The following is a 67113-nucleotide window of genomic DNA, read 5'->3' on the forward strand; positions in this document are numbered from 1 at the left end:
TTAAGCTTCTTATCTCATGTAGGTACATACTAATAGCAGTGGCATGTCACCTTGTAAATAAAATGTATTTGGTAGAAACCAAACTGATCGACAATCTGTTTTTCCAAACCTTTAAGGAGGCCTAAATTTTAATAACCTCCGTTCTCAGCTAGTTAGCTCTTCCATGACAGCAACCCCATATTAGCTCTTTCAAGCAAAATACAGTTGCCCCTTGAACAACGTGGGTTTGAACTCCACTGGTCCACTTATACATGGATTTTCTTCCACCTCTGCCACCCCTGAGATGGCAAGACCAACCCTTGTCCTGTCTTCTCCTCCTCAGCCTACTCAACATGAAGAAGACAGGATGGAGAGCTTCATAATGATCCACTTCCACTTAATGAATAGTAAATGTGTTTTCTCTTCTTCATGATTTTCTCTTTTCTTTTCTTTTTTTTTTTTTTTTTTTTTGAGATGGAGTCTCGCTCTGCCGCCCAGACTGGAGTGCAGTGGCCGGCTCTCAGCTCACTGCAAGCTTCGCCTCCCGGGTTTACGCCATTCTCCTGCCTCAGCCTCCTGAGTAGCTGGGACTACAGGTGCCACCACCTCGCCCGGCTAGTTTTTTTTTTTTTTTGTATTTTTTTTTAGTAGAGACAGGGTTTCACCGTGCTAGCCAGGATGGTCTCGATCTCCTGACCCTGTGATCCGCCCGTCTCGGCCTCCCAAAGTGCTGGGATTACAGGCTTGAGCCACCGCGCCCGGCCTCTTCATGATTTTCTTAATAACCTTTTCTTTTTTCTAGTTCACTTTATTTTAAGAATACAGTGTATAGGCCGGGTGCAGTGGCTCACGCCTGTAATCCCAGCACTTTGGGAGGCCAAGGCTGGAGGATCACCAGGTCAGGAGATTGAGACCATCCTGGCTAACACGGTGAAATCCTGTCTGTACTAAATTAGCCGGACGTTGTGGCGGGCGCCTGTAATCCCAACTACTCGGAAGTCCGAGGCAGGAGAATGGAGTGAACTTGGGAAGCGGAGCTTGCAGTGAGCCAAGATCCCACCACTGCACTCCAGCCTGGGTGACAGAGCGAGACACTGTCTCAAAAAAAAAAAAAAAAAAAAGAATACAATGTATAATACATATAGCAAATGAAATATGTGTTAATTGACTGTTGGTGTTATTGGTAAGGCTTCCGGTCAACAGGAGGCTATTAGTAGTAAACTTTTGGATGAGTCTATAATGATATGTGGACTTTTCACTGCACAGGGACTTGGTGCTCCCAACCCTTGTATTGTTTAGGGTCAACCGCATATGTATTTGTCGTTTTCTTACCACAGGAATATTGGAAGATAAATTAGTGAGCTATATGTGATACTTAATACTTCCTAAAACATAGACTTCCTCAAGTTCAAAAAATAGGAGCATTTTCTCAACTGTATTCTGCTACTTGACCCATTTTATGTTAGACACAACAAAATTTGTGGAGTCCTTCTATGAATCACTCAAAATACAAATTGTTTCAATATTTTTCAATATACTGAAAAAAAGGGGAAAGAATAGTATCTTCTAGCTTAATTTTTAAGAGGTCTCCAATCTCTTGGCTTCCCTGGGCATCACTATATTCAAGAAAATAGAATTTTCTTGGGCCACACATAAAATACACTAACACTAATGATAGCTGATGAGTTGGAAAAAAAAGATCCATGCATAATTTTCATGATATCCACCAACACAGATAAGCAAAAAAGTTATTGCATTCAAAGAGTTGCACATGGCTATAATTGGAATCAATATTTGGATAAGTACACTGGGTCTGGAGGTTCATGCCTATAATCCCAACATGTTGGGAGACTGAGGTGGGTGAATCACTTGAGGTCAGGAGTTCGAGACCAGCCTAGCCAACATGGTGAAACCCCATCTCTACTAAAAATACAAAAATTAACCAGGTATGGTGGCAGGTACCTGTAATCCCAGCTACTTGGGAGGCTGAGGTAGGAGAATCGCTTGAACCCTGGAGGCAGAGGTTGCAGCATAGGTTGCAGTGGCTGAGATCACACCACTACACTCTAGCCCAGGTGAAAGAGCAAGACTCCATCTCAAAAAAAAAAAAAAAAAAAAAAAAAGGATAAGTAGAAGAATTGCAATAAAGTCAGAAGCTGCATGCCACATCGGTGGGAGAATTTCTCCAGAGTATTTACCCATTTACCCAAGATTGGGATTTCTGAGTTATGAGATATTCATATTCCTAATGTTAGTACCATCAAATTGCACTGGCCTCATTCTCACGGAACAAGTACTTGCTTATCATTAAGCTGGAAAACAATATCAAGACTTTCAGGAGTTATTCTCTTACATCTGGAAGAAATTGCAATACCATCGAGAATAAATTAGGGGATAGATTCTTTGACTTATTATTATTTCTTAAATATGTTTGAGAATTCGTCTAAAAGTCACCTTTAATTGAATATTCTGAGAGACCGAAAGTAGATCTATTACCCGAAGGGGAGAGAGAACACCGAAACTCCTGAATTTCCCTCTGGACTAAATATGTAAATAGAAGTACTTGGGAAAAAAATGAGAAAATGCCATGCACTTTCAAGATAGCATACATATAACTTTATTTTCAACTAGATTGATGTTAAGTACCACCTGTATGGGAAACATAGATTTCTGTCCCTCCAAAAGTCACTTACAATAGAACACTCCACATAAAATAGAAAAGAAAAAAGTATGTTGAATCTTAATGAAAATAAAAATTCTTTAAAACTTTATAAAGCATAAATTATACATACCATTTCTTGAATAAAGAAATATTTTGTTTCCTCATGTATAGTTTATTGGGTCTAGTTTGCATATTTAGTCATAAATAATGTCTTTTTTTCACTACACCAATATTCTTTCATTGAAAAACATTTATGAGATGTCTTTTACATAATCTTTACTGTTCTAGGTGCAGGGAACACAAAGGTGACAAACATAGTTCCTATTTATTTCATATATATATACACACACACATACATGCAGATAAAGACAAATAGAAATATTTATGAAGAGATATATATCTTTAATGGCTTTTATTGATCTCGAAACTATGGCAAAGTGATATAACAATGAATTAGTCATGATAAATCTGAAGGTATCATGAAGAGAAAAGCAAATTATTTTATTCTAAATGACCATTAACACTCCTCTATCCTATTTTTATTTCCCAGATGATTCTGAGGTGGAGGAGTCCACTGGGTCATTTCAGGTATCTTCAGCCAAAAGAAAATGCATATCCAGTAGAAATTGGTGAATAGATACTCAATAATTTCTATGATCGTGATCAGACTGGCCCCACAAAATAGACCCAACTGACCACCAAGATCTGCTGTAATAAAACCAGTAAAGATTCAATGTCATTATTTTTCATAAAAAACAAATATTATCAGAAGTTAAATTAGTTGAAGCAAAATATCATCATAACTGAGATGAAGATTGGTTAATTGTATTTTAGCATTTGATATGAATAAGTTAATAGCAATTGGTAATATCAAAGCAATATTCCTACAAATCATCATAAAAAGCAGAGAAGAAAAGCAAACATAAAATCTGATTCCAAACATATAACTCTAAGACTTTGGAGGATGTAAAATCTAGGTAAATTCATTAGAGATTCTAGATAATTACAAACTCATTTCTAGGCGTTAAATGAAGAGCAGAAAAGTGTCATCCAGATGGCACTACTGGATGGTGATGTTTTCCAGAAAATTAATTTCCAAGCAAGTTGTGACATCAAGTGTCAAAACTGTATTTCTTTTTATGCATTCATAATATTGGTTTTAACCAAAAAATATTAACACAACATTGCCTTTTTTGATATTTTTAAATTGATACTTATATTTACTGTTTGTGCTTTTTTATTGTGATAAAATATATAAAACATAAAAACTACCATACTAACCACAGTATACAGTACTGTGGCATTAAGTACGTTCACATTGTTATGCAGCCATTCCATTATCTTTATCTATTTCCAGGATGTTTTCATCTTCCCTAACTGAAACTGTATGCATTAAACTTGAACTCCTCATTCTTCCTCTTCTCGGCCCATGGCAACAACTCTTTTACTTTTCTGTCTCTGAATCTGACTACTCCAGCACCGCTTTCATAAAGGGATTACCATTCTGTTTTTGTAAAGTGCAATAATGAAGTATAGGCTTCTCCAAGAGCTTTGGCGAATTGACATATTTCCTCCATATTCAGGGTCTCAGCTGCAATGTCTGACTGCTGTCACTTTTGCCTGAGTCTAAGGCCTTCTTCTGTCTCCCACACGGCTTCCTCTAAGATGCAGTGAGATCTAGAAAATCAGCCACTATGTTTATTAGGGACTGTGTGGAGAAGGCAAGTGAGCAGGCAGTGGTTGTAAACGAAATGACTAATTTTGTTTTCTCAGGTTCCTCTTTTTAAGCCACTCTGGGATAGAGCCCTGTGTGGAGGTATGCGGTGGCTGACATTTACCCAGGTGTAGGATAGATGAAACATTCTACAAGAGTCACTTGATGAGGGATCTAATGGTAAAGTTTGATGTGAGTGTGAGTGGAGATGAAACACCACCAGCCTTTTCTTTATAAAAGTCCATGTGAGGTTGTACAGTGTTTTCTAGGGAGTGGAAATATGACAGATTTAAATAGCAGCTAAATGACAAGTTTAATTGAGTTCCTGTCCTCCATTGATAAGCTAAACCTTAAATATGAAAGAAAAAACTGACAAAATTTTTTTAAAATAAGGAGCAAATAGGCCAGGCGCGGTGGCTCACGCCTGTAATCCTAGCACTTTGGGAAGCCGAGGCGGGTGGACCACGAGGTGGGCAGATCACGAGGTCAGGAGATCGAGACCATCCTGGCTAACATGGTGACACCCGTCTCCACTAAAAATACAAAAAATTAGTTGGTCGTGGTGGCGGGCGCCTGTAGCCCCAGCTACTCGGGAGGCTGAGGCAGGAGAATGGCGTGAACCCGGGAGGCAGAGCTTGCAGTGAGTCGAGATCGCGCCACTACACTCCAGCCTGGGCGACACAGCGAGACTCTGTATCAATAAATGATAATAATAATAATAATGATAAGGAGCAATTAAATAACACTTACCAAGTAACTCAGGCACACTCACTGCCTTTTGCTGCTGGGTTATCTTATAGTTTAGGTCACTATAGTTAATTTCAATTTTTACAAGGTTCTCTCTAGGAATTAAAAAAAGACTTAATATAGCTTAAGATTGTCAGCATTACTTTTAATTCCCATCTAATAAAAGTAATATTCATTTTTGTTTTATGCGCTATTTAATGTTAAACTGGGCACAGGATTGTTTTTAATATTAGGCACCATTAGCAGGATGTAGAAGGCATTTTATCATGTTGGTTTTTAAGAAAAAATAATTTTCCCCAATAATTTTTCTGTACCTTATTCCTGAGAAACTAGAAAAAGGCATTAAATGTAAATATCTACTGAATAAAGTATTTACAAACATTTAAATGTGTGTTTGATTTTCATTCAAATCTTGGTTCTGTCTTTTGTTACTTACACGACCTTCAAGAAATCATGTTGTATTTTTTGAGTCATGGTTTCCTCATGAGTAGTCAGGATTTTAGAGTTGTGCTCACAGAGTGGTAGTGAGGTGAAATTAAATTATGTATGTGCAAAATTGACACAGAGCCTGACGTATATTGGGTGTTCGATGAATACTAATTATTAACTATATGTCATTAGTATACTTAGGCAAAGACTCTGTTTTCTTAATGTCTGTTTCAAATCTTTATACGTGACCAGAGTGGCTAAACATCTTTTAAAATGATATTAATAGCTCGTTACATGGTCTTGGAAGCCCTCACTTTCTCTATCTCCAGCCCAGACCCCTACCTTGAACTTCAATAATATATTAAGTTCATTCTTATATTTCTACTTGGATGTCCAACAGATGTTCCAACTTTAGCATGTTCCAAGTCAAATCCTTCACATTTCCCTTATTTATAGTGTAAATTTTCACACTCCATAGCCAGTTCATCAGGAAATCCCATTTTTTGTGTTACCTTCAAAATATATCTGGACTCCTATGACCTCTCACCCCATTCAAAGCTACCACCTTTGCCCAAGTCTTCATGACCTCTCACCTGGATTTTTGCAATAGCTTGCTAACTGGTCTTTCTGTTTCCAACTTTAATGCACCCCCACTTCAACAAGTATTGTCAGGAAGGACTTTCATGACAATAATCCACAGACCTGAGAACAACCCTCCCTGACCCTGGCTTCCCCAGACTGCTTTTCTGCTGCCACTGCCTCACAGTGCTTTATACCATCCGACAAGACTACAAACAGTGATCACCCATTTCCATCCCAGTGGACAGAAGTGCAGCAAGGCAGGATTTTTGTCTGTTGTACACTGAGGTATCCCTAATGCTTAGACTACTCCTGAATCTTAACAAATAATAGGTTGTTCCTTAGCTATATGTAAAATGGACAAATAAGGGAGCAAATTAAAGATGAAAACCAATAAATGAATGGATCAATATTACCCTCTCAGTGTTATAAGCTGAATCTGAAACCAAGCACTTTCTGATTTTAAAATGTCAATAATAATAATAGTATCCATTAAGAATGGATACTATCAGCAGGGTTTCCTAAATTATGTGGTGATCTTTAACACACCTAAGGAACATGGCTGTAAATCACTCTCCTTCATGTTTACAATTTTTGAAATCAATAATTACAAATATACTTAATTCAAAATATATCATTAATATGTTTACTTAATTTCCACTGGTTTAACCCTGAGTAACAGGAGAATGTACTATGTTTAAGTAGATAATCAGGGACTGAAGTAATATTTACAAATGATAAACCAGTTCCCAAAGTAATGGAAATAATAAAGTTGTCTAGGAAGTCCAGAAATTTTAGTAATATTCCATTCTCTTTGGCCTCCATTGTGCTCCTAATTTGCATGTGCACTGATAATATTGTTTAATTTCCCAAGCACAACATTCATAATCATTTCCAAGCATTATCCACCTGCGATTTTGAGAGAAGATAAATTATTCCCCTGCAAAAATATTGTGATATTTGCTCAACTTCTCTCAGGCAGTTGTTTAGTCCAATCGTTTGTGTCTCACTGAATCTGTGCCTCATGGCAATAGTGAAGTTGTTCAAGATTTAACAGGATTTAACTCCAAAAATATTTGTTTGTGTCAGGAGAGGCACGATTATAAAATAAAAACTAAATTTTTTATTCTATCACAAGATAGTTTTTAAAGAGCTTCCAGATGCTTGAACAGGAGTGCTACATTAGAGGAATTAATTAATTTGGCATAAAGGAAATAATTTTATACAATTTTTATTTCAAAATTTGTTAAGTTCAAACAGAACAATTTTAAAAATTCACTTGTTTTACTGATGAGGTTGGCCTAACTTCAGACACAATTTACCCTTATCTTCAACGGTAAACTCCACACTGCCTGCTACGGTGAAGCTAAGCCTCTCAACATTTTGAGGTCCAGCAGCAGCCTCGTGAGGCCCTGGATTGACCATGAAGTAGCATTTATTTCTGTCCCAGGAAGACACACATGCAGCTTCATGAGTAAGTTAGGGGTTGCTTCTTTTAGAATGACTGCTGCTAATATTTCACATTTGCCGTCCTGACAAACTGCATTTCTGTTTTCTGATTTACCACTCTCTGATTTCCAGTACCTTTGCACAAACCAGTTATTTAATTATATGTGTGACTTCTAACTGTCTCTATGTAGGAGCTGAACAATCCCTGAATCCAGCCACCTTTGTTCAGCTGCTCACCTTAGTCTTCCTGGTAATGGCCTCCACTATTTAAAACCATGTAAGGTCCCTACATGTACATTATGTGATAAGATTAATTGGAGAACTATTCATAATTATATGGACAGGAAACAGAAAAATACTGGGTAGAAGAGGGCAGTTCCCTAGCAAAGGCCCACCCTCAGGCCTGGATAAAGTGGCTCTAAATGAGAACAGGCATTTCTGTTTTTGCACCCAAAAAGTTGCCTTTTGGCCTACTACACCCCTTATCCTGCCTCCATATGAAACCCAAACCCCAAGCTCCAGAAGATACCAGCAGACCAGCAGATCAACAAACCAGTGATGGCAAAATGATGCGGCAGAGAAAGAGAGAAGAGGAGGCACATCTGAACACCCAGGGGAATTCAGCCAGGAGTGTAGAGAGAAGAGTCTAGCCATAGGCTGCCTGCTTCCATGCAAAGATCGCAATCCCACTCCATCCCTCCTTCTGGCTCCTGGTCCATCTCAATGAGAGCCACCTCCACTACACAATAAAATCTTGCACTCATCCTTCGAGCCCGTGTGTAATCCGATTCTTCTGGGACACTGGGCAAGAGCTTGGGATACAGAAGGCTGTCACACTGGCCCTTGCCTTTACGATAAGGCAGAGGGTCCATTGAGTTGATTAAACCTCCAGCCATCTGTAGACAGCAAAGCTGAAAGAGCTTTGCAACCCTAGGGTTGCAGGCACCCACCCCTAGACACTATCATGGGACAGGAGCCCAAAGCGCTCCCCTGGCCTCTGCACCTGCCCCTCTGCATGCTCTCCATAGGAGTTTGAGCTGAGAGGACACCGAACAGGCAAGCCACACCCCTTCTGCACATTCTGCAAGGGGAAATCAGAGAACTCTCCTGTTTCAAGAACAATCTGAGTTTTTGGGGGGAAAAAAGAAAAACACAGCATTCCCTAAGATCCTCTTGTTTCATACATGGCTTTCTTTTCTGATTCACCAGTATGTCTCCAAAATCATGCCTACTTTCTCTGCATATTAAATAATTATGAAACTCAGGAGATTTCCATCAACCAAAAGACACACGAAATGTTCTTCTAAGTCATATTTAAATATATCAGGAACAATATTAAAAGCAAATCAGTTTCCCACATTAAAACAAAATATATAAATAGATGTCTGTGCTGGAGTTGGAAGTGTAAACAAACATAATTGTACATTTTACAGCTGTTTATCATTTTATCTGCTGTTTGGAATCACTCCATTAGCCCTGTTTTGATGAAAATCATTTTTCTTTCTGATCTGTAAAGACCACTTTATTATCTTGGTGTTTACATGGGAATATTTTTTTTTATTTTATTAAAGTAAGTACAAGGCTAACATTGGAATCAAAGCATGCTTTCCAAATTATGTACACATCTATGAAAATGTACCTTAAGTTAGTTAACATATTTTTATTTTAATAGATATAACTACAAACACCAGTATACTATATATATTGCTGCTTCATGTCCTAGTCCTAAAACTACAAAGAAGAAACACAGAGAAATGCTAAAGTTGCTTCCCTGTTAAAAAACAAAGAGTTATTTATGAAGTTTGATTTGTAATTTTTAAGAGGCAGTATGGTATAGCAGAAAGAGGACTAATTTAATTCTCAGTTAATCAGGAAACATGGAATCATGTATCTGGGTTGCAAAGACATGGGGACCAGCATCAAAGTTCTTGGGCATAACTTCTTTCTGGGCCCCTGACTACCTTCACGGAACCATTTCTTAAAATACGATGTCCTTCAGTTTCCTCTTCTGTAAAAATAGAATATTAATTTCTGTTTCATCTACCTTGTACAGTTATTAGAAGACTCAAAGTGTATAACGTACAGGTAGGAAATTTTCACATTTTAAGGCATCCGTTGTTATCAGTCAACATTATTATTTTCCCCAGTTTGGGCAATAAAGGTTTGATCATGAGCAGATTACTCACACAAGCATCATTTTCCTCTTCACACAATTAAAGTAAGGAGTTGAACGATACGATCTTATCTACTTTTAAAATTCTATGGTTTCATTGTTAGTTCAGTGAAAAAAGCTATTGCCTCCCTTGATTGATCAGAATTTCATTTCCTAAGTCTTTGAGGGTTTTCAATAAAGAAAAAAAAATCTGTGTTAATTATCAGTAGTTTAAAAAGCTAGTAAGATTACCTGATGTATTTCCGGCTTTGATTCAACTTCTTGGAAAGATATTTCAAAGCTTTTTGACTTGGAAAAGAGGAATAAGAAATAGTGGCAGGGTATTCTGTTTCTTCACAAGAAACAGGGCAGCTAGAGTTATGTGTTCCCACTGTACATAACTCCTTAAGTTCAATGTGGTCTGAAATGAAAATCAGGACAGGGAATTCAGAGAAGAGAAATATTTCATCATGGGTAGGATAGTTTTATAAAGTTTATCATTTCACTTTCAATGTTAAAAAAAAAGTGGTTACCAACAACAAATGGTGTTTATATGTTACTCTGAATGTAGCAGAGGAGACACAATATAAGGCCTGGAAGTTTTTATCTTTGAATTCATTGAGTCACTGGATTGGGATCTTTACTGGATTTAAGAAATTATTTTCAGGAAGTATCTGGGTCTATTTCTGTAAAATATCAGATATTTGGACAGAAGAAAGATGGAAAGTGTGTGACCCCATGTCACTTTGAGAGGGACAGTCAAACAACCCTGCAAACCAATGTCTCAGGTTTACACTAAACATCTTCAGATTTCTCTCAACATACAGTGGTATGAAATGTGCTCCTGGGTATTTGCAGTCTCTTATTTCTGTTGGCCCGGTCACTTCCAAATCAACCCCCGAGGTTCTCCATTCAGTGTTCTCTCTTGACTCCTTCAGAGCAACCAGGCTATCCATGCAAACGCATACTGGAAAAAAGTCCCTGCAGCAGGTAGTGTTTGTCTCCAGCTTCCCTTTGGACCACCTCCCAGTGCCCATTCTCACTGCTCCTCATCCAAGCTAGATACTCAGGTTCTTGTTTTTCCTTTGGTTTTGATACTGAAACCCTTTGTTCTCATGAACCAGTTGTTTACCAAGACCTCCCCGTAACTGACAAACTTTAGGTTTGTTTTTCAGACTCTAACTTTGACTTCTCTGGGAGATAACTTTTGCATGCATCTGCTAGTTCTTTAGCATTGCTGGTAAAGACCACCACTCTTCCCCTACACTCACATGCACTCACACAATCCCATACACACATAAGCTCACACACGCATACACACACACACACACTTACATACATATACTCTCATGTACATAATACTCTCTCACACACACAAACACACACACTCTTCTGACCCCCTTATCCCACAACAGTCCCTGCTGAACTGCATGCATGGTTTTTTTCTCCAAGCTCTCCCTCCAGCCTCCAACAGGGATAAGGAATCAGAAGAAATCTGGCAACATCATTTCAAGTCTATTGGTTAGTAATATGGCTTTTGCATGTTCAGTCTGTGGTCTACATAAAAAAAGATTCCTTCTGCCTATAGCCATACCTTGAAATATTTTACAACCATTGAAAAGAACCTTTTCAATCTATTCCTGCTATCCTGGAGATATTTCCACAATGGGTTAGAAAAGCAAGTTGTGTAGAAGGGTATATACTGGGATTCTGTTTTCATAAAACAACCCATGACTTCAAGTGATATGGAGATGTGTATGTGGAGAAAGTGATGGTAGGATATACTAAAGTGTTAGCAATTGTTCCAGGTTAAGGTAAAAGCAAAAAAAAAAAAAAAGAGTGGGCTCTTTAATAACAACTTGCCCCCAATAAATATGGCATGTACAGTTATAATTACATTTATGAAAAAATTTTATATGCCATGTACATACAATGAAATGAATGAATGAAAGATTACTCCCAAACAGTGAGAGGAATTCTCAGTAATAAAATTTCTACTTATTTTTACGTGATTTCCTTTCTATTCTGTAGTATTTTAACTATTCACAATAAACATGTTTTATTTGTGGAACAATAAAAAAACAACTAGGAAATTTTGATTATAAAAAAGAACAAAATTTGAAAATTCAGATGTGTCTTAGTATCAGAGGGTTTTTGTTTGTTTGTGTGTACTGCCTGTGTTTCTTAGCTACTATTTAAGAACACTTACAAAAAGATCTTCTCGTATGTACTATATTCTGCTTAATTTCTGGGCTATCCATAGTTTGACTTAATGTCTTGTATTACTTTGAGCAACTTTAATATAAATCCTGAAAACAAAAGTAAATTAAGCACTTACCAAGTACAGGAGAAACACAGTTGAAGTACTTTTGTAGGTCGCATTCTATCCCATTTCCTTAAAAATAATAAGTGTAACATATAGAGACTTTACATTTTGTAAAATAAGTGATCTAATGACAAAAATACCTTTCTTACCTACATCTGTCCATCCATTCATCCACCCACCCATTCATCTATATGAGCATTTATTCTTTCATAAGCAAAACTATGGAATCAAGTTAGTATTCAGTGAAAATATGTGTTGGGAGGAAGAATAATGCTTTCGTTTCTTTCCATACCTCTTTCCGTCTGTCTACATTATTCTAAAATCTTTAAGTGGGAATAATAATTTTAAAATGTGAGTAGTTTCCAAATTTAAAATTATGTTCACAGTTGTCATCTCATTTGACGCTGTTCACAATCCTGCGATATGAGAATCTTCATTTTACAGATAAAGAAACTAAGCCTCAGAAAGTGGCTTGCTCAAGACCACACAGTTAGGGGAACTTTGGCACATTCTGTATATCTTCCATCCTGCTCCCTCTATCCATTTACACACACACACACACACGCACACACACACACATTCCTGATAGACTGCCATTCCAGAGGTAGGATGGGAGGGGGGCAGGTAAGTACCAATATTTGTTAAGCACCTACTCTAAATTGTCAGATTGTCAGATATGTAGTAAAATCACTATGTATCAGAGCTGGGTTTACTCCTAGGGCTGATTCTAAAGCCTTAGTCGCTTAGCCTTAACACAATATTTGTCTATTGCTATAGTCCATGTGGCTCAGCAGTTAGCCACAATGTTTAGTTAGTAATCTTAAAAATAACCAAACGAGATTGTCCACTTACAACGTGTGGACAATTTGTGGAATGTTTAACTAACTATAAGGAAGTGCTCTTTATGAATAAAATAAAATAAGTTTAAAAAATCTACCTCCAACACTGAGTTAGGAAAAAGCCTCATTTTTCTGAATTATTTCTTGCTCTGGCAATAATATTTCTTCCATTATAAAGAACAATTCAGAAAAAAAAAAAAAACAAAGATGGTAGATGGAACACAAAAAAGAAAACAAAAAGAAAAACAAACAAACAAAAAGAGCAATGAAATTTTGGAAATAACCAATATCTGAAAAGCTATTTTGGAGATTGCTTCCTCAAATTGTTAGTGGAATTACCTCAATGAATTCATTTAACGTTTAGAATCTTCCATTTATTCATATATCAGTAGACTTAAAGGTATGTGTGAGAATCTAACCAAATAAGATCATATTCCTGAATGCATTTGATATATATCTTAAAGATCATGCAGATATCATTCTTTGTGTTTTATGTAGCACCTTGCCTAGTTTCTGGTCCACATTAGCCAGTAGGCTTTTGTTTAATAATAATAAATTTTAAAATTGTAAACCTTATTCTGCATGAAACAATTCAGACTTCTTTCCAGTAACTTTGCCAGTAAATTAGGAAGTAGAAATCAAAGCCAGAGCCAGCAGTTTTACATAGAACAGCAGTTTTTGGAGGGGCCAGAGATCAATAATCTGGATACTAGAAAGAAGGATGTGATGATTCTGGAAACCTCTGAAAAATAATGAAACCACGTTTGCAAAATTTATATCTCAAACAATGATTACAGTGAAAGAGATTTGACGTAACTGACTCCATCTTGTTTCTAACCTCCAACCTGTCCTTGTTCATTCTTGGGCGTTAGCTGAACTTTGGGAGGAACTTAGTTTTTTATGGTTTAGCTCTGAAACAGACAATAACAGCCCTTTCCCAAAACAAACCCTCTTCCTGCCTGGGGACTAGACTGCCTTTGTAGGGCTAACAAATTAGTCACAAGATTAGAAATTATGTTTAGGAGTCATGCAGCTGGAGGGTGAAAGATTCTAAACCTCCCCAAATTGCTTCTAGTGATAACATTACTATTATAAAAGCTAAGATCAGTGCTTGAGATATGTTGCAGACCCTGCCTCCAATGATCAGCTGGAACCACTCAGATAAAAAATCTGGCCCATCTGGTTTTGTGACCCCTACCCAGGAATTGACTCAGCGCAAAAAGACACCTTCAACTCCATATCATTTCACCTCTGATCTGACCAATCAGAATCCCTGATTCACTGGTTCACTGGTCCCCTTCCCACCAAATTATCCTTAAAACTCTGATCTCAGAATACTCAGGGAGACTGATTTGAGTCATAATAAAACTCCAGCCTCCCGCACGCAGCTCTGCATGAATTAGTTTTTCTCTATTGCAATTCCTTTGTCTTGATAAATCAGTTCTGTCTAGGCAGCAGGCAAAGTGAGCCCGTTGGGCAGTTACAATATTTTGGCAGGTAGATTGTGTTACAATATATCTTTCTAGATATGCTGTGGGAGGGGGATGTAAGAGACCTGAATAAAAATATCTGACATTTATATAGACTGTATTCTGTGCCAGGCACTATTTGAGCCACTTACATACCCCTTTCATTCTTACAGCAACCCTATAAGATGGAATTCTTATCCTCTCCTCCATTTGACAGCAGAGTAGAGAGGTTAGGTCACTTGTTCAAGATCACCTAGGGGAGAAATTGTGGAGCTGGCATGAGCGGCCTAGTTGAGATCTGGCTCTTATTCACCCTGCTCGATTGCTTCCTTGAATGCTTGCCTCTCACCCATGGTTCTGGAAAAGCTGCAAATTGTATGAAAAGGAGGCCCCGGAAGGTAAGTTTACAGTCACAAAGGAAACAACTTTGCAACAGTGAAATCTTCAGGCTTGGTAAGACATATCCATGATCTAATTTTTCTTTCAAAATTAAGAAAAACTTGGTGTGCTGTTTTAGATATTTGAGACCATCAAATTTTAGCCTTTGGGAGTAAGTATTGGGGCCCCACCCTGATAAAACAATTTTCTTTTCCAGAAATCTCTGCTATGATTTTATAATGTAAAACTTGTCAGTCGAAGTTGTACTTGGCAAGTGGATAATTTTCCAGTGTAGAATTTCATAAGAGTGGAAAACAATTTAGTGACATGTTGATTTGCTATGTTTCAAATTAAGTAAATATAAACATAAAATTCAAAGAAATTTAGGACTGAACTTCTGATGACTTTGTCACTAGTTGTCATTTTAGGCTGCAAAGAGAAGGAACAGGCTTAAGAATATAATAATTTTCTGTGAATGGGTTAGCAGCATCTGTAATTACATTTAATAATACTTAATATTCCATTTGTATTTCAATACTGTATTCCTCCCAGACCTTTTGTAACCCTGTAAGAAACACTTAACTGTCTAGTTAAGTAAGGGGGCAGTTAGTCTTTATTTACCAGGAAGAAGAAAAGGCACACATCCACATTGCTTTTTTATGTGCTGGGCTTTGCATTCCTTCAAGCAACCGGAAGTGCTGTAGTTGCTAAAATTCTGCAGCTTGATGTTAGGATTGCATTCTCCCCAAGGGTATTCTTGATGAACTGTCTTAAGATAAGATAAATACTTGGTTCAGGAGATTTATTTACATCAATTTTCCATCAAGAAGCTGATACACATTTTTATTTTACTCTCAGAGCTCTTGGATTTCCAAAACCAAAATTGGTTACATTTGTCTATTTTGCCTACTCTATTGACCTGAAATTCCCTGAAGCTAAGTATAATAGTGATCCTTAAACATATATCCCAAATGTGAATTAACAAAGTCAGACACACTGAGTATTCTAAAAATCGACTCATATAAGGAAAAAAAGATCACTTACGTAAATGTCATATCAGCTCACCTACAAAACAGCAACCAAAATCACATTTTAAAAAGATCCTTTAACAAGCAACTATTATGTGCCAGGCAACATGGTGTTGCAGAACTTTCTCCTTAGTTCAGCTAAAACTGAGCTCTTGTCACATGACCAGGAAACATGAGGCTCACAGACACATAGAAGGGTAAGGAAATGGAATTTATTGGGTAAAAAGGAAAAAAAAATGACTCTCAGCTAAGTGAGAGAGAGTCTTGCTGGTAGGTTTCCCACCTCACAGATTGAATCTGTGGTCACCACACAGATACAGGAGAGGCCAGGCTCCTCCCCACTGCAAACAGTGTAAACTTCCCAAGGCTCCACCCCTTCCTCCCAATGTGCAGGTGGGCATTTTTCAGAAAGAATCAGGTGGGAAAGGGCAGACTTCATCTGAGACAAGCAGTCTAGTTTTTCAGCCTTCAGACTGTTTTAGACTTGAAGGTGGAGTTTCACCAGGGGCCGTTGGCTGTCTCTTGTGTCTATCAATGATAAGTGCTTTCTTTGCAGTACTTCACTTAAACTTCCTTACTATGAAAGGAAAATATTACCCCTGTCCCATTTGTGCAGAAAGGAGATGCAAATTCAGGAAGCTAGTTAAAGAAAGTTACTGAGCAAGTAAGTGGCTGGCAAACAGAAACCTACCAGACCAGCCTGACTCCAAGATTCCTGCTTTTCCCACTAATTTTCTCCTTCCCAGATAGTCTCATTGAAGAATCATGGCTCAGCAACTTAGGTACCTTTTTATACTTAATGACCCTTTCCATTTCTAATGAAATGTAAAGTTACTTTGGATTTGATAGGCTTCCCAGCTTTCACTTATATAGTTTCTGTTTCCACTAATCATGTACCTTCAGATAAAGGAAAAGGATCTGAAATGAAATTTTGGAATTTCTAATGGTGTTTTACAGGTATGGGAGAAAGGAATTTCTAGTGAAAAGCATTACTTATGTGTTTGATGCATTCACTACCCCGCCTAATTTCCTCAGACTCGACTTCTCTGCAGTATTTACCTTCACTTGGCGGATGGTTACCCTTGTGTGCATTCCCACAGGTGACAACAAGCCTAACCCATCAAACTGTGGCACCGTCTTTGGTGAATGGATAGCAAAGATGATCCCAGCATCAACGAAACCAAGGCCTGGGTTATCAGTGAATGTCTCCTGAAACAAAAATATGTTTTTGCCCAAATTGCAAATTGACTATATCAGTTCTATACAAGTTTAGGATTTCGTTTTATCATCTCATGATAGCATTTGACTAATCCTAAATATTTTATGTTATATTTCAACCTCTTTTTGTCTAAAGTGTGTGAAAATTAAACATCTAAGACATACTTTAGTGGTTGAATCTGTGAAAGGAAAATATCTTGGGTCCCTTCAAGCTGGGGTCTACTCAGGGCAGTCCTGAAATAATTGAGGCTTGTCTCATTATTTTTCTTGATTGACATCTGGTAACCACAAAGGGATCCCGAGTGAAGGCAACCTGGCCCGCAGCAGCTAGCCTATCGGTGCTTGGTACCAGCTTGGGCACCTTATAGCCCAAACCAATAGGATGATTGCTGAAGTCCAGGAATTCTTTCCTCCAGGGATCCCTGATCATCCATTGTTTTTCATTTGGGGGTCTGAGGTTCATTCGCTGTTCAAAAAAAAAAAAAAAAAAACTCCTTTTGTTGTGGAAGTTTCCACTCGCTTCCATCAAGGAAAGTGAACCTGTCGGCTTCTGCATCGGCAGAGAGCAGTTTTCAGCTTGGTCCCCATCACTAGGTGAGAAAACTGGTTTGGGATTCTTTCCTGCAAATTCTTTTAAAGAACTAAAGTTAGCATTAACAACCAGCTGGTATTAATTTCTGCTTAAACTTAGAGCGCTCAGAAATCATATAATTTGTGTTATCATTGTTAGTTTTGCTTAACTGTTTTGTTGTTTGTTTCTGTCTTGTTGGGTTCGTGTATGTGTTTTAGTTCTTCCTCTCATTGGATTTGATCAACTCAGAATCCTCTAACTCATGAGTATGGAATTTTCCACTCCAAAGAAATAGAGCACCTTGCTCCCCTAAGCCTTTTGGGGCATTCTCAGGTGACTGAGAATCACATGGGGGTGTCTGGGAGGAATGCTCCCTAAAATGTGTAGTGGCTCTAAATAAGTATCCCCCTTAGAAGAATATACTTAGGGTCTAATCTCAGCTGGCAGGTGCATAGTAGGAGCCGACCCCTCCTGCATCTTGAGCCCCTGACACACTGTGCTAGGGAGCTGCAACAAAAGAGGACCAATCTGGTTCAGGGGGTAACTGCCCTGAAAAGCTAGGTCTGTTAGCAGCACATTTTGGGTCCAATGCACGTCCCAACTTGGTTAAATCCAAAGGGGAACTCTAAATTATGGGGAACAAGGCCTCTGAAGTGGAAAGAAAATAGCAATCAAAAGGGAAAAAAAAAAAAGGAAAGATTTTTGATTTTGACTACTAAAGGGGCTTTATTTACATAACAAAGTCACCTTTTTATCAGCCAGACCAAACTGAAAGGGCAATGGCTGTACTTCTGAAATAGCAGCATTTTGTCCTAGCTGAAATATGGTAATGAGATCTAAAAAGAATTTTTTTAAAGGAGCTCAATGGTTCAAAGTCAACTAAATTAAAGGTTAACATCCAAGATGTGTGTGTGTATGTGTGCATGGGTGCATGTTTGTATTTAAAAGACCTTCAGGTTTTTGGGGTTTTTTGTTTTTCTCTCCTAAGACTTTGTCTATTTTTTTGAGCAAAAGTTTTTTTTTTTGTTTCTGTTTTTTTTTCCTTCAGTTGACTGAATTCTGTTTTCATCTGACCTTTTGACTAAAATAGTTATTGCAACAGAGGCTTCTCTTGGGTTTTTAAGGAGGAGTGTAATTTAGACACTCAGAAATGTCTTTGTTAAAAAAAAAAATAAGTGCACTGTAAAAGCATCACATGGTCTAACCTCAAAATAATTCTACCTTTTTTTGGAGACCCAGGATTCAATGTGAGCTCTGCTCAGAGCTTAGAGAGCCAGTTAAAATATAGGTAGTCCCTATCTAAATAAAACTGGTCTCGTTATACAATACTATGGTAGAGTTCTATAAGTTTAGGTTAGATTTGGCTCAAAGAAAATTAAAAGCATCTCCCTCTACCACCAACAGACTTTTTCTCTCTGTACCTTATGATACAAAGTTTGCTATTTTATTGTCAACTGAGTTGTTTCATTTAATAAGCAAATTTAAGGCTATTTAGCTAAAAACTGCCTAGGGTTGCAAAACAGGTTATCAAGAATCTGAAAGTCTAAGATAGGAAAAAAATAATAAAAGGATCTTTATGAATCTATAAAATGTACCTTTATTGGCATACCTAACATGTCTATGTATTTATATGTCATGTACACAGTGTTTCACTACAGAAAATATATAAAAGGGCTCTAATTAATTGGCTTAAAGAAAAATAAAAGTGTTTAAATCAAATATTTTATCAGGAAAAAAGAAAAGAATAGTCGAATTATTTTTCAAGTTTATGTAACTTAAGTAAAATATTTAATAAAAAAAAACCAGCTTTAAAATTACTGGTAAAGTAATATCAGAAATGTCTTAAGAATTGCCAGCATACTTTTTTTGTTTATATTTATTAATCAGGCAATTTCAACTTATCCCTGCCAAACACTATAAAATGTCAAAATTTGGCAGAGAGTTTACAAAACTATAAACCTAGCCCCAAACAGAATGATTGCTGCTTATGCAGTTTTTAATAAATAAGATATTGATATTGGTTTAATGAAAATAGCTGCAGCTTAAATTTTCTAAGATTACCATAACTTCCAATCTTGTAACTTTAGGCAGCCTATTCCACAGGCAGTAAGGAGGCTTGTTGTGGAAAGGACTGCTATTGTCTTTGTTTCAAAGCTAAACAATGAACTAAGTTCCTCCCAAAGTCCAGGAATGAACAAGGACAGCTTGGAGGTTAGAAGCAAGATGCAGTCAGTTAGGTCATATCTTTTTTACTGCCTCAGTTATATTTTTGCAATGGCAGTTTCATAACTTTAAATCATGACTGTTGCAGTTTTCATAAGTAATCTAAGTGAACAATTAAAATAAAATAGGTAAGGGATAAATACTTGCAGAAAAGTTATCATAATTTAGAATATAAAGTTATGTTAATTTAATAATAGATATGTCATTATGTGAGTATTTTCCAATAAATATATATTATAGAAAAACAGTCTTGCTAAAAAGAAGTGTGTCCTTTTTAAATAAAGATAAACAAATCTTGTCTAATTTAAAGCTTATCTAAAGGTTATGTATAACACAATTTATAAAGAACAAGGAAATAAAAAGGGATGTAAAGAAAATTATAAAAATAAAGAGATTTTTTTGTGGTAAGACAGCTTAAAGAGAAATAATATGGTAAATTTAGTCCTAAAATAAAATGACTGGTTGTTTAAGAAAGGAGAGGTGTTCAGGACAAGCCAGAAAGTCCAAGCATGTCATTAATAGTCAGTGGAAGTCACAATAAAGATTTAATTTTTAAAAAAACCAAAAACTTTAATATGATCAGTTGTCACATTATTATTGTTTTGGTTTGCTTAAGAAAAACACTGAGATAATTTTTTTTTAAATTAAGGTTATTACATCCATGTATCTTCCTGTATGTGCTTTTATAGTCCTTGTGACATTAAGTTACAGGGCTTTGACTCCAGGGTCTAAAAAGGACACCAAGTCCTACTAAATCTTAAACACTAACAGCAATTAAAGCCTCATCTTCAGGCCCCATAGCAGACTCCAATCAAAATAAAATGCATTCCTGGCCAGCACAGGAACTCACACCTGTAATCCCAGCACCTAGGGAGGCTGAGCAGGTGGTTCACCTGAGGTCAGGAGTTCCAGACCAGCCTGGCCAACATGGTGAAGCCTCATCTCTACTAAAAACACAAAAAATTAGCTGAGCATGGTGGTGCATGCCTGTAGTCCCAGCTACTTGGGAGGCTGAGGCATGAGAATCACTTGAACCCATTCAGCAGAAGCTGCAGTGAGCCAAGATCATGCTACTGCACTCCAGCACTCCAGTTTGGGTGATAGAGTGAAACTCTGTCTCAATAAAAAATAAATAAATAAATAAATAAAATGCATTTTTGAAACATAGGGCCAGAAATTAAAGCCATTCAACTCCTCAAGGCCATGTGCCATGGAGGAAGAAGTGGGCATGTGAGATTGCAATGGGTGACATTAAGAGACAAAATAAGTTCAGTTTCTCTATAAATTAATCATGAACATCAAAGGCACAATGATTCAAGACCAGCATATTGACTCCTGTGTCAGATTAACAAGGTTTTCTTGAAGCATTAACTAACTACTTAATAAAGGTCATAAAGGTTATAAAAGGCTTATGGAAGTTATATTTTATGGTCAAGATTAAATTTTATAGATTGTTTACAAAATTTTGAAAAACAAATTTAATGGCTTCATGCTGTTTTTATTAAGGCTTCTTATTTGGAAAATTAAGTCTCCTCTCTCAAAGAATGAAGCTTTTTTCTTTTTTTAAAAAAAAATTCTTGAGTTATCACTTTGGTTAAATGAATGACTTTACAATGACCTGTAATCCTATTTCATAATATCAAGTGTTTTAAACTTTTGATATTTGATGATCTTTCTAAAATCAAATAATAAATGTCTTTTTCTGACCTAATTAATCCTTTAAGATATTAGTTTCCCTAAAGTCCAAAAATGACATAATTTGGCTTACTTGGTATAAAAATTACACAGGAAGCATTGTCAAATATGAAATTGTGTTTAGTTTTCATTGGGCTGCATATAAATGTTATTGGTATGTGTTCCAGAATTAATGGAAAGGCCTGTAATTCTGATATGACTTAGTGTACATTATCAATAATAATCATAATCGTTATGCTAAAATTATTGTTTACCACCAAGGTAACAAATTTCCTTGTCAATTGTGTCTTTGACTATGTCTGCTCTAGAAAATTTTTTCATCCAAAGACAATTGTTCACATGTTTTGGTCCTTGTTAGAAGGTGTTTTTATAATCAGCTATAAAACTCTAACAGGTGCCCTTAAATGCAGGTTTCTGATAACTTTGGAGGTTGTAACATCAGAAAAGAGGAAAAACTTTCAGTACTCATGGAGAGCTAAAATGTTCATGAGTATTAAGCAGAACAGGAATGAACTGCATGGACTCAAATAATCTTTTTGACTTTTTACTTAAAATGTTTGCTGATCCTTTGTTTTGTTTTTCAGAGTCTTAAAACTTTTATTTTGAGCTACTGACAGCTTTTAACAATTTAGTATACTCCTATGAACAAAATGTGGAGCACAGTTAATTCTCTCTGCCTGATTTCTCCAGAATTTGGAAACTATTTGTGAGTATTCTTAACTTGTGCTGATACAGTTATTTGCATAAGTGCAATAAGAATCTGTTTTCATTTGTAACAGGACACAATTGGGGAAACTGGTTATTTTACCAAGGCTTTTACTGGAATGGTGTGCTTTCCTTTAAGGACTCAAACTTGGCTTATGAAACCAATAATGTCCTTGGAAAAACTGACCTCATATTTTGTGTACAGAGTCTCTGTAGAGGGTTTCTGACCTGTGGTAAGTAAAGAATGTCACTTTCTGACAGGCCCAGAAGCTCCAGGTTTATCTTGGAACCTCAAGTGGAGAGGAAATTCACCCAACTCATAGATACTTGATGGCAAAAATCCATGGCTGGACTCGGCTTTTAAAAAGTCTTATCTGAGATTCCTTCTATGGAACAAATTTCCACCAAAGGCAATTTAAAAGCCTATATAAAAAATAACTATTCTCGCTGAACTGTATACAAATAATTTGGCAAAATAAAATAAAGTAAACTAGTTCTAACATGATTTGTCTTTAGCAAAAATGTGAAACTTTATGTCCTAATTAATCCTTTAATTAGGATTAGAGAAGAGAGAAAAATTATGTTTCCAAAACTATAGTACACCTGTTGTTAGATTCTAGTCTTGCCCAGTGTTTTTCAGTTTTTATTTTTTTCTACAGTTTGGACCAAATAATTTTTTTTTGGCTACAAGCCTTCAAAATAGTGTTTTCAATTTTTTTCTTTTTTTCCCCCATTTTTCCTAATTTGGAGTCCCTGAAAACTAAGCTGTGCTTTCTTAACGTCCTGCAAACTGAAGCCTGTCAACTTAAACTTTAGAAGAAAGTAACAGCAATCTATTTACATACATAGCCACTTTTCATACCTACCTACTGATGTACAGACTTCAAAGAAATGTGGACTATATGAATTTTTCCAGGATTGTTCTTTTGTTTGTTGTTGTTTTTCTCCCTTCCTCCCCCTATTTTCTCTTCATAGAACATGAGACTTTGCAATCTTCTATAAATAAACTTTTGGGACCTACCCATCTAGTAATAAACCATCCTAACCATGAGAAAATCAGATGAAAACTGAGACCAGAGACTCATGTTCTCCTAAAATGCTTTCTCCTGAAGATTTTTTTTAAATGGAGTGGTGGAATGGGAAAGGAGATTATCTTGGGCCCCTTGAAACTGGGAGCTGCCTCCCATTCTATTCAAAGTTATTCCTTTGCTCACTGAGACAGATGCTTAGTCTGATTGCCTCCTTTGGAAAAGCCAATCAGAAACTCAAAAAAAAAAAAATGCAACCATTTGTCTGTCACCTACCTATGATCTTGAAGCCTCTTCCCTGCTTCGAGTTGTCCCAACCTTTCTGGATGGAACCAATGTACATCTTAGATATAATTGATATCTCATGTCTTCCTAAAATGTATAAAATCAAGCTGTGCCCTGACTACCTTGGACTACCTCAGGACTTCCTGAGGCTATGTCACTGGTGCCTGTTCTTAGCTTTGGCAAATAAACTTCCTAAAATGATTGAGACTTGTCTCATCATTTTTCTCGATTGACAATCATTGCTCAAGACCTCTATAGGTTTCCATGGATCACATTTCATCTTAGATAGGTGCAGGTAAGTATTTACAATTACTGTTAATGATCTTGTTTCCTCTGGCCTTATCTTCACCTAGTTGCCTTCTAGTTCCTTCCTTCTTGGCTGCTTTCTTTGACTCATTTGCTTAGAAAATCATTTGGCTGGCCCTCTTCATTTTGCAATTAAAATCCCTGCCTTTATGTAAAATTCAAATCAAAAGTGAAGATTTACACTATTTCTTTAACACTAATGTTCTTTTTAGTAAATCTTAGGTCAGATGAAGAAATTTAAGACTAAACTTCTGGTGACTTTGTCATTAGTTGTAATTTTAGGCTATAAGGAGAAGGAACAGGCTTAAGAGTATAAAGAATATAGTCTATGAATGAGTCAACTGCATATGTAGTTACATATAATAAGCATACTAAATATTCTATTTGTAATTCAAAAGTCTATTTCTCCTGGCCCTTTTGTAACCCTCTAAGAAACACTTAACTATCTAGTCTGGAGAAATATCTCAATGTTATTTACTTATAGAACATTGCATTGAATTTGTAGATTTTCATTGCATTCTAAAAATATTTGGAAAATTCTAGTTTGTAAAAATTTATAATATAATGTTCGAACTGACCTTATGGCTAATATTTGAATGACTCGAAAGTATTAATCAAATACATTACAACTATAGGTAGGTACATGCATTAAAGTTTTCAATGTTATGTTTGGATATAAAGAAAAATATCTTGAATGGGATACAAAAGGAAGCTATGAAGAGTACATTACTGGAAATTCTTTAAAAGTAGCCAATGGCATGATTCACTTGGATTGGGAGGTGAATGCAGGAACACCAAGTTTGTTTTTCATCTTTGTCATTAATTGTATGATTTTTGGATACTTAATTTATCAGCATTTTAGAATCCTCTTTTATAAAACCATCATAACGAAGTAGAATGCCTTTAAATGTGTAATACTAGGAGTGGTTATGTAAGACAAAAGGTCAGAATTAACTAATCTTGGGTGGGAGCTATACCAGGAAACCTTGAAGAAAACACCACTGCATTTCTTAGGTGTTTGAACATCTGCCTCCCAGAGCTAAACACTTAGAACTTATTAGGTCAATTACAACTTTCCAAAAGCTGGGCTTGGGACAGAATCTATTTACATAATATTCCTTATATAACCAGGATGTTTTCCATCACTTTTCCAGATGTACATCCTATAGTTTGTTAAATGTGTATGTAGAGTTTCTTTCTAAAACATGTTGTCATATTTACAATAACATATTTCTAAAATTATTGTTAAATGCAGAGTTCTCTTAAAATAGCTACATACATTGCAACTTAGAATCTCTGGGTTTCATTATTTTGTGGCATGAACATTCCCTGGAGTCAAAAATTTAAGTCAATAAAAATCTCCAGTTTATGCCTCAAAATTTTGCCGGTTTAATTTCTAAACCAATAGTTATATAAAATCCATAGGAGTCTAGACTAAATTAACAAAAACTGAAATAATATCCAATGTATGGGAGCTATCTGATATGGACCAATAGTCTGATCAAATTTTTGGAACCCCCACCCATTCTTGTTTGTCTTGAACCTGGAGAAAATTCAGTACCTGATTCACACTGAAGAGCAAGCTCAAGCCTCTTCCAGAGACACTCACTTTTCTCTTTGCTTGGATAGTTTCACCATGATTAAAAGTAAAACAATTTCCATATTCAGTGAAGACATGTCCAAAATCCTCCAATATGTAAATGAACCAAAAAAAATCATCAATTTGATATTTTTGTCACCTCTGAAGTTTGCTATAACTTCTTTTTAAAAAAGCACAAATATCTAACAAGACTGCAGAAGTATCAGAGAGAATAGTCTGATTTATATGTGTTTTCAATGATAGTTTTTTTTGGCAATATACATTTGTCAACTTGCATGTGATTATTTAAAGGAGACATTTTTATATAAAATTAAGCATGTATTTAAAACATTTTTATAAATTACTTTTTTTGTATTTTCCTGAAGATATATGGAAATGTGTTTTTACCTGTGGAGCACTACTACAGCATCCTTTCTTGGAGGAGCTCCACCTTCTGTGACCTGTATGGTCACAGTGTGGCAGTCAATCATATGACCCTGCTCCTTTGACCCTCTTTTTCCAGCCACTACAGAGGTGTGCATGGGACACAAGCTGGGCCAAACTTAAACCTCACCTTCTTGCCTCAGTGATTGGTTCAAGAATTGATATATGTCCCAAGTAGAGCTAATCAGAGTCTTCGGTGAGGTTATTAAGTGGATACTGGAGTGCTAAACTCTGATAATGAAAGTCTAGGGGCAGTCAGCAGCCATTTTGGTGAGATGGGGAGAACTCATACAGAAAGAAGCCAACCAGAATTATGAGATGGAAACAAAGTCAGAATCTTAAAGATAGTCTTGGAGACCATTGGTTCAGCATTTTTCTGAAGCCAGAACTACTGTTGGAGTTTCCGCTTAATTAAGCCAATTCATTACTTTTAGTCTTCAGTTTTCTAGAACAGAAATGGGTTTCTATAATATTCAACTGAAAAATTTCTCTAACACGAAATTTCTTGGTAGTGAGTTAAACATGTTGGTGAATAAAAACAGCATAAGAGAGCTTACTTTCCAAGTTAAGAGTTTAGGTCAGAAACTCATCTCTGTGAAATGTCTCTCAGGCATTTTTTTCTGCTTATTGTGTGCTAAGGTGGCCTACCAAAAACATAAGAAATTGTATCCAAGAACCAAGAATTTGTGTTTACTTAGACTCCCCTAACAACACAGGCTATGGAATTGCTGATACAGGAAATATGGCATCAAATTGCCTATGTAGTTATTTATTAATAGATTGCAGATATATCTAGTACTTTATCTTAAATGTAGATGAACTTTATAAACAATAACAGGATTTTGTATTTGTTATGTATTTGTTTTCTATTTGTTATGAGTGAGTGTATATTATATAATATATAATAGTTATTATATATAATATATAATAATAATACATAAATTTTTCATAGTTAAACACTGGGATCCTCTTATTTTCTATAGTCTCTAATGCAATACCATAAGCATATAAGCAGAGTGATGGATATTTGGTGATTATAAAAATACTATGTTGGAATAGGTTGTTTGTTGATGAATAGAAAAACTTAAAATATCCTCGTGTTAAATTGTTTTTCTTTTGGAAAGACTATACTACAAGAAAGGCAATCAAGTTTTCTCTTTTCTATCTTTCCTTATCTAACTGCTTGAAAGAGGAAATTTGTCTCATGTGTATTCCATACCCCCAATATCATAAGGCTGAGCTAATGAAATAGAATCTGTAAGGAAATTTTGATTGATTCACCATGGGAGCAAATGCCGTGGGAGCTCAATGTGAAACAGTGTAATAAAGGAACTTATCACTTTGATTATATTTGAAGAATAGAAAATCGTTACCTTTGGGCTACATGGCTTTCCAAAAAAATCACAGTCCAACAAAGTGCTGTTGTCAAGATAAAAACCTTTGTTCCTGATAAATTCTGCAATGCTGAAGTTTTGGTGACTTGCAACAAAATCAGTAGCCTCTGTAGAGCCAGTGGAATTGGCAGTAATTTTTCGAAGATGGAGGACTTCGGATACAATGTGCCATAAGAAAAAAATAACACCAAATTTGGCTACAGCATCTGTTTGGAACCTATTAGCAAGAATGAAGGCCATAGTTAGAATAATGAAAACATATAATTATCTAGAAGAGAGATACCAACATCTGGATTCTATTAGCTTCTTCTTATCTCTTACACTCTCCCTCATTTGCAAGACATTTAAGCGAAATTTGACTCCTAAGAAGTCTTTGACCCATTGTGCAATTAATCTTTTATTTGCACATGTAGTTTCGTTTACCTAGAATATACCCCAGACCTTGATCTGGATTACACCTAATGGATCTTCAAGATTCAATTTAAAGGAAGAGGTGGGAATGTATAGTTGTTAAAAATGCATTTAGAAGCCAGATTTCCTGTGTGTGGCCTTGTCCTGTGTCAGCTTAGCTAAATTATAACTGCATTTCCCAGCATCCCCATCCTTGTATATATATGAATTTCACTGTCGTGCAGGAGCTGTGGTAGCTCACCCACACTGCAATCCATCTGCTGACTCAACTTGCTGGTATTGGGCAGCAGCCGGGACCACAGCTCCTCCAGCTCCTTTGTGATCTCTTCCTTCAGCTTCTTCAAATACTGGGTTAGGTAAGAGTGCAACCTGGTAAAGATGACAACTATCCTGCAGGTCATTCACACCATCAAGATTGGAGGTAGTGAAAAAGAGACCTACATTTTGAGCTTGTATTTGTATCCCCAACTTCATATCCATTTTCCCTTCCTGCTAGCCCTGCTTACTTCAGCCCCAGAACTAGGAACAGGCGAAAGACCGTACAAAGACTGCTTAACCAGCTCCTGCAACGAAGTGGGGCTTAATCCCTAGAAAAAAGCCCTTTATTCTGTCATTCATGGTGATCCCGTTTCTCCAGCTAGGTTCTAATTGTTACAGTCGTTTAATGCTATGACTTAGCTAATTTTTTTCATTTCCCTGTGACTTAAGTTTCCTCTCTTGTAAAATCTGTATATATTAATATAACCTACCTCAAAGTGTTGTTTTAATGATTACATTAATTGTTTTTCTTAAAACTTTTAGATAGCTGCCTGGAATATAGTGAGTGTTAGGTAAGCACTTATTAAATAAATGATTCATTCTGGCCACCAAAGCAGAAGTAATCTATTTAACTTAACGACTGTATCACTTTCTAATTCTCTTATCTTGTGGGGCAATTTTGTTTTGCATTCCATATAGTTCTTTATTTGCATGCCTTCCATTCCTTTACAAACATGATCAGGACTTTCATATTTTGGATATTATAAATTTTGAAACTGAACAAATGCTCTCTCTTTAAATTGACTGCTAAAAGCATAGAACGGAATGTATATTCCACTCTTGGTAAGTATATGGGGTATGTGGTTCGTATGTTATACCTGAACCTCTTTTGTATCCCAGATTTTGTTTCTATTTTCCTTTATATTATATATCTTATTTAATATATAAATATATATATCTATATGTGTGTATATATGTACATATAAAGAGAGAAGAAAATAAAAATATTTACTCTAAAATATATTTTTTGACATATTTTGAAATGGCCGCTGCAGGGTCAGCTAAAGGAAGTGACCTTGCAAAGCTATCTTTTTTGTGGAAAATTTGCATCTGTAGAAAACGTCCATTAATGCAGCCAGGCCTCCTCTTGCTAGGCATTTGCTAGGTATAGGAGACATTGAGATTCTGACACTTTTAAAAGAAACATTTGCCATCTTGTCTCTCTGAAGAAATCATCATCTGTATAACAAGGTCATGTTTGCTAGGCAAGCCTCTTCCTTTCTCCCTACTGTAACCTGTATAACCTGTCTTGCTGTTAAAACCTGCTTTCAGTAATGTTCTGAGCCCACATCCTTTCTGTAATCTCATGATGATAAATAAGCCTCTGTATCTGGTTGGGATGTTGGGCTTTATTCTGAAGGCTCATGTGTATACACATTAAATATCATTGTAAGCCTTTTCTTCTATTAATCAATCTGCCTCATGTCACTGATTTTTCAGCATATCTTTAGGGGGCCAACACTCATGACCCCCACGATATATACATATAATTTTTCTTTCAAATTCAAGCTATATTAGGTCCTTTCTCAGTCAAGGTAGGGCACACACAAAACACAAAAATGGAGAAACAACCTCAAGCCAACATTACGTACTCTTTAAGTGATGAAAAACTGTTTTCATAGTCAATATCTAATATTGTAGCTTACTAAACTGGCTCTGATCCTTGCAAAGCTAGCCCAGATCCTAAAACTCTGTAAATATCCTCCTCAGACTTCCTGATTCCAAGGCACTATTGATCGTCTGTCATGGTGGTATTCTGTCTAACTGCAGTACATCTAATAACCTTGCTTTTCTTGGTCAAAAGTATTTCTTGGATCATTAAGGAATTAAGAGTTTACATCAGCAACAACTTTTGGCAGAAGGATGGTGTAAACCCTGTATTGAGAGACGGACCTCCAAGCTACTACAGGTTTCCAACTCCCAGTGATGGACAGGTTCCCAGCAATCCGCTCCAAAGCCCTACAACTGTGAAATCCTGCACAGTCAGAGCCAGTACTCCCTGATACATGTTCATTGGATTATATTCAAAATCATTATGCAGAGAAGTAAAGGAATTACTATACATATAGGAGGAATGAATACAATTTACAGAAAGGTTAAATAGGAGGGCATCTTAAAATATTTTTAAGCCTTTTTATTATACTAATAATATTTGAGACCATGAGAGTAATTTATGTAGATTAATTAAATTTAATAAATAAAGCCTAACCATATTAAGCCAAGGAAGAAAATTTTTTTGTGAGAAATATTGTTTTGCATAAAACAAAAGTGTTTTCCACTGAGTTTATTTTCAATTGTATTTTATTTTTTGAGACAAGGTCTCAATTTGTTGCCCAGGCTGTAGTGCAGAGGCATGAACATGGTTCATAGTAGCCTCGACCTTCTGGGCTCAAACAATCCTCCCACTTCAGCCCCCCACGTAGTTAGGACTACAGGTGTGCACCACCATGCCCAGCTAATTTTTGTATTTTTTTTTTTTAGAGACAGAGTTTTACCATGTTGTCCAGCCTGGTCTCGAACTCCTGAGCTCAAGCAATCTGCCTACCTTGGCCTCCCAAAGTGCTGGGATTATAGGCATTAGTCACTGCATCTGGCTTATTTTCAATTTTAATTTGAACTTCAAAACTCTTCCAAGCTTTCCTTTCAAAAACCTTGCTTAGCTAGAATTTGCCTTACTCTTTAATTTAACACAACTGGTAAAGAGCCTAGTAGAAGAAAATAACACTAAAAATATATTAATTGGTTTAAACAATTTAACATCTGGTAACCAATTAAATCTGTCCTTCTTATGTATATCAATGGTTCTAAATGTACTTCCCCAAATTATGTGACCCAAATGATTAATTTTCATCTAAAATCCAAGTTGATGCCTGACTCAGGTCTTATTTGAGTCCTGCCAAAACAGACCCATTTCTTGTACATTTTACAGTTAATTTTATGGAGAAGGAAAATGAGGAACAATGTCTGCCTTTTGTATTCTTCTTTGAGCAAATTTTAACATCTTACCTTTCTCTGATTAACTAATGAAACCTTTGATATGTCTTTATATTTGTATGAGAAGCAATGATTTTACTTTTGGTTAAAAATCCTTGAGCAATTTTTTCTTGCATCAAACAAATTTGAAATAAACAAAGAATCACAGTGATTATAAACATGAAGACCCAGTACATGAGTTCTCATAAACAATGGATCAAATAGCATCAGTAGTCACTACATCCAATTATTATTTCTGATTTTAGTGGAAGAAAATAAAATTCTGAAGTTTTTACCAAATGAATAGAAATTTTTGATGAATTTTGTGATAAACATATTTTAGTGAAAATTTCAGACACAAAGACATTTGAAAAGCACTAGAACTGATATCAAAGAACCAAGTCGCAAATATTATTAAAATTTCTGGAATTTTTTGTGAAATGTGACTTTTTATTAATTTCTGCCAATTGTATTCTTAGGAGTTTGTCTTTCTGTATAACCATTGCTTTGTGTGAAAGAAACTTTTCAAAATTAAGATTAATAAGCATTCTTTAATCAACTACAGGTAAAACTAGACTAATATGGCTGTGCTATGGAACATGAATACATGGATAAAGTTAATTTTGATGAAATCGTTGACAAATATTTATAAAGAAAGGCTAAAAAATGGAAACACAATGCTATTATTCATTTCTGTGTAAAACTAAAGAAAATATCTGAGGGGAGCCCCAATCATTTCAGAGGTTTATTTTGCAAGGTTGAGGATGAGCCTGGGGAAAAGAAACAAAATCACAGAAATATCTGTGATCCATGATTTTTCCAAACAGGGTTTGGGGACACAATATTTAAAGCGGAAAGAGTGGGCAGTAGGGGAGAAAGGTAAGAACAAAAAGGGGAGGGTAGATAATGGAGGCTAGCAGTTGCATTCTTTTGAAGCTTTGATCAATTTCACTGAATTTACATTTTACCTGTGAAAGGAGTGGGTAGTGGAATAGTCAACTACGTATTTGTCTGGTGCTCAGTGAGTCTTCATTTTTATATAGGATAAAATAAACATAGAGTAGAGGAAGAAGTCAAATATGCATTTGCCTCAGGTGAGTAGACGGATGACTTCTAGTTCTATCTTTGTCTTGTACCTGTGAAGATAAGCTGTTGATTTACATTCTCAGGGTGAAATTCAGTACAATTTCATTTTATGATAAGGATCTTGAGGCCCACAGGATATTTCCTGTGAGAAAATTGTAATAGAGGGCCCCTGAGAAGGTATGTGCCTTCTATCTTTGTGGTTATCTGTTTAGGAACAAAATGGGAAGCGGTTGTGTGTGATGCAGTTCCCAAGCTTAACTTTTCCCCTTTGACATAGTGAGTTGGGGGTCCTGAGATTTTATTTTACTTTCACAACTGGAACAGATTTTAAAACCTTTTTTTTAAAAAAAAAAATATGTCAGTGTCCAAAAAGTATTAATGCATTACTTTTTCTTATTTTTGTATTTTTTTTTAACATTTTTATTGACTTGAATATACATAGGTCATTTTCATTATTTGTTTGATGTCATGACTATTACCAAAAATGATTTTGTCACATAGAGGAGGGAAGTGTTATAAAGTGATCTCTGACATACACTTGGTACAGGCTCCTGGTACCCATTGTGAAAAGTAAATCCTTTCTGATAATCCAAAGTCATTTGGCAAAGTTTCCTCATCTCAGGTGTCCATTTTCTAGTCACAAGGTGGTTTAACAAAAAAAGCATAGAAATTGGGATCTATCAGCAGACTTTTCCAGTTTCTAACTTGGTAAACTCTAAGTAAATTACAGTGTTAAGCTTTACTTTTTTTTCAATAGAATTAGAGACTATGCAACTCAGAACAATGGCCTTCAAACTAGAATGTGCATATGTCTGAGTGTTCTCCTGCACAGAGAATTTTAAGGAAATAAAAGTTCCCATCCTCTTTTTACAGTGGTTCATCTCCCATGTATAAAAAAGTGTTAACCTGTCACCCATCAGAAATCTTAACATAGAATGCATACTGGTGTATAACAACCTCAGGGCTCCTAATACGGGCATACAAATTGTATTTTGCTTCAGGGAAAGACTCCTTTAAGAATTAATCAAAGCTCCTAAAATCTTGTCTTGGCCTGTCATACACATATTTGCAGCCAGGGTGAAGCTCTGCATTAGACACAGGGTATTTGACACTTGCTTAAGACTAAATTGACAGAGTCTTAAGTAGAATAATGAAAGTTGTTATTTTTAATGTAACTAGACTATTTGTTAAGACTTCCAGATTTGGGATTATTTGAATATAATCCACAGATACAAATTTTAAATAATTTCTACTGGTGTATTTTAGTCAATAAAGTAGTTAAAATCTTATGAAAACACATGAAATGTTTATTCCTATTACAGTAAATCCTTATCCTATTTTATCTCATAAATATAATGATATATAATACTTACATATGTGATAATATAATTTGATATAAAATATAATATTTTTCATCTCCTAAAAATAATGAATAAATTATTTAGGGTTATGGCTAAAAATGTAGACATATGCAAGTGCAAATGCAAGTTAAATACACGGTTTTTCAAATTTTTTTATATAGCACATTAACTAAAATGTTTGAAGATCATTGCCTCTGAGAACTGAAATTATAGATTTCAGTATTGCTGAGCAATGCTGAGTATAATGTTTAAAGCGGGAATCTGAATTATCTTTCTGTAAAATTGTACTTTGGGAGTTGGAGATATCTTTAATGCCTGTAAACTGATGTTGTTTTAGTTTCTTGTTCCCTAAGGAAGAATAATTTTCTTATAATTAAGAATCTTCCTGTTCTATCATTATAACCTCTGAAATATTAAATCTTTTTTTGTTGGTCTGGATACTTACATCTAACTGAGCTAGGATATATAATCATTTTTTTCAATGTCATCTAACACAAAAGCTATAATCATTGATTTGAGATTTGAGCTATGCAAAATGGATTAGGTTTTCATACCAAAAATTATAAAAGTACTCAGATCATAGGCTATTAAATATTTTTAGACATCTTTTTCTTTTAATTTAACTGTTTTCAGTTACAAATTTCCCTATAAGCACTGTTTTAGCTGCATCCCATTAGTTTGCTATTTTGTGTCTTCATTTTCATTCATCTCAAAGTATTTTCTAATTTTCTTTGTGATTTCTTTTTGATTTCTTTGTTATTTAGGTGTGTATTCTTTAATATTTACATATTTGTAAATATCCCAAATTTATTTTGATTATTGACCTCTAATTTTATTATATTGTGATTGATAAACATATTTGAATAATTTAAAATCTTTTCAACTTACTTTACCCTGTACATGGCCTTGTATATGGTCTATTCTAAGAGCATGTGCCATGTGCACATGGAAAGAATGCATATTTTGCTATTGTTGAGTAGATTGTTCTAAGGATGTTTGCAAAGTCTAGTAGGTTTATAAGGATGTTCAAGTCTTCTATGTCTTCTGTTTCATTGTTTATTCTCTGTCAAGTTGTTCTATTGATTACTAAAAGTGGGGTATTGAAAAATCTAACTATATAGGTTAACTTATGTCTCCTGATAGATTGATCATGTATTCAACATAAAATGACAATTTTTTATATCAAGTAACATATATTACTTTAAAGTCTATTTTGTCTGAGATAAGGATATCTACTCTAGCTTTCTCATGGTTGACATACCTTTTTCCATTCTTATACTTTTAACCCATTTGCATCTTCAAATCTAAATTGTCTCTCCTGTACACAGCATATAGCTGGATTTTTCTAAAAAAATCCATTCTGATAACCTCTGCCTTTCTATTGGATTGTCTAATCCATTCTAATTTAATTTCATTAGTAATATAGTTAGATTTGCATCTGCCATTTTACTTTTTGTTTTCTCTGTCTTATGCCTTTTTTCCTAAATATACCCTGACTTGTGGCAAAACTATATCAATCTCTGCTTCTATTTCACATGACTTTTCCCTGCTGTATCTCTGTGTGTTCTCTCCTCTCCCTGTAAGAACTTCAGTCATTGGATTTAGAGCTCACCCTAATGTGGTATAACCTCAACTTATCTAATCATATTTGTAATGACCCAATTTTTAAATATGATCATTCTGAGGTTCCAGTAGACTTGAATTTGAGGAGATACTATTGAAATGTTTCTTTTTTAACAGAAAAGTTTGCCTTTTAAGATAAATATTTTTTCACCAGTTATGGTTGGTTTTGTAGGGGATAGAATTGATGGACTTCCTCACTTTGCCATTCTGGAAGTAATATCTGCATTTTCATTCAGTCAAGGATAACAGCAACCAATCTTTGTTTTTGTTAGAACACATGCTACTTAAAATAGTATGAGGCAATAGTATTGAAAATCATTTTTGGGCAGGAAAGGATTAATTTGCTTTGACTTGTTAGGACCTGGACATGTATCTTGAGTTCTTGAAATATTGACAATCATACAAACAAGCTGTAACATCTACTGTATATTGAGCACCAGTTCTAGAAGTCCCCCAGGAATGAAACACAATGGAGTACTTATTACCTTATCTAATGTAACAACAAATATGTGAAGTAGATGATATTATCTTATTTTATAAATATAAAAATTGACACTAAGAAGGCTGAGTGACTTCCCTAATAACTAAGTGGTGGGTCTTAAGAAGCCCTCCTTTCTCAGGCAAAAATCCTATGTGTGATATTTCAGGCTTCACCACAGGCAATTACAAAGCATTGCCTGGAAGCCTAGTGGTGGAAAGTTGCCCTCCTCTCAGCAGATTTGGTGTACAGTCAATAGACTGCAGTTTTCTGGAATAAGTTGCAGTCAAGGACTCAAGACAGTGGCAGTAGAGCATTGAATCAAATGTAACCCTCTTCTAAGCTCAGGGTTCTTTGCAGCTGCACTGATCACAGACCCATGGAGCTGGCCTTGCCTCTACTACATTAAATAGCTCATCATGTGTACATCAGAACATTTTATATCTTTATGTGTTTGCAAAGTAGTTCCCTCTTCCAGTTCTTCTTCATCTCCACTTAGAAAGCTCTAGTCATCTTTTACTACCCAGATTTCCATAACACCCATGATGGAGACTATTAATCTGTTCTCTGGGATTTCAGAACCCATGCACATTGTTTTATTTTATTGCTCAATTACCATATTGCACTGTAATTGTTGATATTTCTCTTTTCTGCCAATTAATTAACTTCTAACATGCAGAGATCAAGACTTTTACATTGGGCTGGGCGCAGTGGCTCACATCTATAAGTTCAGCACTTTGGGAGGCTGAGGCAGGTGGATCACTTCAGCCTAGGAGTTTGAGAATAGTCTGGGCAATGCAGTGAAACCCCCATCTGTTTTACATCTATTTAATGATAGGATTTGGGATGTTACCTAGAATATGATTGTGGAGGGAAGGAAGAAAAGAAGGAAAATAAGTGAAAGAAGAAATTAGTGAATTCTTTGCTCCCTTAAATTTGTGCTTTTAAGTGCAATTTAAGAACTTCAGTGGTTTTACATATGATAATTTCCACATGAGAAACTCTTTGTCAGTCATCCAAGAAAGATTACACTAGCAAATTTATAGGAACTAATTATCTTTAAAAAACTAATTTTACCTGTTCAAATTACAAAATGTCACAGCTGGGAACTCCATCTTTTCCACATACTGAACCTCAATGGACGTTGTGGTTGGCCATGTGAAGTAGTTGAGCAAGCGACTGTAGATCTGCCATGTCACGAGTGAGACTGAGCCCAGAACCACCACCAACCACAGCACCTTGCGAATTTTGCTCCGGTTCTGAACAATATTGTGTATCCCATGAAAGGAAGTGGAGATGGCAAAGTCATGGTCAAACTTCTTTCGTTCAGTGGGAGATAGCTGTGGTTTCTTTGAAAGGCAAAGCTTTATCTTTTCTAAGAGTCCTTAAGGTTTTGCCCATAAAAAGATTAAACCAAAAAAAAAGTAATTAGTTAGGAAACCTTAATGCTATCTGTAAAAAAACACAACTCACATAAATTAAAGAGGTGACTCTTTTATGTGTAATTCATAGAAACTAAAAATTCATCTTTTGTTGCATGATTTATTCAGGAATCAAGAAGTGTAAGTGTTGACTACGTGGGTTTATTGAGAAGATGCTAATGCTATTCATAGAATGGCTATTATTAATGCAAATGTATTAGTGGTATGGTATTAATAGGTGACTTCCAGCTTTAAAACCAATCCACCTTCAAGAGGTTGGTTACAACAACTCATAAACTTTAAATATTAATTCTTATCTTTTAAATGTTCTTTCTCTTTGAAAGTCCCTTAGAAGTGATGAACAAAATCAGGCTTATTCCTCTGAGAGTCATAAGTATGCTAAAAGTAATCTGTTCTTAACTAATGTTTGTCCTGTGATGGTATAATTTATGATAAATGTAGCTTTCATTCTTGTATTCTTTAATGTACGACTATTTAAATTTTTGTTGGTTGTTTAGTCAGAATGTTCAGTGTTCAGTTGTAGTGTTAGTTTAGTAATCTATTTTCTACCTCTTCAGGGAATGAATTCATCCTTTCAAATCTATCAGGAATCAATCAATAATATTTATTGATATTCATTGGTGAGAACCAGGGAAGGTAACACTACATTTTTTTGGCAATATATGATATGTTGAAAATTTTCTTTTGGTTAAATTTCTTTCCATTTTTTCATAGGAGAAGAGGCAAAGAATCCCTCTGTTGAGGGAAAGGTGCAATACAGGTAAGAGCATGAGATGGGCTTCGCAGTGAAAGATCAGGCTTCCAGCCCATTCCTCTCCTCTTATAACCTGCACATCTTTGGCCAAGTTTCTTAGTCTTATACCTTTTCTGTCAAATGGCAGCAATGGTATCTGCCTTATGAGTTTGTTGTATTAAATATGATAATACCTGGAGAGAGCTAAGCACATTATCCAGATCATAATAAGTACTCAAGGGTATTAGCTATATTTATTATTCTGCTAATTTAGTGGTGATGTAGTAAATGGCAAAATATTCAGGAATTTTAAAAAAACTTTAAAAGTGTCTTAAAAAATTAGTTCTTAATGGCTTTATATATGTTCATAGTTATGTGAATTAACTTTTATATCCTTTGCCCAAAATAATACTTTTGGAATATAGGTATTCAACTATCCAGCATTAATTTACTTACAAGAAGTTTAAAGCTCCATTTATTATTAAATCATTATTTAATACAACATAAACAACCAATCAATTAGCTAAGCTTTTTATTCAGTTATAGGACATATGCTATAAAAAGGTGTCTATTAACATTTTCTAAGGGAGTTCATTTCGTTCACTTACAAATTATATGATTATTTTACAAATCATATTATGATTATTATTCACTAAGCAGGAGAGCCTGTATTAATATAATTAGCTTGAAGTTGGACTAAAATCTTAGAATAGCACCCTCATTAATGTTGTTTTTAGTATAAAATTAATGAACATGTATCAACTAACTGGCACAATCCCAGAGAAAAATCAGAAACAAGAAAAAAGTTATTGTTACTAATTAGCAAAATATATTTAAATATGCTCTTTTGTGTATTCTTTAGTCTTTGCACATATGCAAACATATGTGAAGAATTTACTCTGATAAAAAAACAACAGTCTCTGGATAATTTGTACCCTTCCTACAATAGGGATCAAAGCTATTAGAAGGGGAAGACTAACCTGGTAACTAGCTACTGACAAGCAAAGTATGACTAGTTGCAAGCATTACCCAAAAACATTTAACTTTCAAGTTTGCCTGTCAAAAATCAGCCCGTTTAATATAGATCTAATCCTTGACAATTGGTTTGGCCTCTCTGGAGAAATACCAGCTATTTTCTAGTGTTTTAATAGAGTTTTATTATTATTATTGTTTTAGGTGAATGTATGACTGTCAGGAAGATTAAAATTGGTTTAATAAATGGTCCACTAGTTTTCAAAGCAGAAGCTTCTTACTTTCCTGACTGAAGTATATACAGTGTAATTATGACAGGTAGACCTTGCATTGAGTGCTGATCAACATAAAAGCATTTTGAGGAACATCAAATACGTTTTGTTACATTTTAAAAATAAAACCTGCAGGCCTACGATAAATAGAAACCAAAAGAAACAAAACAAAACAAAAAAACAAAATCAGATTCTAGCATATAGTAATATTTAAAAACTATTTTTGAGTCCCTCTTACAAATAACTTTTTTTCTAAGTAACTAAAACTATTCATTTTTGTAACATTGGAAATAAAATTTCCCAATAAGAAAAAAACTCCCTCTTTTCTTACTTCTGGCCTCTAGACATGAAAATTATTACTGCTCTGAGGAGTTCACTCTTTACTCACCGTTCTCAGCATACACTTTTGATTTTTCCGTCTGCTCCATTTGTGATTTCAGTTAAGCAAGAGTCCTCAGGGTAACCCAATTTTCATCAATAACAGTATTCATTTTGTGGCCTTTATATAAAATACAGCAGTTGAGGTTGTAAAACATGGAAGCAATTTAAATGTTTGTGTTGCTATGTTTGGCCTCATAAAGCACATAATCTGAACCAAAAATGTTGACAGAACCAGGTATGGGCATTTATGAACTGAAGAGAAGCTAACCCAGAGTGAAAAGCAAAAAGTATCATTAGGAACCCATTTTCTCACAGTTAAAGGGACAATTCCTATCAAATATCTGTAGTTTAACAGTGGCCCCTGACCAGGCTAGTTGAAACTCCAATGACTCACCTGGGAACGTCTTCTTAGTTTTTCTTTTTACCTTTGTCTTTATTCAACTTCAAATCAAAATGCAGCTGGAATAAATTTTTTTGTGGGAGAGGTGTCTTCTCTTGTTGATGTTTCTTTCTTAGTATCAGAAGCTGTTTCTAACAGAAATAATAGCCAATAAATATGACAAAATAAAACACCAAAAAATATCTGAGGAAGAAATGATTACTGAAAACAACAACTTACTAAAACATAAAGGCCTATTATTTTTTATATGAGCACTTTTGGAAAATTGTTAGAATTTATTATATTGAATAATAAACTGAAAAATGTGCATTATTGTGCATAAATGGCACCATCTCTTGACAGAACTCAATGATTGCATGTATCTCTACCTAATAGAGCTTGTTAGAGTCACCATTTTATAAGCATGTCACCATTAATCATTAATATGGTTATGTATATTTTGCATATATTTGAAACCTTGTAAACTCAGCACTGTCAGTTCAAACTAGTCTTATATGGAGGCCAACGAATTCCAAGTGATGTAAGTAAGGAACCTGGCTAGAGGTCCTCAGTCATCACAGTAAAGATTTCAGGAATAGGATCAATTTCATGATATATGAATTTCTCCATTAAAGAGCTCTTCTTTGGGGTTAAATTATGTATTAGTCTGTTCTCACACTGCTGATAAAGGCATACTCAAAACTGGGTAATTTAGAGAGAGGTTTAATTGACTCACAGTTTCACATAGCTGGGAAGACTGCACAGTCATGGTGGAAGGTGAAAGAGGAGCAAAGTTACGTCTAACATGGTGGCAGGCAAGAGAGCTTGTGTAGGGGAACCTCCCTTCATAAAACTATCAGATCTCGTGAAACTTTTTCACTATCACGAGAATAGCATGGGAAAGACCTGCCCCCATGATTCAATTAACTTCCACAGGGTCCCTCCCACAGAACATGGGAATTGTGGAAGCTACAACTAAAGATGGGATTTGGGTGGGGACACAGCCAAAACATTTTATTCTGCCCCTAGCCCCTGCCAAAACTCATGTCCTCACGTTGTTCAAAACAAATCATGCCTTCCCAAAAGTGCCCCGTCTTAACTCATTTCAGCATTAACTCAAAATTTCACAGTCCAAAGATTTACCTGAGACAAGGCAAGTCTCTTCTGTCTATGAGTGGGTAAAATCAAAAGCAAGTTAGTTACTTCCTAGATACAAGGGGGTACACGTATTAGGTAAATACACCCATTTCCAAATGAGAGAAATTAGCAAAAACAAAGGGCTACAAGGCCCATGCAAGTCCAAAATCCAACAGGGCAGTAATTAAACCTTAAAGTTCCAGAATGATCTCTTTTGACTCCATGTCTCACATCCAGGTCATGTTGATGCAAGAGGTGGACTCCCATGGCCTTGGGCAGCTCCACCCCTGTGGTTTTGCAGGGTATGGCCCCCTCTTGGCTGCTTTCACAGGCTGACATTGAGTGTCTGCAGCTTTTCCAGGTGCATGGTACAAGGTGTTAATGGAGCTAACATTCTGGGGTCTAGAGAACAGTGGCCCTCTTCTCACAGCTCCACTAGTGAGTGCCCCCATGGGGACTCTATGTGGGGGCTCCAACTCCACATTTCTCTCCTGCACTGTCCTAGCAGAGGTTCTCCATGGGCCCTGCCCCTGCAACAAACTTCTGCCTGAACATCCAGATGTTTCCATATATCATCTGAAATCTAGGTGAAGGGTCCCAAATCTCAATTCTTGACTTCTGTGCACCTACAGGCTCAGCACCACATGGAAGCTGCCAAGGCTTTGGGCTTGCACCCTCTGAAGCCATGGTCTGAGTTGTACCTTGGCCCCTTTTAGCCATGGCTGGAACAGCTGGGAACAGGGCACCAAGATCCTAGGCTGCACATAGCAGGGGGACCCTGGTCCTGGTCCACAAAACCATTTTTTTCTCCTAGGCCTCTGGGCCTGTGATGGGAGGTGCTGCCATAAAGGTCTCTGACATGTCCTAAAGACATTTTCCCCACTGTCTTGGTGATTAACAAATAATAATAAGAAAGAAAGCTTCTTCTTAAACTTATTTGCTCAAATTTATTCCTCTCTTCTTTATTTAAAAACAATAAATGTATCTGCTCTTTCTCACACAAATCCAGTAACTCCTCATCTTTCTTTTACTTTAAAATGAGCATTTAAACACTTTTCTCCTTCTCTATTTAGCTTTGAAAGTACTTTATTCTCACTTCTACCTTATTACTGATTTTGGTGAATTTAAATTCCATATTCTCTGTTGAGTTAGGAAATCTCCTGCCATTTTCCCTCATTTCCCTTATTTGAAATCAAACCCAGTGTCCTCTTCAGAGTTATGCCTTGCTTCTCCTTTGTGATCTCAAGTTTCTTAACTTTCTAAGATATTTCATTGAGAACAAATATGGAAGTGCCCACTTTCCTTCCTTCTGTTTCGTCTGCTCACTAAAGTTGTTTTGAATAGCAAATGTGTTTGACAGATGTAGATTTTCATTGAGAGGGACTAGTAAAAAAGTAATAAGAAAAAAAATTTAAAAAGAGAGATTTCAAATTTTCTTCCTCTCTCCCATACCACCCAAATACTTACACACATAAAGGTAGGTAATTAAATGAAAAAACCAAACCAAGTGAAAATCTAGAGAGTTCTGAAAAACTGTTTTCCAATACCTCTGAACAGGTAGCATCAACAACAACAACAACAACAACAACAACAAAAACTACCTATTAGTGTTAATAAATGCAAAGGATGAAATTAAAAAGCATGTATAGAAAAACAATGCAACCAACCTTTTATCTGACCCTGCAATTGAAATTAGAGCCTACACAACATTAAAAACAATATGCAGTGTCTAGAGAAGTATATTCTTTCTGACCCATTACCAGTTTTATAGATACATAAATGTGTGTTAGTCAAATATTTCCTGTTAATTCTATTTTTAAAAAATTCTTATGTGGTTTAATATAAATTTTGATTCTGTTAAACTGGCATGTATCTAAAGGTATAAACAAACTTTGACTACTATTTTTTAATTTAGCTTTAAATTAAAATTTTATAGTTTTTTTCTATTGGGGGTGATACATGACCATTAATAATGCTACAATTAATCTTTTTAGATTTAGACAAGCAAGATACAGCCTACAAGGCCTGTAAACAAAGACAATTTAAGGAATGCTTTTTTAAACATCTGAAATAGATATTTTATTCTTAATCTCAGAAGGAAAAACAAAAGCAATCTCACAGCTTAGAATGTTTTTAGAGTAATAAATGGTTCAGTGGTGTCTTGCTTTGGGTCTATAATAATACAAAAGACAGAACTAATAGGGTCATTTTCTGTTATGACTATGCATAAGTGTTGTTGGTTAGCGTTTTTATTACAATATTTTTATAGAGCTCTAGGTGGAAGAAATTAGCCAAGGTATATATTCAAAGCAAACAAATTCATGCATCTGAAATAATTCCATGTAGTGAAGAGACAGACCACAAAATATCAAATCCAATACTTCTTACCTTTCCCCACCCTCATCCATTTAACAAAGGAAGCTCAGAAATAAGGAGAAAGAATGTAAGCTCTACAGAGGAAGGGCTTTTTGCCTGTTTTGTTTGTTTACCTATCCAACTGCAAAGAAATATGCTGCTCATTGAATGAGTAAGTTCCTCCCTGGACTGGGTGTGGTAGCTCACACTTGTAATCTGAGCACTTTGGGAGGCCAAAGTGGGCAGATAACATGAGGTCAGGAGTTTGAGACCAGCCTGGCCAACATGGGGAAACCCTGCCTCTACCAAAAATACAAAAATTAGCTGGGCCTTGTGGTGCACACCTGTAATCCCGGCTATTCGGGAGGCTGAGGCACGAGAATCACTTGAACCCAGGAGGCAGAGGTTATAGTGAGCTGGAATCAGACCACTGCACTCCAGTCTAAGTGACAGAGCAAGATTCTGGCTCAAAAAAAAAAAAGAAAAAATTCAAAAAAAGAAGTTTGCCCTTTTTTATTACACATTATGATGAAAATTATTGTAATTTTTAAAACATTTTATTTTAAAAAGTGCAAACTTAGCTTGGCGCGGTGGCTTACGTCTGTAATCCCAGCACTTTGGGAGGCTGAGGTGGTTTGATCACAAGGTCAGGAGTTCAAGACCAGCCTGACCAACATGGTGAAACCCCATCTCTACTAAAAATACAAAAATTAGCCGGGCGTGGTGATGCACACCTGTAATCCTAGCTACTTGGGAGGCTGAGGCAGGAGAATTGCTTGAACCCAGGAGGCAGAGGTTGCAGTGAGCCAAGATTGTGCCACTGCATTCCATCCTGGGTGACAGAGCAAAACTCCGTCTCAAAAAAAAAAAAAAAGTGCAAACTTATGGCAAAGTTACAAAAACTATACAAGGAATACCCACATATACTTTACCTTAATTCAATGATTTTTAATGTTTTCCCACATTTGATGTATCTTCATTATTAAATATATGAACCTCCTATCTCTTCAGCAGGATATCCTACTGCATAAATACAATACAGTGATCTCACTTAGAAAATTTAACTTTTATACAGCACTTTATTTAATGTGCAACTCATATTCAAATTTTCCAAATTCTTCCTCAAATTAAATTTATGATGTTTAATTTTCCTAATCCAGAACCCAATCAAGAATCATAGCTGACATTTAGTTTACATGTCTACTTAGGCTCCTTTAAGCCAGAAAAGTTCCCTAGACATTAATTAATTTTTTTATTTTTTTGTCTTGTCATTACATTGCTATTTTCAAAGAATCCATCTCAGAGGCTTTGCAAAATGCCTCTCAGATAAGAGTTGTTTTCTTCTTCATGATTAAGTTCAGGTCAAATACTTCCAGTAGGAGTAATACATAGGTGATTTTGTATCCTTCAAGTGCACATACATATCAGGAAGCATGTGATCTCAGGGTCTCCTATATTTGGTGACAGTAACTTTGATCTCTTGATTATGGAGGTGTCTGCAAAATTTCTACTTTGTAAATGAACCTTTTTCTTTTTGTAACTAACAAGTAATCTACAGAGGCAATTATTTCAGGTTAGAGTATTTTGTTCCCAATCTTTCACATAATGTTATTAGCATAAATCAATGAATCCTGTCTGAAATAATTACTTTTATGGTGTTTCAAAATGATGATTTTTCAAATTCTAGCATTCTATATTTATTTGTTGGCACTCATCTGTACAAAAGAACTTCATCTTCTGATGTTCCTAATTTTTAAACCTTTTTAAAAGTATTTGTGGACTCATGGATTATTTCAATATTTTATGCATTATAACCTATTCTGTGGTTACTCATTTAAGAAATTCTTCAAATTGGCACCTTTTTTAGAAGGACTAATTAAAATAAGTTTACTCATTGTATTAGTCTGTTCTCACACTGCTAATACAGACATACCTGAGACTAGGTAATTTAAGAGGTTTAATTGATGCACAGTTCCACATGCCTAGGGAGGCCTCATAATCATGGCAGAAGGTGAATGAGGAGCAAAGTAGCATCTTACATAACAGCAGGCAAGAAGACATGTGCGGGGGAGCTCTCCTTTATAAAATCATCAGGTCTTGTGAGACTTATTCACTATCATGAGAACAGCGTGGGAAAGACCCACCCCCATGACTCAATTACCTCCCATCAGGTTCCTCCCACTGTTTTAGAAAACAAAACACAAAAAACAAAAATGCGTTCTTGTCACAGGACCAGAAAATGTTAAGCACACAGACACTGAATGGTGAGGGGGAATGGAATTTATTGGATGAAAAGGAAAACTCAATCTCACCAAAGCAGGATAGAGTCCTGTTAGCAGGTTTCCCACCTCACAGATTGAATCCCAACTCCCCACCCAGGAACAGGAGAAGCCAGGCTCCTCTCCCCTGCAAACAGCATGCACTTCCAAGATTCCATCCCATCATCCCAGTGCACAGGTGGACGTCATTTAGAAATAATCAGTCAGGAAACGGTAGGCTTCATCCGGGACCAGCAGTGTGGTTCTTCAGTCTTCAGGCTATCTTAGGCTTGAAGGTAGAGTTTCACCGGGGGACCCTTGGCTGCCTCCTGTCTCTATCATTTCCCCCTCTAAAGAAGTATACCTAACCGCCATTGGAATAAGGATAAGGACAAAGACTCATCTTAACTGCTTTCTGCTGACAGGGGGCGCTGTTTGGGGAAAACGGCAGTTAGAGCTCCCTCAGAATCCTATCAAAGGGTCCCTGGCAAAAGGGGCCCTCATCCAAGTCTCTGGTTGCATGAACGTTTGGAGTTTGATTGCCTAAAGGCGAGAAACAAACCGGATTATAGAAAACGTGTATCAAAACAAAATGGGGGTGGGGGTGAACACAGCTAAAAAAATTCTGAGGCCTTTTACCAGTTTGCACAGGGAGAGGGAGGCCAAAAGCCCAACTGGTAAAAAAAAATCTTTTACCCTTTAGCCAGCACGTCAGGCTTCTGGATTCCCTTCCCCTGAGCCCAATCCTAAGCCAACCAGTTTAAAGTTTGAGAAATTAACTCTCCCCAGTTTGGAGAATGCATCTGGGGGAGGTGTCCCATAGTATGGAAACACAGTTACGTATCTGTGAAGACAGAATAGAGGAGAAACACTAAAAAAGAAGGATTTTTTTTTCAAAGGGGTCCTAGAGACTCAGGATGCATTTGAAAGTGGTACAGACGGCTGGGTGCAGTGGCTCATGCCTGTAATCTTGCACTTTGGGAGGTTGAGGCAAGCAGATCACCTGAGGTCAGGAGTTCAAGACCAGCCTGGCCAACATGGTGAAACCCCATCTCTACTAAAAATACAAACATTAGCTGGGCATGATGGCGCACGCCTGTAATCCCAGCTACTCGAGAGGCTGAGGCAAGAGAATCGCTGGAACCCAGGAGGTGGAGGTTGTAGTGAGCCAAGATCACACCACTGAACTCCAGCCTGGGCAACAAGAGTGAAACTCTGTCTCAAAAAAAAAAAAGAAGAAAGAAAAAGAAAAACAGAAAGGTATACAGACTGATGATGAACGGCTACTCATTTACAAAAAGGGGAGCAGATTCCTCCTTACTTGTATCCCCAAGTCCCAGAGACTGCGACTGGGTGGGTGTCAAAGCGGTCTTCACTTGTGTTGTTAACAGGGGGTAATGTGGGTGGGAGTATTCGCTTTTACCCTTGTACACCCTATCTCCCCTGCTGTCAATAGCCTTTGGATTCTCCAGACCTCATTTATGCCATGGATACTAGTGTGACCTTTATTCATGAAATGGGAAGCTTGGCATTGTGCCTTTTAACTGCCATTATCATCTACATCTAGGTCCTTCAGATCTAGTTGTTGTTTTCCCCTAGGGCTTTGATCTGAAGGTTAGAATTGAGTTTGGCACAAAAATGTGTCTCAGGGGCTAGTGTGGATTTCTTATCACAAGCCAAATGCTTAGGTGAGGCTGTGGAATTGAGTCCTCCTCCAACAAGGAAAAGGACGTCTTGGGACATGCCCAGATAACTGGTGGCTATAGTTATCCTTGCTAAGATTTGGGTGCATGGGGCTTGGCTTTGGTTAGCTCCCTTCGTCTTACTTTCCCAAAAAGGAAACCTACAGGTGATGGGCATCCTATTTATTCCCATCACCTGGCAGGATTTGCAGGCTAATTGCTCAGAACTAGAATGTTGATCCAAATTTTTGACATTACCCATCCCTTTTATTTCTTCTGAGCTGTAGTCGGAGATTACTGGTTGGTTCACAGGAAGAAGCAGGGTTTCTCTAAAATATAGGCAAAAACTTAAAAACTGAGAGGAGCCGGGCACATTCCTCAGCCCCGGGCTCAAAACAAACAAGCCCAATACAAACACATCCCATCCTCCCATCCCACCACATATCGCCATATATCTCTCAAACTTCCTGAGCCCAGTACAAACACATCCCATCCTCCCATCCCACCACATATCGCCATATATCTCTCAAACTTCCTGAGCCCAGTACAAACACCACCTGGAAAAGTCTCCGATAAGGAGGCAGCCGTTCAAAGTTTTACTGAAAGCGCGGGAACCAAAAGAATTCCTTTGTTCCCCTGTAACTTTCGGGCTATAAAAAGCAAACACTCGCATTGTTCGGGGCCCTCTTGTATGCTGTGTAATGGAGGGACCAAGTTCGAACTTGTCATAAAGATCCTTGCCGCTTGGCTTTGACTCTGGACTCTGGTGATCTTCTTTGGGGAATAGAGGGTCTGGGCATAACAAAACAACTGAGCCTAGAATTTAATAAGTGTATGATAAGTTTTGAAACATAATTTCTCTCTCTCCAATCCTCAATTTTGTTTAAAAAAATCATTGTAGGACTGAGTTGTTTGTAAAATAGACTTTAATCTTACACTTGGACTGATTATTTGCATAAAGTGCAGAAGGAATAACTATTTCTACATAGACCTTTTACATTGTCTTTGATGGAAATCTGTTCCACAGGGAATCTCAGATAAGACTTTTTAAAGCCAAGCCCAGCCATCAGTTTGTATGCTCAAATACCTGTGAGTTGGGTAATTCTCTCCTCTTAAGGTCCCAAGATAAACTTGGAGCTTCTGAGTCTGTAAGAAAGTGACATTCTTTACTAACCACAGGTCAGAAACCCTGTAGAGGGACTGGGTAGACAAGGGTATGAGGCCAGTTTTTTCAAGAAGCTCATCTGCAAGATGAGCTTGACTCCTTAAAAGGAAGCATACCCTTCCAGTCAATGCCTTAGTAAAACAACCAGTTTATCCAATTGCACCCTCTTTCAAAAGAAAATGTATTCTTATTGCACTGATGCAAACATCTATATTGCCATAAGTTAAGAATATTGACAACTAGTTTCCAAATTCTGGAGAAGCCAGGCAGACAGACAAACATGCTCTGTATTTTGTTCACAGGAGTATACCTTACTCAAATATTAAAGGTCATAAATAGTTCAAAATAAGTTTCCTTGTATCTGAAAAAAAACAAGGATTAGCAATATTCCAAGCATAAGTCAAAAAAATTGCCTCAGTTTTTATGGATTCGTGAATATTTTTGCTCTTCGTGAGTTCTGTACGTTTTCCCTTTATTCCGAAGTTACCAGAAATCTGTATTTGAGAGTACCTGTCAGAGTTCTACAGCTTATTATAAGCCTTCTTTTGAAAAGGATTAAAATAAGAAAATCGTCTGTGAATAACAAAATGTCCAGGTTAGTTACAGTTAGAAACACAATTGACAAAGAAGCATGGTTATCTCTGTCATTTATAATTATTTAATATAAAAACCTTAATTATGGTAGCATATACTGAGACATTAGAATTTTTTAAATCCCATACAAATTTGAAACATATATTAGTATTATTTACCAAAATATAACCTAAAGAATATTGAATACCATTTTGGCAATCTCATATATGTAAATATGTCAAATAATCCTGTTTTCCTCTCTTTTGGATACTCCAGTGGCTCTCTGAAGCATCCAAAAGCCAGGCATCAGGAAAGACAATTTTGAAACTGAAGTTTGATTTTCAGAAGCGTGTTAAATGTGTTATGAAACTAGGCCTCATAAAACTTAGAAACTAGGCCTCATATAGAAAAAATTAACACCAGGTGGCTCTGGATAGGGTCCCACCCTGCCTCGATAAGGACCCACCCTGATAGGGTCCCACCCTGCCAATTCCGGGAAACAACCTCATGGGGTCCCACCCTGCCAATTCCGGGGGTCCCACCCTGCCTCGAAGTTCCCGGAATCAACAACTCCAGGAAAAAACCTCATAAGGTCCTGCTCTAACCAATTAGCATAAGACACCTTGCTCAGGCCATAGCTAGACCCAATCATTTTGCGCCTTAAGCTTTGTTTGAATTTCGTGCCATAAGCTGTGTTTGAACTTGTGTTTGCCTATATAAACAGCCTGTAACAAGCAGTCGGGGTCCCAGGGCCAACTTAGAGCTTGGGACCCTAGCGCGCTAATAATAAATAACTCTCTGCTGTGAATCTCGTGTCGGTGATCCTTCGCGGCGACCCCTGCCCAGGAGGGAATCGACAGTTCGGTTCCAACAGTTAGAGTTTTAAAACACTTGATATTATGAAATAGAACTCCAGATTACCTTAAGTTATTTATTTTGCCAAAATGATGAATCAGAAATTTAAAAAACAAAAAACCTTTTATAACCCCTCACAAATTTTGCTTAAGAGCAGATTAGTGCCTTAAAAGAACCTTGTTTTGCTTTTATTTTAATGTTCAATTCACAAGAAAACCATATAATATCCTTTTGAATTTAGTCAGTATGTTCAAATATTGAATTTTTGCAAGATTAATTTGTACAATCCCTTTACAACTTGTTTGGACTTTTAGCTTTATCTTATCAAATTCAAAACAATCTTTTAAACCTAAGCAAGAACTTACATTTCCACTCTTTCTTGTACTCTTTTACTAAAAACACATCCTACTGTTCTTATACAGCTTGCATGTAAATCTATTTCCAGTACTTTCTATTACATGTTATAATGGTTACTCCTAGCAATTTTTAACTTTAAAACTTGGTAAGTTGTTTTGATTATGTGCTAGTTGTAAACAAGATTTGACTCCTTCCGGCATAATTAAGGGCATGGTTACTTCTATATGTCCCCAGGCCTTACCAATTGTGGAGCAGGCAAGACAAATAGTTCTCAAAACCCAAAAAGCAGCACTTGACCTACATAATTTAGTCCACCTATTTATATTTTGATGACATCTGCACTTTACCAATAATCTTTTAGGCTGTTTAAATTTTTTGAAGTTTAAAGTCATGTTAACTGAAAGGTACCACAGCCTTTATTTCCTCTTTTTAAAAATATTTGATCCAAGCACTTACCTTCTTTTAGGCCAATTAATTAGACCTTTTTTTTTTAAAAAAAAATAGACATTACACACACAACACATATATAACTACACAGACAGGAAGAAGAAAATCCAGTAGCCATACAATTTTTCATTTGCCGACCTCCTATTTGGATTATTGGTCCCTTTAAGAGGCAGGGCTAGGAAAACATGCAGCTTTTAGAGCCTAATAGGCAGGTATTACTGGGAGGCAAAAAGAGATTTTGAGAGGGATCTATCCACTTTTAATTCCTGGGGTTCCATGAGGAAGACAGAGATCTCTCCCCTCTCATGTGTGCATTAAAATTGGTAAAGCAAAATGGAGAAAAATAATACAGCCGACTGAGAAAAAGCTGTTTTCCAGCAAAGCAAGATCTCAGAAGAGAGAAAAAAAAAAACATAAAGGCTTTTTAAATATACCTATAACTTAGATATTCATCTTTAATTAAGCTAACCACTCCTTAAGAAAATCCTTTTAAATCCCCTATTACTTGACTTTAGCCATAATAAGAAGCCAATATTTCCGCCTTTCAAATTTTACCAAAGCCTCAGAGAAAGAAAAATCCAGGGCGGTTCATGGAGGAGAAGAGAATCAACAAATAGCAAAGTTATGCAGATATCAAACCTGAAAGGACTCAGTCGCTAAGCCAGGATTGAACCCGGGCTGTGCAAAGGCTAAACAAAGCATTGCCGTGGGGGTTACAGGTCATGCCCCCAAATCCATAAACCAAGAAGGAGGCCTGCAGCAAAGTTCACTGCTGACCATACAGAAAGTCATGCAAAGGCCTGGAGTGGTGGCTCACACCTATAATCCCAGCACTTTGTGAGGCCCAGGCGGGTGGACCACCTGAGGTAAGGAGTTAGCAACCAGCCTGGCCAACATGGTGAAATCCCATCTCTACTAAAAATACAAAAATTAGCTGGGTGTGGTGGTGCATGCGTGCCTGTAATCACAGCTATTTGAGAGGCTAAGGCAGGATGATCACCTGAGACAGGGAGGTGGAAGTTGCAGTGAGCCGAGATTGTGCCATTGCACTCCAGCCTGAGTGACAGAGTGAGACTCCATCTTTAAAAAAAAAAAAAAGGAAGTCATGCAAAGCATGCCAGATTGGCTACAGCTTAAAGCCAACCTCGTAAAGAATTTGTCACAATTAAAACTCTGCAGAAAATATAAACAATGATCTCGTCACTCCTGGCCTAGCAAAACATCTTCCAAAAGGAAAACAAAACCAAACAAAACAAAAAAAAAAACTTGCTTAAGTCAGCTCCTGACCCAGTGGAGAAAAGGAAAAGACTGTTTAAATGCAGGGCTGTGTTAACTGCTGACGGGGTGGAGAAAGGAAAAGATGCCTGTGGAAGAACCTCTTATTCTTATGCAAATAGTTTCCTCCACAAGGGAGATAAACTTAATTGCAGTCAATCAGAGTCCAATTCTTTGGCCAGGGGAGGGAAAGGCTCCATGGTTGCATGGCAGGGAGCACTGACCAGCCTGCTGTTGGGCACCCTTGAACCATGCAGCCCAGTCCTGGCAGGGAGGAGAGCGGGGAACCCACCATTTATTTGCCCATCCAGTGCACGCCGGCAGTCATCGGGGTGGGGTGGTGCACAATTTCCTCTCCCCTCAGAAGAGGTCCAAGGAGAAAAAGACTTAGAAGCAAAAAGAAAAAAAAGATTTGTTGGTTTGCAGGGTACACACCCTCCTTCCTCAAGACCAATGTTGGCCACCAAAAATGTTGTAGAAAAAACTGGGTTCTTGTCACACAACCAGGAAAAGTTAGGCACACAGACACTTTAAAGGGGGAAGGGGAACAAATTTATTTTATTAAGCAAAAAGGAAAACTAACTCTAAGCAAAGCAGTAAAGAGTCCTGTGAGCAGGTTTCCCATCTTACAAATTGAATCCCAGGTCCCCACCCAGGAACAGGAGAAGTCAGGCTCCGCCCCCCGACAAATGGCATGCAGTTCCTGAGACTACACCCCATCTTCCCAGTGCACAGCTGGGCATTATTCAGAGTCAGTTAGGAAAGGGTGGGTTTCATTCAGATTGGCAGTCTGGTTTTTCAGCCTTCAGGCTGTTTTAGGCTTGAAGGTGGTGTTTCACAGGGGTGGAGGGGGTGGGGGTGGGTGGGTTGCGAAGGGTAAGTGGGACCCTTGGCTGCCTCCTGTCTCTATCACCATGACATTTGGGAGCTACAATTCAAGATGAGATTTGGGTGGGGACACAGCCAAACCATATTATTCTGCCCCTTGCCCCTCCTAAATCTCATGTCCTCACATTTCAAAATAAATCACACCTTCCCAACAGTCCCACAAAGTCTTAACTCATTTCAGGATTAACTCAAAAGTCCACAGTCCAAAGTCTCAGTCTGAGACAAGGTAAGTCCCTTTCACCTATGAGCCTGTAGATCAAAAGCAAACTAGTTACTTCCTAGATACAATGGGGGCACAGGCATTAGGTTAATACAACTATTCCAAATGGGAGAAATCGGTCAAAATGAAGGGGCTACAGGCCCCATGCAAATCCAAAATCCAGCAGGGCAGTCAAATTGTAAAGCTCCAAAATGCTGTCCTTTGACTCATGTCTCATAGTCAGGTTGTACTGATGCAAGAGGTTGGTTACCATGGTCTTGGGGCACCTCTGCTCCTGTGACTTGGCAGGGTACATTCCCCTTCCTGGCTGCTTTTACAGTCTGGCATTGAGTGTCTGCAGCTTTTTCAGGTACACAGTGCAAGCTGTCAGTGGATCTACCATTCAGGGGTCTGGAGAATGTTGGCCCTCTTCTCACAGCTCCAATAGGCAATGCTCCAGTGGGGACTCTGTGGGAGCTGGAACCCCTCATTTCTCTTCTGCACTGCCCTAGCAGAGGTTCTCCATGAGGGCTCTGCCTCTGCAGCACACCTCTGCCTGGATATCCAGGCATTTCCATACATCCTCTGAAATCTAGGCAGATGTTCCCAAATCTCAATTCCTGATTTCTCTGCACCCATTGACTTGACACAATGTGTAAGCTGGCAAGGCTTGGGAATTGCACCCTGAGAAGTAACAGCCTGAGCTCCAAGTTATCCCCTTTTCGCCACAGCTGGGATGCAGGGCACCAAGTCCCAACACAGCACAAAGCAGCAAGGCCCTGGGCCTGGCCCATGAAACCATTTATTCCTCCTAGGCCTCCCTGCTTGTGATGGGAGGGGCTGCCATGAAGATCTGTGACATGCCATGGAGACATTTTTCCCATTGTCTTGGCAATTAAAATTTGACTCCTTATTACTTATGCAAATTTCTACAGCCCACTTGAATTTCTCCTCAGAAAATGAGTTTTTCTTTACTATGGCATCATCAGGCTGCAAATTTTCTGAACTTTTATGCTCTGCTTCCCTTTCAAACATAAGTTCCAATTCCAAACCATATAGTTGTGAATACATAAAACTCAATACTTTTAACAGTACCCAAGTCACCTCTTGAACACTTTGCTCCTTAGAAATATTTCTTCCACCAGACGCCCTAATTCAATTCTCTCAGGTTCAAAGTTTCACAGACCTCTAGGGCAGGGGCAAAATGCCACCAGTCTCTGCTAAAACATAACAAGAATCACCTTTGCTCTAGTTTCCAACAAGTTTCTCACGCCCATCTGAGACCACCTCAGCTTGGACTTTATTGTTCATATCACTATCAGCATTTTATTCAACAATTCTCTAGAATGTTCCAAACTTTCCCACATCTCCCTGTCTTCTTCTGAGCCTTCCAAACTGTTCCAAACTCTGCCTGTTACCTAGTTCCAAAGTCACTTCCACATTTTTGGGTATCTTTACCGCAGCACCCCACTCTACCAGTACCAATTTACTGTATTAGTCTGTTCCCATGCTGCTAATAATGACATACCCGAGTCTAGGTCATTTATAAAGGAAAGAGATTTAATGGACTCAGTTCCACATGGCTGGGGAGGTCTTACAATCATGGCAGAAGGTGAATGAGGAACAAAGTTCCATCTTACATGGCAGCAGGCAAGAGGACGTGTGCAAGGGAACTCGCCTTTATAAAACCATCAGATCTCGTGATATTTATTCACTATCATGAGAGCAGCATGAGAAAGACCCGCTCCCATGATTCAGTTATCTGCCACCAGGTCCCTCCCACAACATGTGGAAATCACAGGAGCTACAGTTCAAGATGAGATTTGGGTAGGGACTAAGCAAAACCATATCACTCATTTTCCACAATTGTCTATTAAAAGTAAGTAATGTAAATTATGTTTTGGAAGAAAAGACATTGATAATTTAATAATTCAAACTTCTAATGCTTTAGAATTGCATTTCTCAATTTAAAGCACCAACATATTTAGCTGTAGAAAAGGAGATAGAGTTCCTGATCATTATAGCTCTCAATAATTTGAGTGGTTATGAAGAGAAACTTAAGACAACATATAGAGATACTAACTTCTGGATGGTCTTTTTAAATAACAATTTACTTATGTTATATTTATTTTATACTTTTCTATCATATATACTACAAATCAAAGCCCTAAACTTCTTGAGTCAAAACAGAAGCGAATCATATACTTCCTATTTCATTATTCCATTTTTTGTACATGACTGTAGCTAGCAAGATGTTGAACTTGTCCAATTCTTCTGATTTTTACTTTCATGTACTCATTGCATGAAATGTTCATCCTTAGATCTTTAAATGTAGGAAGCAACTGTTTTTAAAAATAATATGCACAGGAGTAATATACATAGGAAAATATTACATGCCTATGACATCATTATCAACAAACATTTATTAAATGTGTCATGGATATATCCTAATCATTTGTACTTTTTTTGTTGTTTTTCGAGATAGAATCTCACTCTGTTGCCCAGGCTGGAGTGCAGTAGCACCATCTCAGCTCATTGCAACCTCTGCCTCCCGGGTTCAAGCGATTCTCCCACCTCAGCCTCCTAAGTAGCTGGGATTATAGGCATGTGCCACCATGCCCAGCTAATTTTTGTATTTTTAGTAGACATGGGGTTTCACCATGTTGGTCAGGCTGATCTCGAACTCCTGACCTCGTGATCCACCTGCCTCGGCCTCCCAAAGTGCTAGGATTACAGGCATGAGCCACTGCACTCGGCCTCATTTGTACTTTTTAAAAAGCCTATACCTAGCTGGTATGTTCAGTCTTTTGAAAACAAAAGGCTTTTGGGAATCTGTTGATGAGTTTCTTATTCCAGTTCTCCAGTTTCTTGGTCAGTTACTGGTTCAGTTTGTGGGAGGTTTCTGTTTGTCACTCAGCCGCAGCCACACCTTTAGTGAGACAGCTTCAGTTTAAAACAACTCCATGGTTTGCCATAAATATTGAAAGTATTCCTATTATTGGTAAAGAGAGGGGAAAGGACTCCATTAATGCTTAACTTGTAGGCCCATTAGGTTGCCAAATTATGTGTCCACACAGTACATGGTATCATGGGTCAAGGTGACTTAGACCGGGTTTCTCCAAGTATTCTCCCTGCAGTTTTATGTTTCTGTTTTCTCAACTCTGATCTCTTATCTCTGTGTACTAGAACATCAGGGAGACATTTACCTGATTGTCAATCATTTAGAACAAAAATATTGATTTGTCATCATTTACATAACTTTGGGCACTATTCTAGTAGCGGGTTATTAGTTGTGTGGTAAATGCCTTTTCTAAAAAACAGAGCAAAATAAAAGAAAAATAACTCAAAGATCGTAAAATAAACAATAGAGCATTGAAAAGGCACAGTTCCTGGGTGATAATATAACATAAATGATTGACAATTTTTTCTCATGTAGATTTTACACACTATAGTAAAATAGTATTTCCCAAGATTCATGTCCATCCAGAACTTTAAATTATGAACTTATCTGGAAATAGGGTCTTTATAGTTACAGTTATTTAAGGATATCCAGGTCCTGCAAAGAGTAAAATAGTATTTCCCAAAATCCATGTCCATCTAGAATCTCAGAACGTGACTTTATTTGGAAGTAATTTTTTGTATGTTTGTTTTGGTTTGTTTTGAGACAGAGTCTCACTCTACTGCCAGGCTGGAATGCAGCAGCACGATCTTGGCTCATTGCAACCTCCACCTCCCAGATTCAAGCAATTCTCCTGCCTCAGCCTCCTGAGTAGCTGGGACTACAGGTGCATGCCACCACACTCAGCTATTTTTTGTATTTTTAGGAGAGACGGGGTTTCACCGTGTTGGCCAGGATGGTCTTGATCTCTTGACCTCGTGATCCACCCGCCTCGGCCTCCCAAAGTGCTGGGATTCAGGCGTGAGCCACCGGGCCCAGCCAAGATTTTTATAAATATAAGTATTTAAGGAGTTCAAGACCCTGGACTTAAGGTGGTTCCTAAATCCAAATAACTGGTGTCTTCATAAGAGACCAAAAAAGAGAGGAAGATTTTGGACACAGAAATGTACAGAAAGGAAAGCCGTGTGAAGATGGAGGTGAAGCAGAGGTGAAGTTAATGCTTCCACATGCTCAGGAAGGCTAAAAGCTACCAGAAGCTGGAAAGGGCAATGAACATATTGATCAGCTGTGTCAAATGCTGCTGAGGGGTCAAGCACAATGAGGCCTGAAAATTGACCACTGATTTCAGCAATGTGGCAGTATGAAATGTTCATCCTTAGATCTTTAAATGTAGGAAGCAACTGTTTTTAAAAATAATATGCACAGGAGTAACATGCACAGGAGTAATATACATAGGAAAATATTACATGCCTGTGACACCATTATCAACAAACATTTATTAAATGTGTCATGGATATATCCTAATCATTTGTACTTTTTTTTTTTTTTTTTTTTTTTTGAGATGGAGTCTCACTCTGTTGCCCAGGCTGGAGTGCAGTGGCACTATCTCAGCTCACCACAACCTCTGCCTCCCAGGTTCAAGCGATTCTCCTGCCTCAGCCTCCTAAGTAGCTGGGATTATAGGCATGTACCACCACTCCCGGCTAATTTTTGTATTTTTAGTAGACATGGGGTTTCACCATGTTGTTCAGGCTGATCTTGAACTCCTGACCTCGTGATCCACCTGCCTCGGCCTCCCAAAGTGCTAGGATTACAGGCGTGAACCACTGCACTCTGCCTTAGAAAAGTGGTAGAAGCAAATAACAGACGACTGTCTTGAGGAGTTTTACTACTAAGCAAAACAGTAAAATGGTGCTGACATGGAAAATGTAACCAATAAAAGTTTTTTCATGAATTACAGACATAATACCATATTTATAAATGTATAAATTCATAAGTATAAATGCCCTAAAAAGTAAATATGTGGGAGGAAGAAGGCCTATTTATCAGAGCACAATTCTTGAGGAGTTCGATGAATCATGATTTAATGCCCAAATAGAGAGTTTGGCATAGATAGTTCATTTGTGATATGAACATAGGAATTCAGATTATTTGGGAATACATACTAGGAGGCTATCGATATCAAAATGGTAATATTCCTCTGATTATTTGAAATTTCTTAGTAGTGAAAAAGATATCAAAGTAATCAACTGAAAGTAGAAATAGAGGTTTGAGAGAGAGGCTAGGGTGTGAAAATTGATAAAATCAATGATCTGGTAGGTCAGGCACAGCGGCTCACTTCTGTAATCCCAACAGTTTGGGAGACCAAGGCAGGCGGGTCACTTGAGGCCAGGAGTTTGAGATCAGCCTGGCCAACATGGCAAAACCCCACCTCTAAAAAAATGCAAAAATTATCCACATGTGGTTGCGTGCACCTGTAGTTCCAGCTACTCAGGATGCTGAGGCACAAGAATCGCTTGAACTTGGGAAGCAGAGACTAGAGTGACCTGTGACTGTGCCACTGTACTCCAGACTGTGTGACAGAGAGAGACGTGATGCTGTCTCAAAAAACAAAAACAAAAGAATGGTCTCAAAATGTAACATGTGATGTCCTAGCAATGTGGAGAGTCCACTTGACATTCATGGTTACGATTTTAAAGTGAACCTAGTAAGTTTGGTTTTGAGTTTTTGTTCATTTGTTTTTTCTCCAGCCACATTCAGTTGCCAGAGAGCAGGCACTGAGTCACTGGAGAATGCAATTTAGCCAGGGTAGAATTTTGGCTCTAGATGTGTGACCAAGTGAGACAGAACAAGGGAACTGAGAGTAAATGGCAAGAAGTGACTGAAATCACTAATCATTAATCACCAAGTGTAACAAGGTGAGAGTGGGGCAAGCACACTCAAGGGGTGAAGGACAGAGAAACGGTAGTTAGTTCAGTGCCTCAGAGATCCCAGAAAGATTGCTGAGGTCAGGATGGTAAAACAGATAAGCTGTAAACAGAAAGGTGGTGGGCAGAAAATGGTATGCAGGAAGTTAAAATTAGGAAGAGTGACAGTTATTTGTTGTAGAAAACTCCAGGCTAGAGCCATCCAATAGAAATGTAGTTTGAGGCACATATATAATTTTGGATTTTCCTGTAGATGTAAAAATGTAGAAAGAAATAAGTAAAATTTAATTTTTTTTTTTTGAGACAGAGTCTTACTCTGTAGCCGAGGCTGGGGTACAGTGGTGCGATCTTGGCTCACTGCAACTTCCACCTCCCGGGTTCAAGAGATTCTCTTGCCTCGGCCTCCCGAGTAGCTGGGACTACAGATGTGCACCACCATACGCGGCTAATTTTTGTATTTTTAGTAAAGATGGAGTGTCACCATGTTGGCCAGGTTGATCTCACAATCCTGACTTCAGGTGATCCACCTGCCTCTGCCTCCCGAAGTGCTAGGATTACAGGCATGAGCCTGGCGACAGAGTGAGGCTCGTCTCAAAAAAAAGAAAAAATAAATAAATAATAATAAAGAAATAAAGAATGGCTACTCCATAGGCAGAGCAGTGGCATGGGCTGCTCAACTGAGTATTCTTATAGTTATTTCTTGATTGCATGCTAAACGAGGAGTGGATTATTCATGTATTTTCTGGGAAAAGGGTGAACAATTCCCAGAGCTAAGGGTTCCTCTCCTTTCTAGACCATTTAGGGTAATTTCCTGATGTTGCCACGGCATTTGTAAACTGTCATGGTGCTGGTGGGAGTGTCTTTTAGCATGCAATGCATCACAGTTAGCGTACAGTGAGCAGTGAGGACCACCAGAAGTCACTTTCGACGCCATCTTGGATTTGGAGGGTTTGGGCCGGCTCCTTTACTGCAACCAGTTTTATCAGTGAGGTCTTTATAACCTGTATCTTGTGCCTCCTATCTCATCCTGTTACTAAGAATGCCTAACCTATTGACAATGCAGCCCAGCAGATCTCAGCCTTATTTTACCTAGCCCCTATTCAAGATGAGGTCACTCTGGTTCAAACACCTCTGACATCTCCAGTGAAAACTCTAGCCCCACTTTTTTCTTCTGCTTCCTGGATGAAAATTACAATACTCAATCACCAGTCACTATCTGTTGCATATCATCATGCTTCTTCTTGTATTTTCTTTTATTTTACCAAGTTTGCACAGTAAAGTTAATTTCCAGATTCTAATGTGAGTTAGGCAGTGTTTCAGATATCTAGCAGAGGAATTCTCAGATTGTGTTCTATATAATACCAGTCCAATGATAAATTTCTTTGATTTTTTAAACGTCACCTAAATTTGAGATTCACCATGCATTTTATCAGCTTTAAAGGTTTTAAGAAGCTTTGAAGGATCTAAATTGGCTTGTGTACAGCCAGCCTTTGATTACAGAAACTTTCCTTTATTACCCCTAATAAATCAATGGCAGAAATTCTGTTTTAGACCGCTTCCTAAAGTGCTGAGTTAAAACTGAAGCATATTTAAAAAACTTCATAGGCAATTTAGGCACATCATAATTCTCAATCTATTGATGAGAATAGATATAAGGCACAATCTATTGATTGAGAATTATGATGTGCCTAAATATCAATTGAGATTAGTGCTCAACTCACTGACATTCTAGGTAGTCTTATATTAGAATAAAGGGATTTTCTCTTTTCCAGGGCTGCTTGTGATATTCCTGAAAACTAGTTTATTTTTATTTTAGTGGGACTGTAGATTATGTACTTATGTAATTTCCTTCTTTATGTTGGCTGCTAGAAAACTTGGGGCCAGGCCGGGCGCGGTGGCTCAAGCCTGTAATCCCAGCACTTTGGGAGGCCGAGGCGGGTGGATCACGAGGTCAGGAGATCGAGACTATCCTGGCTAACATGGTGAAACCCCGTCTCTACTAAAAATACAAAAAACTAGCCGGGCGTGGTGGCGGGCGCCTGTAGTCTCAGCTACTTGGGAGGCTGAGGCGGGAGAATGGCGTGAACCCGGGAGGCGGAGCTTGCAGTGAGCCGAGATCACGCCACTGCACTCCAGCCTGGGAGACACAGCGAGACTCCGTCTCAAAAAAAAAAAAAAGAAAACTTGGGGCCAAATTTTGACCCATGTCTAACAACTCTCTTGATTCTTACAGATCATGTTGTAATAATCTCATTCCTGGCTTAATAATATTTTACTACATGCATTTTTCTTTTGCCCTGTTCTCCCTATCTTCCTGTTTCTAGCTGCATTTTTTCATATCCATTGAAGGTCTATTTTAAATTTTTTAAGTATTTTTTTCTTTTGGAACAGGAAGGTTATAAACAAATAATAATATTTTAACAAACTATCTTGTATGCATTTTGTTTAATGAGCCCACTCTTCTTTTAAAGAAGTTTTGAAACATAAGGGAATGATCATTGCATTGTTGGAGACATGAGACTTTTAAATGGCTTTGTCCCAATTTCACCTCTAATTAGCTGATGCACTTAGGCAATATTTTGAAATTCTCTGGACTTCCGTTTCCCATCTGTGAAGTGAGTCAGTTAGAAATAGACAGCCTTGGTTAAAGATTACAGAGAAAGTTGTTTTGGCAGGAGACATAAAGCAACTTCTGCCAGCTGTAGAAAGAGTGGAAAAAGATGGGGCTAGCTTCAGTCAGACATAAGGAAGAAACATGGCTGGGCTAAGATATGTGGGCAATTAGAGTTAGCTAACAATTTGGTTGTCATTTAAATAGATATTATCTTATAGATTTGTTTGTTTGGCAGAAGAAGAAAAATTTTTTATTTAATCAGAATTGTTTTTAAAAACAGACTCATTTCCAATATCTGAAGTGAAATGAATAGATAGAAAAAATTCAAAAATGGCATCTATATTATTCTTCTGTTTTAAACATTTTTTTTCTGAAACTAGCATAAAAAAGGGTTGAAAAATTATATGTTGAAAATAATTTGTTCCCATTAAATGTAAATATTTTTGCACGAATTTGTTTCAGAATTTTAGCCAACTGCGTTGCACATGCTTATGACCAGAATGTTCTACTGCAGTAGGTCAGAGCTAATGAGGAGTTTTCCTCCTTCCTTCCAGCCTTGAGAGTGCTTCTATGTTGGCAAAAGAAAGCTCCATTACATTTCACCAGTTATACAAGAAGATATGCATTCGTTTACATACCTGTCATCACCCAGTACTTCTCTAACTTCTGTTCTAGGCAAATTAGAAAATAACACAGGTGAGTTTCATAGGTATATGACTGTTCACACCAAGCAAATGCTGGATGTTATCACTGTGTTCTATTGGAAGAGATGTTTTAGGATTTTATGAATAGACAAAAGAGTTCAAGAAATTGAGGCATCACAGGGCTCTGTCATTGTAGACCAGCAAGACTCAGAAAACCTGTGTTAAAACAGTTGTAAATAGTCACACTGTGGCTGATACTTCAGTTTCAATAGAACATTAAATTAGATTTGTAAATTTAAGCATATTGAACATATTATTTTATTTGTATGTTTTTATAAATTTGCTTTGGAATTAAAATTCTGTAAAAGGTACAAGCATCTTTATATTTGATCTTATATTCACCCAAATCTGTGCCTGGCTGATTTCTCACCATTTGGATTCCATTGGTGCCTCCCTCTCAGAGGAGCTTTCCCTTCATCTTCTTCTCCACTATTCCCTGTTCCATAATCCTGCTTTTTTTTTTTTTTTTTGTAGCCCTAATTGCGATCTAAAAATCATCTTATTTTCTAATTTTGTTCAAATGTATTTTTTTAAATTATTATACTTTATGTTCTGGGATACATGTGCAGAACGTGCACGTTTGTTACATAAGTATATGCATGCTATGGTGATTTGCTGCATCCATCAACCCATCATCTACATTAGGTATTTCTCCTAATGCTCTCCCTCCTCTAGTCCCCAACCCACTGACAAGCCCCAATGTGTGATGTTTCCCTCCCTGTGTCCATGTGTTCTCATTGTTCAACTCCCATTTATGAGTGAGAACATGTGGTGTTTGGTTTTCTGTTCCTGTGTTAGTTTGCTGAGAATGATGTTTTCCAGCTTCATCCACGTTCCAGCAAAGGACATGAATTCATCTCTTTTTATGACTGCATAGTATTCCGTGATGTATATGTGACACATTTTCTTTATCCAGTCTATCATTGATGGACATTTGGGTTGGTTCTAAGTCTTTGCTATTGTGAACATTGCTGCAATAAACAAAGGTGTGCATGTGTCTATAGTAGAATGATTTATAATCCTTTGGGAATATATCCAGTAATGGGATTGCTGGGTCAAATGGTATTTCTGGTTCTAGATCCTTGAGGAGTAAATAATATGTAGGAAACACTAAGCCCTTCCTTGTTATTATATGAGTCTTTAGTTGTCCTATTGATTTTATCCTATTAACTTCAGGTGCATTTCTTCCAATTTGGCTGCTTAAACAAGCCCCAGGCATAAAGCAAATTTGGAACTAGCAAGACTCATTCTTTTACAAATACCTTACTTCCTATAGACACTAATAAATTTGTCATATGGGTCAGATTCTGAATATTGCAATTTTGTCTGTGTAACAAGATACAATTTGAAATCAAAGTCAAATTAACACATAATTTCTGTAAAAATTTAATTTCCTTATTATGCAAGGGATAATTAAAGGTATTTCTAGATTTACAGCGTGTAAAACATAGGGTTTTATCTTTGATAAAGAAGATAATCAGGAAAGATATGTTATTAAAGTCTAACAGTTGGGAATTACAAGACAGCCTGAGTAGGAGAAAGAGTAAAGACTTTAGAGTGAAAGAGGTCTTGGCTTGTACCCTCACTCTGTCAATTACCAGCCTTTCTCAGAAAGGCTAAATGCATGACCATGTGCAACACCCTAGCAAAATGTCTGACATGTGGTAGGTATTTTGAAAACATAGTTCTTCCTTCTCCTTCTCCTTCTCCTTCTCCTTCTTCTTCTTCTTCTTCTTCTTTTTTGAGATAGAGTCTCGCTCTGTCGTCCAGGCTGGAGTGGAGCAACCTCAGCTCACTGCAAGCTCTGCCTCCCTGGTTCAAGCTATTCTCCTGCCTCAGCCTCCTGAGTAGCTGAAACTACAGGCATGAGCCACCACGCCCAGCTAATTTTTGTATTTTTAGTACAGATGGGGTTTCACCTTTTTGACCAGGCTAGTCTTGAACTCCTGACCTCAAGATTTGCCCACCTCAGTCTCCCAAAGTGCTGGGATTACAAGAATGAGCCACTGTGCCCGGCCCTTTATTCTTCTTTATTAATTATTTTTTTCATTTGGGCAAGTAATTTCATAAATACTGGTCAATTGTTTGGGAGTGGTCAATTTAGTCTTGGATTCATGAAAATTCTAAATGTGTCAGAGATAATTTACTGCACTTGAACGTTTTTTGAGAGTGCTCAACAAAAATTCTTGATTTACTGACATGCATGTGTGCAAATATTTGGATATAAATATAGTACAATTCATGACATTTGATGCTTCATGACTTTGAAACAAAACTCATTGACTTTCTTCAATGGCTATCCTTCCCATATTTCAAAATGCCATTAATATGCTACTTCTCTGCTAGACACCTAAGCATTTGGATTCATCGTTTTTTTTGTTTGTTTGTTTGTTTTTTTGAGAAGGAGTTTCACTCTTGTTGCCCAGGCTAGAGTGCAATGGTGAGATCTCGGCTCATCACAACCTCCACCTCCCAGATTCAAGCGATTCTCCTGCCTCAGCCTCCCCGAGTAGCTGGGATTACAGGCATGTGCCACAACACCTGCCTAATTTTGTATTTTTAGTAGAGACAGGGTTTCTCCATATGGTCAGGTTGGTCTCGACCTCAGGTGATCCACCCGCCTCAGTCTCCCAAAGTGCTGGGATGACAGGCGTGAGCCGCCGCGCCCTGCATGGATTCATCTTTGACTCTGGTTGTACAACGGGCGTTGGAAAGATTAAATTTAATTTTGTTGAGAAGTGTTTATCGTTTTCTTATTTACCTTATCTATGTTGGGTGCAGAATATTTAAAAAGAAGAAACACTCAGTATTACCCATAAGAAATTATAGCCTAGTAAGCATGTCATGCACAAAACCAAAAGAGGACAGTTAAATGTATTAAGTGCTAAGAATTTTAAACAAGAACAAAGTCTTGTTGAAGCACTGCGGAGGAAGAAATCTCTCTTTTTGATATCATGGAAAGCATCCCAGAGGAAGTACTATTTGAAGTGTTTCTTAAAGAATGAGTGAGAGTTCTGGAGGTGGAGGGGTGGGGAGGTCACTCTAAGCATGGAAAATGTAAAGAAGATTCCAGGACTTAGTTCCTATGCTCTAGATTTATTACTAGGTGTTTGCGTGGGAAGTCATGGGAAATGAGATCTGAAAATTATACAATCTGTTGTGTGTGAACTCTTGAGTTTTCTGTTAATAAATTTGGGTAGTATGCAGATTTTGTTGAACATTTAAAGAAATCAATGTAACATGCTAGCATCAGAATTTGCTTCCCCCTTCCCTTTTAAAGAACAGACATTTCTATTTGAGTATTTTGCAATTTTTTCTGACTTGTGAACTACCTTTAATAGTATTTTTAGTATTTAGTATTTACTTTAATAGTAATAATATGAATTATATAAAATTATTGCTATTTAACGATTCCAACCTATGAAAGCATCAATTTCATATGGTTCAAATGTATGTTATCACAATAACACCTAAACTTTTTAAATCATTTTAATGTTTTTTATGTAATTGATAATAAAATATGCTACTTAGTACTTTTTTAAAATTATATAATACGTTATGATTATATTATAAAGTTTATTTAATATAATTTATACTATTAAAATAATTGGTACCCGTTCTTATTTACAAGTATAACACTTGTTTTTAAAAATACTCTTAAATTATATAATGAAAAACATTTCTTTTCAAATTTTCAATGATAATATATCATGTTGATCTAGGGAAAAATGAATGTTAACATGTTTATATACCATCAATAGTGGACAAAAAACAGTTTTCATTACGTCGTGTCTGAAATTGCTGGAACTTATTTAGAATCTCAATGGAATTATTTTTATTAAAATGTTCATTTTTTTTTAATAAATAAAGAAATAATATTTATCTGTAGGCATTTCTCCAAAGCCCAGGGTGAGAAAGGGTCTCCTGGTTCCTGGTTTCTTTGTGATGTGTTCCATGTGTGAGGCAGGCCAGTTTCCTTAACTACAAGAGTGTTTATTGTAACCTTATTGAAATACATCTTCCAAGAGTGTCCTTTATTTTTCCCTTGAAAACTAGTCATCCTAAATCCACATAGATAAATGAAATAGTCCCTTCATTGGTCCATAATTTCTTCCCTTGAAATTGGTGCCCTAAGTTTGTTTTCTGCTTTTTCTCAAGTCTGCCATAATTACAACTGAGCAAAGGTTAGTTGTTGATGGCTGTTTCTGAGTTTTATCAAGGAGACTTTGAAAACCTCCTACGGGTGTGACTAAATTTAAATCCTAGCTAAGGAATTTTAACTCTGTTCAGACTCCCATCTATGGGAATCAAAGAAAACGTTAAAACCACAAAACAAGGAAAAGAAAAAAACTACTTCACAGAACAAATGGCAATTTATCCTGTCAACTAAAGTTTATTGAATGGCTGCTAGGTTTACAGATGCTTCTTGGCTTAGAAAGGAAAAATCTGTTGGAAAAAAAAGGTAATTATTCAATTCTTAAATATATTATAGCTCCTGATGAACAAGAGCTCTATGTATTAGATTGGCTTCCGCATGAGAAAGCCTGAGTCTGAGATAAGGATTTGGGGGAAGGGGATTTATTTGGGAGATGTTCCCAGAAAGTAGTGAGGGACTAAGGAAGTTGAGACAGGAAAAGAGCCATAAATAAATTATTGAGGTCAATGCCAGGAGCAACTGGGGATTGCTCTGGGCTATTTAAAGAAAGGTGCAGAATTCTTTCAGAATTCCCCTTCTGAGTCAGGGTTTCTGTTTCTGCCACAATCTACCACTGTTGAGTAAGAAAAAGAATGGAAAATTGCATTGGCAGACAGGAAGATATTGTAGCAATTTTAAGCTGTGAAGGGTAGATGGGGAAAAAAAGGGTAACATCTTATGGAAGAGCACATGTGGTGCTTTGTAGAAAGAAATATTGTGATGGCCGAAGGGATGATCTTTATAAACTCCTATTCAAGGTCAGAGTTTAGTACAATGCAAATTCCCGCTAATTCTCATTGCTCTACCCTTACAGGCTCACTCTTTTCTGCACCCTAACCTTAGAAATCATGAGGAAAGACCTAGAGACAAAGATTTTTGTTATAATGCTTTATATCTGATGTTCATATTCTTTTACTACATGTCTGAAAAAGAAAATTGTTATATCTCTTAGCTT

General features: G+C 37.0%; 1 protein-coding gene across 1 annotated transcript; it reads right to left on the reverse strand.

The window, feature by feature from the left end:
* Window positions 1-2989: 2989 nt before the first annotated feature.
* Window positions 2990-39434, reverse strand: ASIC5 (acid sensing ion channel subunit family member 5). The gene is made up of 10 exons (XM_001092816.3): window positions 39257-39434; window positions 36527-36833; window positions 27179-27416; window positions 25344-25469; window positions 16811-16960; window positions 15345-15492; window positions 12050-12106; window positions 9964-10132; window positions 5106-5197; window positions 2990-3349 (listed from the first exon to the last, which is right to left on the reverse strand). Exons 1-10 carry the CDS (start codon window positions 39294-39296, stop codon window positions 3159-3161), a joined length of 1518 nt encoding a protein of 505 aa, XP_001092816.3. The 5' UTR covers window positions 39297-39434; the 3' UTR covers window positions 2990-3158.
* Window positions 39435-67113: the final 27679 nt, after the last annotated feature.

This window comes from Macaca mulatta, chromosome 5, assembly GCF_049350105.2.
Source record: "Macaca mulatta isolate MMU2019108-1 chromosome 5, T2T-MMU8v2.0, whole genome shotgun sequence".
Taxonomy (NCBI): domain Eukaryota; kingdom Metazoa; phylum Chordata; class Mammalia; order Primates; family Cercopithecidae; genus Macaca; species Macaca mulatta.

What these genes read in the sequence shown, in the direction of transcription:
- ASIC5 (XM_001092816.3), bottom strand. Translation starts at nt 39,296, where the DNA reads ATGGAGCAGACGGAAAAATCAAAAGTGTATGCTGAGAACG. An exon ending in GAAAGCCATGTAGCCCAAAG is followed by an intron (nt 25,470 to 27,178) that starts GTAACGATTTTC and finishes TACATATTGGAG; the next exon opens with GATTTTGGACATGTCTTCAC. An exon ending in TAACCATCCGCCAAGTGAAG is followed by an intron (nt 15,493 to 16,810) that starts GTAAATACTGCA and finishes TCTTATCTTAAG; the next exon opens with ACAGTTCATCAAGAATACCC.